We start from the raw sequence: 72089 nt of genomic DNA, 5'->3' as shown, positions 1-72089 counted from the left end.
AGGATTTAGGTGGTTGAGCAATGGAATAGTCGTCTTACCATTTTTTGTGAGGAGATTATTTTGTCTGATACAGATTTTATAGTTTCAGCTTTTCCTAGAATTTTAATTTTTGTCCACTTTTCTCTTTCGGAATCGGAATATAGATTTTAGGTCAAAGGCCAAGCGCTGGGACCTATGAGGTCATTCAGTGGTGAAAGGGAAAATGACAGTAAAAAATTTTGAAAGATGTATCAGGAGGAAAACCTCGCAGTTGCACTGTGAAACAATTGTTAGAGAGTGGAAAGATAGATGGAAGATAGAGAATATGAACGGAGGTACAGTTAAAGGAATGAAAGTTTGTTGCAGCTAGGGGCCGAAGGGACGCTGCAAAGATCCTGACGGCCCCTACGAGGATTTTTTAATTAAAAAATATATTGGAAGCCGACGGATCAAGCAAGATGAGCGAAATAATATAAAAAATTTATTTTTAGTTTTCTGAAAAGAAAACTATTGTGCCGGCTTTGTCTGTCCGTCCGCACTCTTTCTGTCCGCCCTCAGATCTTAAAAACTACTGAGGCTAGAGGGCTGCAAATTGGTATGTTGATCATCCACCCTCCAATCATCAAATATACCAAACTGCAACCCTCTAGCCTCATTAGTTTTTATTTTATTTAAGGTTAAAGTTAGCCATAATCATGCCTCTGGCAACGATATATGCCAGGCCACCACCGGGCCGTGGTTAAAGTTTCATGGGCCGGGGCTCTTACAGCATTATACCGAGACCACCGAAAGATATATCTATTTTGGGTGGCCTTGATTATACGATGTACAGGAAACTCGATTGCGCCTAAGAAACTTCGGCGCATTTTTTACTTGTTTTTCTGATACCGGATGCAGTTTTTTACTTAATATATAATTTTCCACAACTAAGATCCAACTGCCTTGAAGGGATTTTAATTTTTTCAAGGAAATGAAATAACTTTTTCGTGTCATATAATAATGTTTATCTGTAACCAGGTTGAGATGTCGCCTATATGTGGTCAAGTCATATGAAAAAAAAAGTATTATTAAAAAAGATATATTTACCCAACTCACATTCTGTATGGAGTTCGGAGGTCTCGTGTATCCCGAAGGTAGACAAATAACCGAGTTTGTGGATTAAATTGAACAAATCCTTTAGCGAAAGGTGAATTTTATTGAAACATAGATGAACTGGTGAACAAAGGGAAACTCTATTACTGCCCGCCCCCTTAGGGGTGCAGTGCCACCAGTGCATCTCATGCGGTGCACTGTAGGCATTACTTAAGGTTCTTTGCAGAGTCCCTTCGTCCCCTAGCTGCAACCCCTTTCATTCCTTTTACTGTACCTCCGTTCATATTCTCTTTCTTCCATCGTACTTTCTACCCACTCCTAAAAATTGTTTCATAGTGCAACTGCGAGGTTTTCCTCCTGTTACACCTTCAAACCTTTCTGCTCTCAATTTCCGTTTCATCGCTGAATGACCTCACAGGTCCCAGCGCTTGACCTTTGGCCTTAATGCTATTTTCTATTCTGTTCTGTTCTATCACCGACCGCCGATGAAAGTGCCTTCGTTCAAGAATACCGTTTCCAGGATTAATAGAGTACTCTATTAATCCTGACCATTTCGTGACGCCAGGTAAATTACAATCGATCAGTCAGTTAAAATCACACCTCGTTATGTCAATCAAAATGTCACTCTTCAAGTCCCACCGAATTTGGAAAACGAAAACGGAATGGACGAACGAATGTTACAATCAGTTTTGTTTTCCTCTCGGTCAAGGCCGAACAAAATGACGCTTCAGACTCGAGCGGCGTCCTGCAACAATGGACTGGATGCGGCCGCCGTTTGAATTGGCATGGAAATGGTTCATGGCAAATGCGCGTTTGAGGGTTGTTAAGCTCGATACTCGGTCGCCGCTCCCTCCTCCCTCCCTCCCTCCCCTTCGGAAATTGGTCGATGGAGCATGGCAAAACCATGCTCCAAAGAGCGTTGGATGAGGCGCGAAAAACGAAGACTTGGAATGTTTTGCGAAAGAGCGTGATAACGGGCTGTTGGGTTTTATACGAAAACGGTTTGGAAAGTCGTCTTTTAACAAATATTTCAATATATTTCCTGTTGGTTTTCACATTTCCGATCTTCCTGAACGTTCCTAAACGCCCCTCGGTAGAAGTCCGTTCCTGCTAAACGTTTCTGAGTCTAACGTCAGGAATTGTGTCGTAAAAAGAAGAAGAAGAGGAAGAAGAAGAAGAAAGCAACATCCACCCGATGCCGATAAAGCTTTCACAGCCCTACAGCAGCAGCAGCAGCAGCAGCAACAGCAGCAATCCTTCACCGAAGTGAAGACGGTGGGACAATTTGACATACGACTGACAAATTACGCTGACATATTACCCACCACTTGGGCTCGAAGCTTCTGTTTGAGCGGCGAAGACGGATGATCAATTTGATCCCGTGGTTTATGATGACTTTGACTGGCAGGGATAAACGACGTATATTTCGGTCGTGAATTTATAGTAGCCTGGGACAGGGTGACGGGCCGCGTTCGAAAAGACGCGGGAAAGAAATGGTTTTCATCTTTTTGCTGTTGTTTCCTTTGGCGGTTGTGGCGGGATCTTCAATAACATCATGAGGTTTGAGAGGTGTTTGCTTTGTAAGCGGAAGAGGAGGAGGAGGAGGGATGGGGTTTTCTGGGGTGGGTGAAGGAGATCCTCACCCCCTCTCCCCATACTCCGCACCCACCCCCAACCAACGCATCAGTGTTAAACACGGGTCTGCCATGTTCACCAATAAGAGTATTACCTCCCACCGGCAACAGCACCACCAAAGTTACCTCTTCATTCCACTTACTGCATTATCCGTTACTCGGTCCTCTGCTGCATCTCCCGCCATTCAACGACTTCTGCCAGGCCCCTTCCGTTCCTCTGGGATAATGAACACGATAGATAACCCCAAAGAAAACACGTATATGAATAATTTTAAAAGTAACAGTTAGCGACCCTAGCCAGCAGCTGGATTTTCCCACGGAGCTCCTACCACCCGTAAGCCTGTAACACGACCCCGTCATCCATCCCCCTCGGGGTAGGGGGTGAAGATGGCCCACGTCCCCCCCCCACCCTACATCCCCCCCTACACCTTTCTCACTCACCCCTAGACTCACCCACCCCGGTGCAACTCGGGGTAACCGCGTAGAATTCATCATTCACCTCTACTTCTGAATTTCGGATAAAGATTATCCGTAATTATAAGAATATAAGTGAAATCGTTCGTGATTCATTCGTTACTCATGCACTGCTGCTTTGTTTCCGTTAAAACCTTAGCACTCATAGACGTTATGGCAAAACAAATCGATCAAAGGATGGATTTAGGTCTATGCCTACATTTGTATGCGTGAAAGTCTGTGATGGGTTAGTATCTTACGCTAAACTAATGTTATTGCGTGTATTCACGTATTAGTTGATATGTATTTATGTAACACAGGAGAATAGCTACTTATCTTACTCATGTACCTATATAGGCCCATTTCCATGCCATAGTCTATAAGCACACCGAATTAGAAGGGAGAGAAATAGCGAGAGAGTGAGAGAGAGATCTTTAGCACTGAATACCGCCAGACTATACACTAGATATAGAGAACCTGAATATAGCCTTGAAATATTAATTCTCTCTTTGAAAGGATATTATGTAATCCAATAATAAGTTTCCAGGCCTTGGTGAATTTGAAGATCGGTCTTTAAAGTTGATTTACTGGAATTATAATCTTTTTTCCTGAACTCTATGCCATCTCGTTTTTTAAATCTCCGCTGCTTACCATACCAGTGTAGGATTTCTGGATATTTGTGTAGGCTAATATGATTGAGCATTGGTTTTGCACCAGCCGGAGTTGATTAGTGACTTTTGTGATTGCAATGCATTTTCCACTCAAAAAAAAAATGTATATATATATATTCCTCTTAGCACTAGTTTTAATTTTTAAGATGTCAGAAGGCCTAAGTAAAGACTTATCAGCAAAGTAATTGGAGAATGGAAGTTGCGTATTTATAGGATAAGTGGTTAGTTACAAGTCTACTTTTGCCTCATCACTCAACTTATAATGCCTCTCTCTCTCTCTCTCTCTCTCTCTCTCTCTCTCTCTCTCTCTCTCTCTCTCTGTGCAATTATCTTTCTTGTTTCCGCCCATGTAACGAAACTAAAACAAAAAAAGAGCCGAAGCTTCTTCGGCGCACTCGAGTTTTCTGTACAGCCGCTACAGCGTATAATCTACACCACGGAAAATAGATTTATCTTCCGGTGGTCTCGGTATAATGCTGTGTGAGTCGCGGGCCATGAAACTTTAATTACGGCCCGGTGGTGGCCTATCCTATATCGTTGCCAGAAGCACGATTATGGCTAACTTTCACTTTAAATCAAATAAAAACTACTGAGGCTAGAGGGCTGTAATTTGGTATGTTCGATGATTGGAGGGTGGGTGATTAACATACCAATTTGCAGCCTTCTTGCCTCAGTAGTTTTTAAGATCTGAAGGCGGACAGCTAAAGTGCGGAAAGAATAAAGTTCGGACGGACAGACAAAACCTGCACAATAGTTTTCTTTTGCAGAAAACTAAAAAGAGTGAATTAGGTTTCCTATGTTATCATAAAACGAATGCTTTTAAAGCCGAAACTGTGGCAAATATTAAACCAATAAGGGAAGCCTTTTGAAAACAAGGACGATAGTTCCACCTTTGAAATGGAAGTATATAACACCAATTGGTCATAGATGCAAATGCAGTTTGGTTCACTTGAATGATGAGGAAGCTATTTTATGATTTTCAATCAGTTATCAATCAACAGCTGTTAGCAGAAGTCAATATTCATCTAACATAAAATCGATGGGACAGACTTAATTTTCTTGATATTTGCGTCTCGTCACTTTTCTCGAGTCATACGTCATCATAAAATTAATGAGAAAATGTTACACGCAACATATTTTGGAAATTAAACTGCAACGTGCGTGAGAAGCGAGAAGGGGAAAAAATAAACTTAGACCGAAGGCATCAGGGGCTAATTAGGATTCTATGAGGCGGAAGGAACAAAAATCTTCGCCGTCGTAGGAAGTCTTTGGATGCGGGGGTTGGGGTAGCGGGTTAAGGAGACCCCACTTGTCAATCGGGTAAGTCGCAAGTCTTATCCGGTCGCCTGCTGGCCTTCCCAACCCCCCAACCCCTCCCCAACCTTTCCATCCACTCCTTTCTCCCCCACCCCCACCCTTGTCATCCGGACCGATTAGATTCGGGCACTCGAGCAGTGACGACGTTGGGGGGACGTTTTTTTTGACGCGAGATCAAAAATATTTTCTTACAACTTTGCTGCCATCATTTTACGGCGGAGCGGTGCTCAAGAATCCTCATTAGGAGGGCGCACATAGTTCCACAGAGAGAGAGAGAGAGAGAGACACACAGACAGACAGAGATAGAGACAGAGAGAGAGACAGAAAGAAAGAAAGAGACAGATAAGAGAGAAAAGAGAGGCAGAAAGAGAGAGAGGGAAAGGCAGATATAGGGAGAGATAGAGACAGAAGGAGAAATGCAGAGAGTGAGATAGACAGACAGATAGAGAGAAAGAGAGAGACAGAGATAGAGAAAGAGAGAGAGATAGAGGCAGAGAAAGGGAGAGAGAGAGACAGAGAGGAAAGAGTGAGACAAAGAGAGACATAGAAAGAGAGAGAGACAGAGATAGAGGCAGAGAAAGAGAGAGACAGAGAGGAAAGAGAGAGAGATAGAGGCAGAGAAAGAGAGACAGAGAGAAAAGAAAGAGACAGAGAGAGAAAGAGGGAGAGACAGAGATAGAGGCAGAGAGAGAGAGAGAAGAGAGAGGCAGAGACAGAAAGAGAGAGAAAGAGAGAGAAAAGAGAGATGCAGAGAGAGACAGACAGACAGACAGAGATAGAGAGAGAGAGCCAGACATACAGAGAGAGAGAGAGAGAAGAGGGGTGGGTGGGGGCGTTGTCAGGGACCTCAACATCTACGAGAAAGATGAAGGGATATTTATAGCAAGTACGAGTGACGTCATCACTGGTGAAATCTTTCATCGAGAATGAAAGAGAAATATGTCTACTATTTCACTAAGAAGCAAGAGAGAGAGAGAGTGTGAAAAAGAGATAATAGCTGGAGGGGGTGAGAGAGATCTTGGTAAGGTGTATGAGAGAGAGAGAGAGAGAGAGAGAGACTGTCAATTCGACTTTTATGAAGGTCCTGAAATAGGTATGTGATTGTTAATAATACTGCGGATATATATAAAATGTCAATAGCTTCATATTGTGCTGTCGGTGGTACTTTAGCTTGTTATTATCTGCGCGTCACCTACTCCGAGGTGCTAGTACTAAACGCCGTATGGTAAATGTAAATAGACGGCCGCCCGAAGATATCGTTATTTAATATAATCTGTCGACCACACAATATAGAAATGGGCGTATATAATACTTTGATCCCCGAGGGGCTGGTACTAAACACGGCTTCCCAAGGAGCTCCCGCCATGTTTAGTACTAGCACCTCGGAGGAGGTGACGCTTAGATAACAATCCGAAGTAGCACCGTGCTGTCTTCAGATTATAGAGCAAATATTGCATCATCGCATTCATCATCATTATCTTGAATCTGATCTCAGGCAAATCTCCCATTCCCATCGTTGTAATGGTGGCCGGTAATAGTCACGTGAAAAAAGTCAATTTTGGCCAGAAAAAAAGTCACAGGAAAAAAGTCACAATTTTGGCCAGGAAAAAAAGTCTCATTAATTTATGGTGGCCGGTACTAAAGTCACAGGGGAAAAATTCACAATAGTTCTTGGGGTCATTATCTTTATGATGTTTATAGTTTTTTGTTTATGTTTATACGGAAATCCCCAACGGGCTTGTACTAAACACGCCGCAAAGGTGGATACATTCTGGGTTAAAATCCTTTCTGTGATTTTTTTCCTGTGACTTTTTTCCTGAGATTTTTTCTGTGACTTGTCCTGTGACTTTTTTCCTGAGATTTTTTTCTGTGACTTGTTTCCTGAGACTTTTCTGTGACTTTTCCTGAAACTTATTTCTGTGACTTTTTTCCTGGGACTTTTTTCTGTGACTTTTCCTGAAACTTATTTCTGTGATTTTTTTCCTAAACTTTTTCTGTGACTTTTCCTGAAACTTATTTCTGTGACTTTTTTCCTAAGACTTTTTCTGTGACTTTTTCCCTGAGACTTTTTTTCTGTGACTTTTTCCTGCGTTTTTCCTGAGACTTTTTCCTGTGACTTTTTCATGAGACTTTTTTCTGACTTTTTCCTGGGTCTTTTTCTTGGGTCTTTTTCTGTGACTTTTTCATGTGAATTTTTTCCTGAGACTTTTTCTGAGACTTTTTCCTGAGACTCTTTTCTGTAACTTTTTTCTGTGACATTTTTCTGTGACTTTTTTCCTTAAACTTATTTCGGTGACTTTCCTGAGACTTTTCTGTGACTTTTCCCGAGACTTTTTCCCGTGACTTTTTTCTGTCACTTTTTTCCTGAAACTTATTTCTGTGACTTTTTTCCTGAAACTTATTTCTGTTACTTTTTTCCTGAGACGTTTTCCTGTGACTTTTTTCCTGAGACTTTTCTCTGTGACTCTTCCTGTGACTTTTTTCTGTGACTTTTTCATGAGACTTTTTCTGTGACTTTTTCATGAGACTTTTTGTGACTTTTTTGTGAGACTTTTTATGTGACTTTTTTCCTGAGACCTTTTCTGTGACTTTTTTCCTGAAACTTATTTCTGTGACTTGTTTCTGAGATTTTTTCTGTGACTTTCCTGAGACTTTTTTCCTGTGGCTTTTTTGTTGAGACTTTTCTGTGACTTTTTTCTGTTACTGTTTTTGAGACTTTTTCTGTTACTTTTTTCCTGAGACTTTTTTCTGTTACTTTTTTCTTTGATTTTTACTGAGACTTTTTCTGTGACTTTTTTCCTGAGACTTTTTTCTGAGACTTTTTTCCTTAAACTTATTTCTGTGACTGTTTTCCTGAGACTTTTTTCTGAGACGTTTTTCCTTAAACTTATTTCTGTGACTTTTTTCCTGAGACTTTTTTCATGTGACTTTTTTCTGCGACTTTTTTTCCTGTGACTTTTGTACCTGGATTCTTTTGAATTCCCCCGCTGTTCTGAGCTCAAACTTAGACTTATTTTTAGAATCCTTATCACTGTTCATTTAGCACTGAACCTCCCCTCCCCCACCCCCACCACCACAATCCCATTTCCTTCAATTATTACCTAAAGTAAATTCCTGTCCTGTTATGCTTCTCAAACCAATCAATCAATCAATTCTAGCAACTTCTGTCAGATGCAAGTGCCTTGCAGTTACAATGGTTCTGATCTATAAATTAATATAGATTTTTATGTTTTCATTTAAACTTTAATATCAACGAAACCCCTCAGGAGGTAGTGCCGTCAGTGCACCTCATCGGATGCACTGTAGGCATTACTTAAGGTTCTTTGCGGCGTCCCTACGACCCCGAGTTAAACCCCTTTCATTTCTTTTACTGTACCTCCTTTCATATTATCTTTCTTCACCTTGTTATCCACCCTCTCCTAACAATGATTTCAAAGTGTAACTGCGAGGTTTTCCTCCTGTCACACCTTTCAAACCTCTCAATTTCATTTCCAGCGCTGAATGACCTCAGAGGTCCCAGTGCTTGGCCTTTGGCCTAAACTCTTTATTCCATTCCGTTCCAGTATCAACGAAAGTAAACAACACAAAAATAAAAGCCTTACATCAACTATCTTCATATTCCTTTGACTCACTTTGGAATTCCATTCCATGAAGTGGCATTCAGCGTTAAAAATACTTCTTTTATGAAATTAGCTGATATTTCCTTCACCACTGAAAGTATAAAATGCTTTTAAAAAAAATTGTTTGATGACAGTTAACAGAAAACATAAGGTAAGCATCATAAAACTAAATCTGAATTGCATTTATCGTTGTAATTTATTATATCTCTCGAAGCCCTCCAAACATTGGGTCTGATTTCTGCTTAAGACAAAAATGCAAGTTTAATAACTATGATGAAAATGGTAAGGATCATATTGATGATGAGAAATGATTTTTTTCTGTTGCATCGATTGATTTTTACAGTATCATGTAATTTTTCAATTATCATTCTCACTTTTTGCTACACACATACACCACACACACACACACACACACACATATATATATGTGTGTGTACATGTCTATAAATACATACATGTGTAAATATATATACACTATGTGTGTGTATGTGTGCTGGTGTGCTTATTATTCAGAAATGACAGAAAATAACAGTGTTTGCAGAGTGCATGAATGAACAGTGAAAATGAAAAGCTAGCATACAATCAAGAGTTACTTTAAAATATTGCCTTGGAACCGAGGATAACAAAAAAGTAACATTACACACATATCACTGGACGAAAAAAATCCTTGCTGATTCTATCTTCCTTTATTTATTTCTAAATCCTTTCCCAGCAGCTAGCTAAAGTTAAAAGAAAAAGGAAAAGACATATCCTCGTGTTAAATTAAAGCACTTAACTTACTGAGAAATCTATTTTGGTGGTCGGAGACCAAATTAAGTACTCATTCCAGTCCGTGGGTTCTTGCTGTCGAGTTCATTACAGATGTATCAGTCTTACATAGGCCTTTGTGCCTGAGTTGGTAATAACAATGGTATGTCATTCAGAATTTCTTAGTAGGATTACTGTAAAGGCTGGACTACTTAGTAGGATTACTGTGAAGGCTGGGCTTCTTAGTAGGATTACTGGGAAGGCTGACTTCTCAGTAGGATTACTGTGAAGGCTGGACTTCTTAGTAGGATCACTGTGAAAGCTGGACTGCTTAATAGGATTACTGTGAAGGCTGGACTTCTCAGTAGGATTAATGTGAAGGCTGGACTGCTTAGTAGGATTACTGTGAAGGCTGGACTTCTCAGTAGGATTACTTACTGTAGGAAAGGCTGGACTTCTCAGTAGGATTACTGTGAAGGCTGGACTTCTCAGGTAGGCAGTAGGATTACTTTGAAGGCTGGACTCCTTAGGATTAAGGCTGGACTTCTCAGTAGGATTACTGTAAAGGCTGGACTTCTCAGTAGGATTACTGTGAAGGCTGGATTTCTCAGTAGGATTACTGTGAAGGCTGGACTTCTCAGTAGGATTACTGTGAAGGCTGGACTTCTTAGTAGGATTACTGTAAAGGCTGGACTTCTCAGTAGGATTACTGTGAAGGCTGGACTTCTCAGTAGGATTACTGTGAAGGCTGGACTTCTCAGTAGGATTACTGTAAAGGCAGGACTTCTCAGTAGGATTACTGTAAAGGCTGGACTTCTCAGTAGGATTACTGTGAAGGCTGGACTTTTTCAGTAGGCTGGTGATTACTGTAAAGGCTGGACTTAGGATTTAGTAGGATTACTGTGAAGGCTGGACTTCTCAATATGATTACTGTGAAGACTGGACTTCTCAGTAATATTACTGTAAAGGCTGGACTTCTCAGGAGGATTACTGTGAAGGCTGGACTTCTTAGGATTCCTGTAGGCTGGACTTACTGATTCCTGAAGGCTGGACTTCTCAGTAGGATTACTGTAAAGGCTGGACTTTTCATTACTGAGGCTTAATACTGTGAGGGCAAGCTTCTCAGTAGGATTCCTGGTAAGGCTGGACTTCTCAGTAGGATTACTGTGAAGGCTGGACTTTTCAGCAGGATTACTGTGAAGGCTGGACTTCTCAGAAGGATCACTGTGAAGGCTGGACTTCTCAGAAGGATCACTGTGAAGGGTGGACTTCTCGGAAGGATCACTGTGAAGGCTGGAGTTCTTAGTAGGATTACTGTGAGGGCTGGCTGGGTACTCTTAGTTAGAAAACTATTGATTTTTAAACGCTTTAGAAAAAGGGTTTTTAAGTTGATCTTAAAATACCTTGAAAATACACTAGAAATAAATTCCAATTTGTTCAGAACAGAAATTACAAGAAAACATGATATATTAAGAATATATTAAACATAATATATCGTTCTCCCGGATTAGACATAAGTCTTTTCCAAAGGAAAGGGTTGAAAGTCATTCCTGGAAAATAGCTTGTCTTCCAGTTCCAAACTCAGCTGTCTGGGCTGGAGAACGTCGTTCGCATTGGACGTTGTTCAGCATCTCTTTCTTGTGTGAAAAACACATCATTCAGCTGTTCTATAGGTTATGTTCAAATTATCCTGGAGGAATCTTGCAGGCCTTGAGAATTTACAGATTGTCAACAGAAATCTTGCAATCTGTCTTTTGCGTAATCCAGTCATGTTGAATGAAGATATGGAAGACACCTTTTCTATGAAAAGCCTCGTGCAATGTCTCTTGATTCTCAAAAAATGTCCTGTATAGATGAGCAGCTCCCTTTGTGGTTTTTGACATCAAAACAGGTTAATATCATCTCCCCAGATTACACAACCTAGTTTTACCCCCTTTAAAGCAGAAGGAAATTCCATTTAGCAACAATAGAGCTGCTTATCACTGTTATGTTGTCTTTGTATCCAAAAACCAGAACCACATCATTAACCTGATTGTCGAGTTATCTGCAAAACAGTTCTCTGAAGTTCTTTGAGGAACTTCAGCCCTGTTGTCTTGTTTCTTGGAATACTTTAATGCCAACATCAATGGTATTTTCCTGCTCTTCAGGCCACTCCGGAAAAGCCATTGTTTTCGTGTTTGACTGTATAAATCAGTGGTTCTTAAGCAGAGGGTAATTCCCCTGGGAGAGGAATTTCATGGGGGAATTGTGGCCACAGACTGGCGGGCTCAAACTGGTTTCAGGACCACACAAAACTCAGTGTGCATCGGTCCGCACTTCCGTGAGAGGTCACGCTGGGCTTCCTCTCCGCTGGCTTGTGTGCTCGTGTCAGTACTTTGTTGCATATTATTTGGAATGCATCTTTTGAAGCAGACAATTTTGGAAAGACGGGGGAGAATGACCTTCTGACATATGGTGAAAGGCTGCATGGGCCGAAAAACGTTGAGAACCACTGGTATAAATGGTATCCCTCAAAACTCCTCAAAAAACTCAGTCAAGCTGTTCTGGGATCAGCCATCTTGGATCTCTCCGTTCAGTGACAGTTTCCATCCTTTTACTTCCAGACTTAGGAATTCGAGCTCTGCCTTCTTTCCAGCGTTGCTTTCCCGAAAGCTTTTTGATAGCTTAATTACAGGTGGGTTGCCACCTGACATCTTACCTACCTTTCCATATTTGGGAAAGACTCGTGTACCTTTTATATGGTCCCGTTGCTAAGTAACCAATTGGTTCTCAGCCACGTACAATAAGTCGAATCCTTCGGGCCAGCCCTAGGAGAGCTGTTAATCAGCTCAGTGGTCTGGTAAAACTAAGGTATACTTACTTACCTTTTATACAGTTGTTCAGTTGTTCCCTTCTGACTCTTGAGGCGTGCCTAGTCAAGTCTCATTAACACACAAAGACAAGGACTCATTAATTAATCAAACTTTACTTTCACTCTTGTTGTACACCCACCTGCGTCAGTCATCGTAAGTGTGCGTATGCATTCTAATTTACTTATTTCATCCTTTCAAAACAAACGTCTTTCCCATATAGAAAACTAAAAGTAAATTGCATATTATTATTGTTATTATTATTTCAGTAGATGAAACCTATTCACATGAAACAAGCACACTAAAGGGGCCATTGACTTGAAATTCAAGCTTCCAAGGAATGTTGGTTTCAACCTCCCACCGCACACCCCACACTGCAGCAGTAACCGATCACGATACACAGCCAGTGAACCCGCGACATCTGAGTGGCATGCCACGACACTAACCACTATACCAGCGGACCAGCAAACAAATACAAAACTACGGTTGAATGTTAACTGCAATTTCACTCTAACATGATATATTTAAAACTTGAAAAGTGCAATTAAATGTATCTCATAAAATTTCACCGTATGTATTTTCTGAAGCACAATCCCTTTTTCGGTTTTATTTTTATGTACCGGAATGGAAGCATGTGAGTAACGGCGTCCGCTCTAAGTTTTGCAGGGGATTACAATGTTAAAGCTAATTACTTTTATTTTTTCCTGGGGGTACGGGATTAACATAAGGAACCGATATTGACAGACTAGATTAGAACATTTTGACTGAATTTGCCTACTGTATGCGTGTCATCAACTCAGTGAATGGATGAATTACTAAAACAAACTACATATATATATATATATATATATATATATATATATATATATATATATATATATATATATATATATATATATATATATATATATATATATATATATATATATTTTATATTTATATATATACTATATATTTTATGTGTATGTATATATATATATATATATATATATATATATATATATATATATATATATATATATATATATATATATATATACTATATATTTTATATACTATATATTTTATGTGTATATATATATATATATATATATATATATATATATATATATATATATATATATAGAAAGAGAGAATATATATATATATAGAAAGAGAAAGAGAGAGAGATATATTTATTTATTTATTTCTTGCCGAGCAATGCAGTAGTCTTCATATTATGGCGATTACAACGAATCCTTATTATGCATTTCAGACATATGCTTTCAAAGAAATTCACAAGTACACAAACCATAGGTTAATAATATATACATACACACACACACACAGACACACACTCACATATATATATAGAGAGACAGAGAGAGAGATAAAAGTGAATGTTTGTATGTTTGTCCTCTATAGAAATCCGAACCGCTTGAAAGACCCAGATAAAATTTGGCACGCGGCCCCTGTATAACCCCAAGAAGGCTTATAACTCAAAATCAAACCCCTACCCCGTGACAAACATACAAACACAGACAAAACAAATTAAATGTTCGTTTTTACGGGTGCTGCCCACCTTTTCTTCAGTAACTTAATGGGCGTCACCAGTAGCTTTAGCGAAAAACCACCACCTTTTCTGTTGGTGACGTCATTAAACTCCTCCCACTGCAAACCCTATAATCAGCTTAGTATATCCAAAAAATGAAACAGATGTGTTTGATACTATCAGAATTACTTTCATTCAGTCATAAAACAATTAAGTAATAAGTAATTACTTATTAATGGCTGGAACCTCGGAAAATGAAGAATGAGGATTTGGTGGTGTTGGATAAAGTAATACTGAAAAATCTCCAATTCATACTGTAACTTTGACACCCACTGCCTCGTCAGGCCACCACAAAATACTTTGTGGTTAACGGTTAGTCCAAACAAATTAATTTTCTAATTTGCGATCTGCCTTTGAATTTAGGATGAATTTCAGCGAAGAATTAGCATTTGAAAATGTTTTGATAAACGTGACGAAACGCATAATCGTCCTGGCCTGAATGCAGTGTGTTCGACCGGAACCGTTGGATTTGAAGCGGAGTTCAGTAATGAATGTGGAGAAATTACGAACACGTATGTCAGTACAGTCCGTGGTAATTCAAAATTAGCCCTCTCTCTCTCTCTCTCTCTCTCTCTCTCTCTCTCTCTCTCTCTCTCTCTCTCTCTCTCTCTCTCTCTCTCTCTCTACTCGTAAATTTTCATTCAGAGTTTTTCCGGGCAACGCCGGGTTGATCAACTAGTGTATATATATATATATATATATATATACATATATATATATACATATATATATATACATATATATATACATATATATATATATATATATATATATAATTATATTAAATATATATATATACTGTTTATATATATACATATACATAATATATACATACATATGGATGTCTGTATATGTATATACATGTTTGTGTGTGTGTGTGCACTAAGCACCTCATTCCAATAGATAACCCACTAACCTACAATACAAAAGAACTATTACCCTAGGGGGTCGGGGGAGCGAGAGCCGGGAGGCAATTATCAAGTACCATCAAGTCATTACCCAGAACAGAAATGACATTTATCAAAGTTTCACGTTCACCGTGAGTCAGTGAAGTCTGAAATTGTCCCGCGATTATTTCGGTCAAAATGACGTTTTTTATTTACAGTTCGTATAGGTCATTCGTTCACGCGGTATGAAAAGCAGTCAGAGATCTTGGAATACCGTCGCTTAATAACAGTGAATATTTTTCGCGCTTGAATAACATGAAAAATATTCGCACGGAGACAGTGAGTTCTTAGAAGTTTATTTTCGCTTTTATCAGGACAACAAATAGTCATACTTGCTCTGCTATTCATAAGCCATAAGTTACTACGAGTAAAAAATGCGCTGAAGTTTCTTCGGCGGAATCGAGTTGTCTGTACAGCCGCCACAGCGTATAATCAGTGCCACCGAAAATAGATCTAGCTTTCGGTGGTCTCGGTATAATGGTGTATGAGCCGCGACCCATGAAACTTTAACCACGACCCGGTGGTGGCCTATCCTATATCGTTGCCAGAAGCACGATTATGGCTAACAACCTTAAATCAAACAAAACCTTCTATCAGGCTAGAGGGCTGCAGTTTGGTATGCTTGATGATTGGAGGGTGGATGATCAGCATACCAATTTGCAGCCCTCTAGCCTCACTAGTTTTTAAGATTGAGGGCGGACACAAAAAGTCCGTACAGAAAAAAGTGCGGACGGACAGACAAAGCCGTCACAATAGTTTTCTTTTACAGAAAACTGAAAAGGATCTTGTGAAATTCCAATGGATCAGACGTTGAAGTGAAGTCGTAAAATTAGAGACTGATATAAATGTGACTTTACTCTGAACTGCAGTGGTTAAAATCAAGCCATTTGGTTTCATGTAAAGAATTCATCAGTCTGACATTTTACTTTCATTACTTTATACCTATCTGCTTGATTTTCCTTTAAAAAATCCTATTTTTAGAAAGACCTTTTTAGGAGTACAGTCAGATAACCAGGTGAGGTATCTAGAGCGCATTAAGTTCTTTCCAAACTTTCCTTTAAAAAATTCTATTTTTAGAAAGACCTTTTTAGGAGTACAGTCAGATAACCAGGTGAGGTATCTAGAGCGCATTAAGTTCTTTCCAAACTGGCCCTAAACTCTTCACTGACTCGTCTTTAAAAGAAATAGTGTTGTACCCTTTCCATGATGCACAATAGGTATAGTTTCCCAGTTCAGATAACGTGAGATTCAAAATCTGTGATTACTGATGCTGTTAGGGGATTATAACTTTGGTTTAAGTACTGGGAATCAGGCAGCCAGATTACATCGCAAATTCTATTGAATGATTCCATTTTTGTCGATCTTTGCTTTAGAAATTTTACCTTAAATATAACCATGTAAATAAGGAAGAATAACCTAAATGGTCTTAGGACCTAAAGTACGTTTATAAATAGATGAATAAATGAAAATTACGGTACAAATGCTAAAGCGTATGATTCACGTTTATTAAGAGGCATGATCGTATATATGGTACATGCAGATAGCGAAACCAGGCATTTCGCGAACTGCCTAAAATTTCAGGCAGATAGCGAAATGTACTTAGGGACATTTGATCCCCGCCAGAGACTAGTACTGAACACGGCGAAACAGTGAATCACATACACTGTTTCGCCGTGTTTAGTACTAGCCCCTGGGGTGTCAAATGTATTTCGCTGTGTTTAGTACTAGCCCCTGGGGGGTCAAATGTCCCTAAGTGCATTTCGCTATCTGACTGAAATTTTAGGCAGCTCGTGAAATGCCTGGTTTCGATACCTGCCTGTAACATACATACAAGAAAATACTATAGAATTTTTATACATAAATCCAATATTGACATACTTTCCTTTTCCGATATTTTGCTGCTTAAAAAGATAATTGTATAGATTTGTCAATAATGTCATTCTTTACAGAGGCAAATTAAATTATTTGATAACTCTTGAAGTAATTATTTGGAAAGAAGAAATATCAAGTGAAAATCTACTTTTAACTTTAGTTTTCAAGTCCAGGTTTTCGAAGTGTGCCGGTAAAGTCTAATGTAATTACCTCCTGTATTGGAGGGCGCAACTCTCTCTCTCTCTCTCTCTCTCTCTCTCTCTCTCTCTCTCTCTCTCTCTCTCTCTCTCTTTCTTCTTCTTCTTCTTCTTCTTCTTCTTCTTCTTCTTCTTCTTCGTCTCCTTTTTATTCTTATTCTTATTCTTCTTCTTATTCTTCTTCTTCTTCTTCTTCTTCTTCTTCTTCTTCTTCTTCTCCTTATTCTTCTCCTTCTTCTTCTCCTTATTCTTATTCTTGTTCTTCTTCTCCTTCTTCTTCTTCTTCTTCTTCTTCCAGATATGCGAGGAACTACCTCTCTCTCTCTCTCTCTCTCTCTCTCTCTCTCTCTCTCTCTCTCTCTCTCTCTCTCTTCTTCTTCTTCTTCTTCTTCTTCTTCCCCTTCTTCTTCTCCTTTTTATTCTTCTTCTTCTTCTTCTTCTTCTTCTTCTTCTTCTCCTTCTCCTTCTTCTTCTTCCAGATATGAGGAACTACCTCTCTCTCTCTCTCTCTCTCTCTCTCTCTCTCTCTCTCTCTCTCTCTCTCTCTCTCTCTCTCTCTCTCTCTTCTTCTTCTTCTTCTTCTTCTTCTTCTTCTTCTTGTTCTTCTTCCAGATATACGAGGAACCACGTGAAGCGCCTATAATTACTGCAAATGTACACGGATACAATCCTCTTTCTTTAGAGAGGCTTAATTGTAATCTGCTTTTCATGATTTTTTGCATCCAACGAATGTTTTCCATCGAGAAGAAAGAAGTCGAGAAAAAAAAGATAGGATTACAAAAAACAAGTAAAAATGCTCCCAAGTTTCTTCAGCGCAGCCGAGTTTTCTGTACAGCGTATAATCAAGGCCACCGAAAATAGATCTAGCTTTCGGTGGTCTCGGTATAATGGTGTATGAACCGCCGCCCATGAAACTTTAACCACGGCCCGGTGGTGGCCTATCCTATATCGTTGCCAGAAGCACGATTATGGCTAACTTTAACCTTAAATCAAACAAAACCTTCTGAGGCTAGAGGGCTGCAGTTTGGTATGCTTGATGATTGGAGGGTGGATGATCAGCATACCAATTTGCAGCCCTCTAGCCTCACTAGTTTTTAAGATCTGAGGGCGTACACAAAAAGTCCGTACAGAAAACAGTGCGGACGGACAGACAAAGCCGTCACAATAGTTTTCTTTTACAGAAAACTGAAAAGGATCTTGTGAAATTCCAATGAATCAGACAATGAAGTAAAGTCGCAAAATTAGAGATTGATATAAATGTGACTTTACTCTGAACTACAGTGGTTAAAATCAAGTCATTTGGTTTCATGTAAAGAATTCATCAGTCTGACATTTTACTTTCATTACTTTATACCTATCTGCTTGATTTTCCTTTAAAAAATCCTATTTTTAGAAAGACCTTTTTAGGAGTACAGTCATATAACCAGGTGAGGTATCTAGAGCGCATTAAGTTCTTTCCAAACTGGCCCTAAACTCTTCACTGACTCGTCTTTAAAAGAAATAGTGTTGTACCATTTCCATGATGACACAATAGGTATAGTTTCCCAGTTCAAATAACGTGAGATTCAAAATCTGTGATTACTGATGCTGTTAGGGGATTATAACTTTGGTTTAAGTACTGGGAATCAGGCAGCCAGATTACATCGCAAATTCTATTGAATGATTCCATTTTTTGTCGATCTTTGCTTTAGAAATTTACCTTAAATATAACCATGTAAATAAGGAAGAATAACCTAAATGGTCTTAAGACCTATAGTACGTTTTATAAATAGATGAATAAATGAAAATTACGGTACAAATGCTAAAGCGTATGATTCACGTTTATTAAGAGGCATGATCGTATATATGGTACATGCAGATAGCGAAACCAGGCATTTCGCGAACTGCCTAAAATTTCAGGCAGATAGCGAAATGCACTTAGGGACATTTGATCCCCGCCAGAGACTAGTACTAAACACGGCGAAACAGTGAATCACCTACACTGTTTCGCCGTGTTTAGTACTAGCCCCTGGGGTGTCAAATGTATTTCGCTGTGTTTAGTACTAGCCCCTGGGGGGTCAAATGTCCCTAAGTGCATTTCGCTATCTGACTGAAATTTTAGGCAGTTCGTGAAATGCCTGGTTTCGCTATCTGCCTCTAACATACATACAAGAAAATACTATAGAATTTTTATACATAAATCCAATATTGACATACTTTCCTTTTCCGATATTTTGCTGTTTAAAAAGATAATTGTATAGATTTGTCAATAATGTCATTCTTTACAGAGGCAAATTAAATTAGTTGATAACTCTTGAAGTAATTATTTGGAAAAGAAGAAATATCAAGTGAAAATCTACTTTTTAACTTTAGTTTTCAAGTCCAGGTTTTCGAAGTGTGCCGGTAAAGTCTAATGTAATTATCTCCTGTATTGGGGGGCGCAACTCTCTCTCTCTCTCTCTCTCTCTCTCTCTCTCTCTCTCTCTCTCTCTCTCTCTCTCTCTCTCTCTCTCTCTCTCTTTCTTCTTCTTCTTCTTCTTCTTCTTCTTCTTCTTCTTCTTCTCCTTTTTATTCTTCTTCTTCTTCTTCTTCTTCTTCTTCTTCTTCTTCTTCTTCTTCTTCCAGATACTCGAGGAACTACCCCTCTCTCTCTCTCTCTCTCTCTCTCTCTCTCTCTCTCTCTCTCTCTCTCTCTCTCTCTTCTCTCTTCTCTCTTCTTCTTCTTCTTCTTCTTCTTCTTCTTCTTCTTCTTCTTCTTCTTCTTCTTCTCCTTATTCTTATTCTTGTTCTTCTTCTCCTTCTTCTTCTTCTTCTTCCAGATATTCGAGGAACTACCTCTCTCTCTCTCTCTCTCTCTCTCTCTCTCTCTCTCTCTCTCTCTCTCTCTCTCTCTCTCTCTCTATTCTTCTTCTTTTTCTTCTTCTTCCAGATATGCGAGGAACCACGTGAAGCGCCTATAATTACTGCAAATGTACACGGATACAATCCTCTTTCTTTAAGAGAGGCTTAATTGTAATCTGCTTTTCATGATTTTTGCATCCAACGAATGTTTTCCATCGAGAAGAAAGGAAGTCGAGAAAAAAAAGATAGGATTACAAAAAACAAGTAAAAAATGCTCCCAAGTTTCTTCAGCGCAATCGAGTTTTCTGTACAGCGTATAATCAAGGCCACCGAAAATAGATCTATTTCGGTGGTCTCGGTATAATGCTGTATGAGCCGCCGCCCATGAAACTTCAATCACGTCCCGGTGGTGGCCTATCCTATATCGTTGCCAGAAGCACGATTATGGCTAACCTTAACCTTAAATACAATAAAAACTACTGAGGCAAGAGGGCTGCAATTTGGTATATTTGATGACCGGAGGGTGGATGATCAACATACCAATTTGCAGCCCTCTAGACTCAGTAGTTTTTAAGATCTTAGGGCTGACAAAAAAAAGTGTGGACAGAATAAAGTGCGGACGGACAGACAAAGCCGGCACAATAGTTTTCTTTTACAGAAAACTTAAATCTATATGACTATTTTATTCATTTCCTCTCAAACATCACTCCCGAAATTTTCATATCTGTTATTCTCGATTTCGGGACCAAATCGGTCTGGTTATTTAATTTTTTTTTTTACACTTTCTTTCGAAGGCAATTATCTTTTTTATTTCTTTCAAAAGCATTCTGCCTCCTTCCGCATTAATATATTCTTTTTTTTCCTTCACCTGCTCCGTGATCTTTAGTTTCTGAGTAAAAAGAAAAGAAAAACCAAAAAGAAAAGATCGCTAAATCGCTCCCTCCTCCCCTCTAATTACACTCATTTCCATTTTAATTAGTCTAAAGTTAAATGGGGACCAGGACTGTTTGTTTTCTTATTCCCAGAGGGAGATGAACTACAGATTCGCGACAACCCGCCCACCCCTTCCCCCCCCCCAACCCCCTAACCCATTCCACAACAACCCACTTCAACCCAAAACTTCGTTTATTATCTTTGGTCTGTGTGAGGTTCGTATAAAATTCCATGAGTTGAGTTCTGGAAATTTTGGAAATTCAGGGACCTTAATAATTTCGTAAGTAACATTTTTGAAATATAACGAATGTCTCTGCGTATTTTGTGCTGCCTGAAACTATTTTATCCTTAAATTTTCATTGATCGTTATCTCAATAGCTTTTTGCCTCATTTTGCGTGAAACTATTTTGCACTGATATTGCAAGGGACTAGTCTTAGAAACTCCTCTGTGCGCCATAGCATGCAATTGCATGAAAAGCCTCCAGAAATTGCAGAGTTGCTTTTGCTTTCACTATAATCTGCTGGTCACTTTTCAGCAGATATGTATGTAATTGCAGTAGCCACAATGCCCTCTTCACTCCCCTAATTACTCACACTTTTTGGATACGCCTGTCACTACAAAGCCTTGGATCCAAGTCCAAGAAATATGAAACAATTATGTGTGTGTGTGCTTTCACACACACACACATACACACACACACACACACACACACACACACACACAATTCCTACTTCTTGTTCAGTCTATGGACCCATTCTTTCTGGGTAGACAGACAAGACAGGCTCTTCTTGGAAAGCTTCTGGTCTCAAGGCGTTTCTTTCTTCCATCTTTTTTTTTTATTATTTATTTTTTTTTTTCTTGGAAAGCTTTTCATCACTAATCATCTCTTTCTTCCATCCTTATTTTTTATTTTTATTTTTTATTTTCTTTTCTTTCCCTCCTGTTTCAGGTGTGTATCCACCGCATCCCAAGAGAACATTATGGTTCAAATTCCATATCCAAATGTCGTCAACTTATCGTACACATGTCACAAACAAATTTTATTTTTTATGTGGTTTTTTATTTTTTTATTTTTTATTTCATCTTGTTTCAGGAAATATTCGCCGTATCCAAAAATAACGTTATGGTTCAGATTCCGTATCCACATGTCGTCAACTTATCGCGCTCATGTCACAAACAAATCTCTATATTTTATTTATTTTTTTAGTATTTATTTTTTATTTTCTATTTTAATTGCTCCTGTTTCAGGTAATATTCACCGCCTCCAAAGAGACCATTGTGGTTCAAACTCCTTATCCACATGTCGTCACCTTACCGCATACATGTCACAAATAGGTTGATTACATGTCAACGACTTATTGGTAGTCCTTACCAATGTTTCATACGATTATCGAGCATTGGTCAAAGGTTCGGTCTCCACTTATGGTCGATGGATGGATTTCAACCTGTTTGTGATATGTATGCGATAAGTTGCCGACGTGTGTTGATGACATGTTTTATGTAGGGTGGAAGCACCCTCAAGTACTGGTAGCTGTCCAGTTTAACTTTAGATGAATGACACAGGGCTTCAGTTTTACCAAGGAACAAAAGACTAGTCTTTGGATAATAATAATAATAATAATAATAATAATAATAATAATAATAATAATAATAATATTATTATTATTATTACATATTATTATTATTATTATTATTATTATTATTATTATTATTATTATTATTATTATTATTATTATTATTGGAGAAACAAATCCACAGTTATGTATGGGTCAAAAAGGGGCGTCGAACAGATTCTCGAAAGCTCTCTGTGGCGATTATTTTTAAATATATGTACTCATACATAGCTGTGGATTTGTTTTTCCAATTAAGATTCAAGCTGCAATGAGTATATTTTTATTCATTATTATTATTATTATTATTATTATTATTATTATTATTATTATTATTATTATTATTATTATTATTATTATTATTATTATTATTATTATTTACCTAGGGTACACACTGAGGAGACTGAACCCGGTCTATCCAATGGTAATGAATAAAGAGGTCGGTCCTTTTCCCCAATGATATTTAAAAATTACATTTTGGTTTTGACGTTTTTCACAATCTTGTTCGGTACGATAGACATTTTTTCATTACGCGCCGCACCGAAAAATAATATATGTATTTGACAGGCGAAAGTTTTTTTTTTCTAGGGTGTTTTTAGGAACACGGCTAGAAAAGTAATAGTTTCTATTTAACTTTTGTCATTGTTTCCTTTTTTTCTTTTTTATCTTTTTGTTCGTGTGATACAATACATCTGGTTTCGGTACAGGAAATCGAGTGAAAATTAGATCCTACAGTGTATAAGAACACTATTAAATCAACGTCCTAAAAATAATTTTTTCACGTACAAGTAAACGCACCGGTACTCTGATGAAAAAAACTGAATATATTTTTCGTAAAGTATCTCTCATCCTCCTGCAGTTTTTTACAACTTCTGTTAAACAGGAAACTGCACAGACGTACGGAACAGCGCGAACAAATTCACCGAAGGCTAATTTGGAAGCAATCAGCAGAATATGATTTTGGAAAAATCAGTCGGAGACTGAAATGATCAAATAAAGTCATCCCATTGAGAGTCTGTCGCAGATAGAGGTGATATGGTAAGCGGGTAATATAGTTAGGTAGGTATTGTCATCTTTAGGTATTAGAGTGGGTATAAATAGAGGTGATATATATAGTAAGTAGATAATATAGTCAGGTAGATATTGTTCTCTTCAAGTTTTTGGGTAGGTATAAATAAAAATGATCTGGTACGTAGGTAAAATAATTAGGCAGATATTGTCATCTTTTGGTGTTAGAGTAGGTATAAAAAGACGTGATATATAGTATGTAAATAATATAGTCAGGTAGACATTGTCATCTTCAAGTATTTGGGTAGGTATAAATAAAGGTAATCTGGTACGTAGGTAAAATAGTTAGGCAGATATTGTCATCTTTAGGTATTAGTGTAGGTATAAAAAGAGGTGATATATAGTATGTAGATAATATAGTCAAGTAGACATTGTCATCTTCAAGTATTTGGGTAGGTATCAATAAAGGTGGTCTGGTACGTAGGTAATATAGTTAGGCAGATATTGTCATCTTTAGGTATTAGAGTGGGTATTAATAGAGGTGATATATAGTATGTAGAAAATATAGTTAGGTATGCATTGTCATCTTCAAGTATTTGGGTAGGTATACATAAAGGTGATCTGGTACGCAAGAAAAATAGTTAGGCAGATATTGTCATCTTTAGGTATTAGAGTAGGTATAAACAGAGATGATATATAGCAAGTAGATAATATAATTAGATATTGTCATCTTCAAGTATTTGGGTAGGTATAAACAAAGTTGATATGATCTGCAAATAATATAGTTAGGTAGATATTGTCATCTTTAAATATTTTGGCAGGTATTAATGAAGTTGATATGTTATGTAGGTAACATAGTAAATAGTGTCATCTTCAAGTATTTGAGTAGGTATAAATAAAGGTGGTCTGGTACGTAGGTAATATAGTTAGCGACATTGTCCTCAATAACTAACTAAATCAACTACATACCGGGGTAAATATTTTACATAAGACAACGGATTTATTAAAATTTATAATTATTCCAAGTATGGATTTCAAAGACGCAACGTGCATTCATTAAATTAGGATGAAGATTACCTCTCTCTCTCTCTCTCTCTCTCTCTCTCTCTCTCTCTCTCTCTCTCTCTCTCTCTCTCTCTCTCTCTCTCTCTCTCTCTCTTTCTCCGCAGAGCAGTTGTGTAATGCCTTAATTATTTCTCTGTATGCAATGTAGAATCGAACCATTAATTCACCGTGGTTAAATAAACCAATTCTTAAGCTGACATTACAAAGTAAAGGGTATCTTGACTTTTATTTTGAAGAAACCAAATGTTTTCCAGCAATCCAAATCGATGTGATTTGTATTCCTGGAAAACTTTTTTTTTTATACAAAGGTTAAGATATCGTTTACTTTGTAATGGTAGGTTTTAAGAACTGATTTATTTAATCACGTTAAAGTAGTGGTTCGACATTGCATACACATAAATACGTATTTTTGTGTGTTATACAGAATGAGGAATTAAGGAATTACTGTTCTGAGAGAGAGAGAGAGAGAGAGAGAGAGAGAGAGAGAGAGAGAGATTTAGGAAAGGAGCTCTTTCCAAAAATTTCCTCATGTACTTTTAACCCACATGCAGAAGAGAGAGAGAGAGAGAGAGAGAGAGAGAGAGAGAGAGAGAGAGAGAGAGAGAGAGAGTTTTTTAAATTTCTTCAGAACATTTTAATTCACAAATAGAAGAGAGAGATAGAGTTTTTAAAAATTTCTTGAGATCATTTTAACCCACAAACAGAGAGAGAGAGAGAGAGAGAGAGAGAGAGAGAGAGGTAACCTTTACCCTAATATAATGAATGCATGTTGTGCCTGTGAAATCCATACTTGAAATAATCATAAATCTTAATCAATCTCTTTCTTACGTAAAATATTTACCCCATATGTAGGTGACACAGTTAGTTATTGACGACATTACCTACCTAACTATATTACCTACGTACCAGATCACCTTTATTTATACCTACCCAAATACTTGAAGATGATAATATTTACCTAACTATATCATCTGCAGATCATATCACCTTCATTTATACCTACCCAAATGCTTGAGGATGACAATATCTACCTAACTGTATTACCTACGTACCGGATTACCTTTATTTATACCTACCCAGATACTTGAAGATGACAATATCTACCTAACTGTATTATCCGCAGATCATATCACCTTCATTTATACCTACTCAAATACTTGAAGATGACAATATCTACCTAACTGTATTACCTACGTACCAGATTACCTTTATTTATACCTACCCAGATACTTGAAGATGACAATATCTACCTAACTGTATTACCAACCTACCAGATTACCTATATTTATACTTACCCAAATACTGAAAGATGACAATATCTACCTAACTGTATTACCTACGTACAAGATTACCTTTATTTATACCTACCCAAATACTGAAGGATAATAATATTTACCTAACTATATTATCTACATACCATATCAACTTTGTTTATACCTGCCAAAATATTTAAAAATGACAATATCTGCCTAACTACATTACCTACATACCATATTTCCTCTGTTTATAATTACCCAAATACTTGAAGACAAACAAAGCAACGAAAGCCTACTCCAAAAGACGTTATTTTTTCTCCCTTCAAAAAGACATTGTTTTTTCTCTTTTCAAAAGGACATAATTTTTTCTCTATTCAAGAGGACATTATTTTTCTCTATTCAAAAAGACATTATATATTCTCCCTTCAAAAAGATATTATTTTTTCTCCCTTCAAAAAGACATCGTTTTTTCTCCCTTCAAAAAGTCATTATATTTTCTCCCTTCAAAAAGATATTATTTTTTCTCCTTCAAAAGACATCGTTTTTTTCTCCCTTCAAAAAACACTATTTTTCTCCCTTCAAAAAGACATTGTTTTTTCTCCCTTCAAAAAGACATTATTTTTTCTCCCTTCAAAAAGACATAATTTTTTCTACCTTCAAAAAACTATTTTTTCTCCCTTCAAAAAGACTTTTTTTTTCTCCCTTCAAAAAGACATTATTTTTTCTCCCTTCAAAAAGTCATTATATTTTCTCCCTTCAAAAAGACATTATTTTTTCTCCCTTCAAAAAGTCATTATATTTTCTCCCTTCAAAAAGATATTATTTTTTCTCCCTTCAAAAAGACATCGTTTTTTCTCCCTTCAAAAAAACACTATTTTTTCTCCCTTCAAAAAGACATTGTTTTTTCTCCCTTCAAAAAGACATTATTTTTTCTCCCTTCAAAAAGACATAATTTTTTCTACCTTCAAAAAACACTATTTTTTCTCCCTTCAAAAAGACTTTTTTTTCTCCCTTCAAAAAGACATTATTTTTTCTCCCTTCAAAAAGACATCGTTTTTTCTCCCTTCAAAAAAACACTATTTTTTCTCCCTTCAAAAAGACATTATTTTTTCTCCCTTCAAAAAGACATTATTTTTTCTCCCTTCAAAAAGACTTTTTTTTTCTCCCTTCAAAAAGACTATTTTTTCTCCCTTCAAAAAGACATCGTTTTTTCTCCCTTCAAAAAAACACTATTTTTTCTCCCTTCAAAAAGACATTTTTTCTCCCTTCAAAAAGACATCATTTTTTCTACCTTCAAAAAACACTATTTTTTCTCCCTTCAAAAAGACTTTTTTTTCTCCCTTCAAAAAGACATTATTTTTTCTCCCTTCGAAAAGACATTATTTTTTCTCCCTTAAAAAAACACTATTTTTTCTCCCTTCAAAAAGACATTATTTTTTCTCCCTTCAAAAAGACATCATTTTTTTCCACATGGATTCAACGAAGCCCCCGTCAGCAGTCTGCCCCGGCCAAGCAGCCTACGAGACAAATAACGCCTTATTATTAATATTACTATTATTGACTCGGACGTAGAAAACAGAAGAACATAATAAAGGTCACAAAACCACTCCTGAATGATTGACCTGACGTGCAGAGAGAAACGATTAATGCGTCTCTTTGAGGCGCCGTTAATCCGTTCAGCTGACCTGAAGGTTTTAGCGGAGCTTTCTCTCTGTCTGTCTGTCTGTCTCCCGATGACGTTTTGATCCGCGAGTCGACTTCGGGTAATGGTCGCTACCCGTTCGTGTTGTCTTTGAGTTTACGTTTGCTGCTTGCTTGAGGGTGTCTTCAAGTCTTGCAGATGTCAGTATATATATATATATATATATATATATATATATATATATATATATATATATATATATACATATATATATATATATATATATATATATATATTTATACAGTATATACATACTTATATATACATACATATATATTATATATATATGTATATACTCTTTATAAACGCTAATTTTCCAAGTGCATAATATTATAGCTTATATACTCATAAATGATTATACATATATATATATATATACACATATACATATATATATATATATATATATATATATATATATATATATATATATATATATATATATATATATATATATATATCATTCATTTATGTGCATGTAAACTTACACAATATTATGCACTTGGAAAATTAGGCTTTATTCATAAAGAGATAAAGTGCGCCCTTACAAACTGCACCCAACCATTCTCATAACAAATGAAGGACTCATAACTTCTGTTTGAAATAGTCATCGATCCAACTTTAGTGCGCACTTTTTCTGTCTGTCCTCAGATCTTAAAAACTACTGCGGCTAGAGGGCTGCAAGGTCCTCAGATCTTAAAAACTACTGCGGCTAGAGGGCTGCAAATTGGTATGTTGATCATTCACTCTCTAATCATCAAACATACCAAATTGCAGCCCTCTAGTCTCGGTATTTTTCATTTTATTTAAGGTTAGTTTAGCCATGGATCGTGCGTCTGACACCCCGAGAGGTGCCAGCCGCCGACGCATCTTAACTTGACCGCATATGGGGAGCAACTGAGCGCTGCCCGGTCGTGGCTGAGAGTTTCATACTGCAGCACATCGATAGTTTCATACAGCATTATACGCTGTACAGAAAACTCGATTGAGAGAGAGAGAGAGAGAGAGAGAGAGAGAGAGAGAGAGAGAGAGAGAGAGAGAGACTATGGGCGATGTTACCACGAAAATTTGTACCTCGATACCAAAATTACAAACACATCTCTCTATGCTCCCGAACAAGTCGGAAAAAAAAACGGCTTTAATCACTACTGTTCTCGGGATACTTCGGACGCTCTCTGACCCTGCCGGAGATAAAGAATAACTCATATCTTTTCTATAGAAAAGAAGGAAAAAGCGCCCTTATGAAATTTTCTGAGCATGAATAACCAGAGAGTTAATTCGCACCTGGAACTGGAGAGCCTCCTCCCTGAGTGGAGAAAAATACTGGATAAGGAAAGAGGAGCCAGCGTCTCTGGGGAGTAATCAGGGAGATGGGATGAGGCTGACGATTTACATATAGAAAGGAAGTGGTATTTGCTAGACTTCTTCTGAGCCCAGATTTTAAAAGACCTTAAAAGAAGAAGGAGAAGAAGAAGGAGAAGAAGGAGGAGAAGCAGGTGAAGCAGAAGAAGCAGATGAAGCAGAAGAAGAAGAGGTGGAGGAGGAGTTTCAAGATAAGAGGAAGAAGACAAGGTTAGAGAAGATGAAGCAGAAGAAGAAGAATAGGTTTAAAGAGGAGGAATTTCAAGATGAGAGGAAGAAGGCAAGGTTAGAGAGGAGGAAGAAGAAGAAGAAGAAGAGGAGGAGGAGGCGGTGCAAGGAGAAGAAGAAGAAGAAGAAGAGAAGAAGAAGAAGAAGAAGAAGAAGAAGAAGAAGAAGAAGAAGAAAACAAAAAAGGAGAAGAAGAAGAAGAAGAAGAAGAAGAAGAAGAAGAAGAAGAAGAAGAAGAGGAGGAGGAGGAAGAGGTGTAAGGAGGAGGAGTTTCAATATAAGAGGAAGAAGACAAGGTTCGAGAAGAAGAAGAAGAAGAAGGGAAAAAAAGTTAGCTTCAAAGGGAGAATGTCTGTAATGGGTACCCTCAAACATTCCCTGCTCTCTCTGTCAACACGGAGAGGAGGGGAAAGAATCAGAGATACGATATAATTAAAAGTTTACCGAGAAATCATACGCCAATTTCGGTACACCGAGCAAATAAGCAGGCGATCGGAGTGACGTCAAACAAGAGAGATTGTAAGAAAATGGAGTCGTGAAGAAAATCCGATAAGTTATGGTTGTTACTGAGACATATTCCTCAAAGAAATGGATTTGGTAAATACCATTAGTATTAGAGCCCTTTTATCGTGCTATTAAAACATCTTTTAAAACTTACTGTTAATATAATATTATATTATATTATATATTAATATTATAGTATATTTAATCTTATATTATAGTTCCCGGGTGTCATCTGCCCACATAGAGCGAGATTTTGAAAACTACACCAGAAAGAATTAAGAAGCTAAACTTTAGGCCTATTCTGATTTTATAATAATTAAGAGACATATCTCGGATGTCAAATGTTTATTATCGGAGACAGAAGTGATTGTTGATGTTCTCTGAAGAATTTCTGCAATGCTTTTAACTGAACACCTTGTGATATGATTTCAAGCCTACTGTGAATTTCCTTAAACTCAGCAATGAATGATTTTTCTTCAAAGCTGTTTTTCATTGTTATTTTACTTAGATGTTTAATTGCCCTGGCACTATGCTTACACAATTACACACACACATACACTATATCTATAAATATATATTATATATATATAATATATATATGTGTGTACATATACATATATGTATGTATGTGTATAAATTTATATGTAGCATGCTTATATATATATATATATATATATATATATATATATATATATATATATATATATATATATATATATATATATATATATATATATACTGTATATATATGTGTATGTATGTATGTTTGTATATGTATATACACATATGCGTGTTTAACAAAATCTCTTTACGTCTAAGTAAAATATGAAAATCATTATCGACAGTCTAACTACAGTTTTGTACTTTCAATATGTTTTTAGTTATAAGACATTCTCTGATACATAGTGGCACCTTTTGTATGAATATCACGAGAGGAGAAAATGAATCAAAACCGCAAGAAGACTATAATAATTATAATATAAAAGACCAGGACATTCCCACTGCATTTCCGAACTGCAATCAAATCGCCTTTACTTTCTGTTTAACAAAATGTTCTAACCATATCTCTGTTTAATTTGCACAATTTTGTCGTTTTTGGATATTTAATATTTTGGCGAAGAATTCGTAACAACTCCTAGAATGATAATGAGAGTCCTTTTTGACCCCATGTGGGCTTTCTGTTCCGTTGAAGTTGACATTGCAATTTGACCTCCTTTAAAACCTGTTCATTATTGATAACTATAATAGCTTTCTTCCCTTATTCCAAAGCGATAATGGAACGCTTTCTCTACCCCTCTGCAGAAAGTGTGTATGTGTGTCTGTGTGTGTGTGTGTGTGTGTAAGGGGAGAGGGGATAGGATTGGGGAGAGGGGGTGGTCCTCCCGAACCGCAGAGAAGAAACGAGGCCGCCGTATTTTAAGGAGACCGAAAGAAACAAAGGTTTAGTTTCGGAGTTTGGCCGTTATCGTTAGAAAGACCATCGCTTCTTCGGCAAATGCATGGCGCCCTCTTCCAAGTTCAACAGTAGATTTTCGGGGGACGCTGCTGCTCCTCCTCCTCCTCCTCCTCCTCCTCCTCCTCCTCCTCCTCCTCCTCCTCCTCCTCCTCCTCCTCCTCCTCCCTAAATGTAGTTTTACTTTACCTGAGATTACTTTTCTTCGCTGTCCGCTCTGCGTACTGCGGTTCGCGTATCTTGAGGACGGTATTGCTGCGGATTTTTTTGTTCCTCTTAGCGAATTAGCTATGACGAATTGGTGTAAGGAGGTGTAGTCTCTCTCTCGCTGTGGATTATATATCTCTCTCTCTCTATATATATATATATATATATATATATATATATATATATATATATATATATATATATATATATATATATATATATATATATATATATATATATATATATATATATATATATATATATAAATATATATATATACATATTTGTATATATATATATATATATATATATATATATATATAGAGAGAGAGAGAGAGAGAGAGAGAGAGAGAGAAGAGAGAGAGAGAGAGACTTAGACTTATTTTTTCATCTTATGTTTAATCATCTGGATTTAACGTATTGTAATAACAATTGAAAAAGTGTCCGTAGATTTTCAACAATGAAGAACATGAAAAAAATAAAAATCTCTCTCTCTCTCTCTCTCTCTCTCTCTCTCTCTCTCTCTCTCTCTCTCTCTCTCTCTCTCTGCGTTGTCATTCTTTCTCCGTACACCATATGAAGAAGATTCATCTAAAAGGCCTAAAACTTTATTGGACTATATTCGACTTTTGACCGATGTAATAAACGGAAGTCCATAGCAATTTCCCTGAAATTAGACGGGGATATTTTCTGTAACATTGCAATAAAGAGGTTTTCTGGCCTTATTCTTGTGTTAGTCGGCTTTTAATTTTCTGTAAAAGAAAACTATTGTGCCGGCTTTGTCTGTCCGTCTGGACGTTATTCTGTCCGCATTTTTTTTGTCTGCACTTTTTCTCTCCGCCCTCTGATCTTAAAAACTACTGAGGCTAGAGGGCTGCAAATTGGTATGTTCATCATCCACCCTCAAATCATCGAATATACCAAATTGCAGCCCTCTAGCCTAAGTAGTTTTTATTTTATTTAAGGTTAAGTTTTGCGATAACCGTGCTTCTGGCAACGATATAGGATAGGCCACCACCGGGTCGTGGTTAAAGATTCTTGGGCCGCGGCTCACGCAGCATTATACCGAGACCACCGAAAGGTAGATCTATTTTCGGTGGCTGTACAGAAAACTCGATTGCGCCGAAGAAACTTCGGCGCAATATTTATTTGCAAATTACAGTTCAAATTTTGTACTGTAACATAGAACATCAGTTGGAAAAAATGTATCTTTACTGTGTTCAGTAATTCATCGAAATATTAATAACTACTTCACGCGCATATTACGTCACAATTACAAAATACCGCATCGTTTACGGAGGGAGTATCGCGAATTAATACGATTCCAGGAGAAAAAAAGAAGAAGAAGAAGAAGAAGCTGAAAAGGGAACGGAGAGCATCGAGTGTTATTATGCAAATGTAGTCGAGACGGCGTATTTTCTCTTTCATACCAGACTTCATAAAACTTTTAAAGCTTCTTAAAATTGACTGCTCTACTTCCTTGTATAATCTGGACTATAAGAGCTTCTGGCTTTAATTTCGCGTCCCGCTACAACGTCTGGAGAGACGCGAAGAGGAAATTCTGTTTTAGAAGTGATTATGTTTATTAAGAGTTGCAGAGTTTTTCAAGGCACATATGTTCCAATGCGATGTTGATAAGAATATCAGTAGTTACAGGGGGGATTCAATTTGCTAAAAAATTATATAATTTTACAAGGCAAATATGGCAACGTTCCAATACGATGTTGATAAGAATATCAGTAGTTACAGGGGGGATTAAATTTGCTTAAATTTATATGATTTTACAAGGCAAATATGGCAACGTTCCAATACGATGTTGATAAGAATATCGGTAGTTGCAGGGGGGATTCAATCTGATAAATGTGATATGATTTTACAAGGCAAATATGGCAACGTTCCAATGTGATGTTGATAAGAATATCAGCAGTTACAATTGGGATTAAATTTGCTAAAAGTTAGGTGATTTTACAGGGCAAATATGACAGTGTTCCAATACGATGTTGACAAAAATATCAGTAGTTAGAAGGGGGATCCAATTTGCTAAAAGTATATGATATTACAAGGCAAATATGGCAATGTTCCAATACGATGTTGATAAGAATATCAGTAGTTACAGGGCGGATTAAATTTGCTAAGAATTATATGGTTTTTCAAAGGCAAATATGGCAATCTTCCAAAATGTCTTTAACAGGAACATCAGTAGTTACAAGGGGGATTCAATTTGCCAAAAGTTATAGGATTTTACAAGGCAAATATGGCAATGTTCTAATGCGATATTTCTGAGAACATCAGTAGTTGCAAGGGGGATTAAATTTGCTAAAATTTATATGATTTTACAAGGCAAATATAGCAATGTTCCAATATGAAGTTGATAAGAATATCAGTAGCTGCATGGCTGATCAAATTTGCTAAGAAATTATATCATTTTACAAGGCAAATATGACAATGTTCCAATATGACGTCGCTAACAATGTCAGTAGTTACGAATATGTTTTAAAGTATATAGTTCCAAAAAATCACATCTAAGCAAAAAAAAAAAAACGAAATGCACCAGACTGATGTTACAAATATTAGTAATTCCAACTATCAAAAAATAACATTTATGTAGGCTCCAAAAGGAAATGACAATATGTTGCTAATTTGTCAAGTTACTTTCTCGTAAGACGTTCTTCCGACATAAAAAAAAAAGCATTTTGAAAATAACAGATATATTTATGAAACCCTTTATGACAAAGAACTCAGTAACTGATAAACTTGAATAAGACGCACATATAAATTTATACAAACACACTTACACACACACATGTACACATATATATATATATATATATATATATATATATATATATATATATATATATATATATATATATATATATATATATATATATATATATATATATATATATATATGTATATATATATATATATATATATATATATATATGTATATATATACACATATATATATATGTATATATATACATATATATGTATATATATGTGTGTGTGCGCGCGTGTCTGACTGGTTACTGAAACTCCACTTCAGCTTTCTAAAGAAAGGCAATCCATGCATTAAATCATAAAGAAATTTAAGAAAAGTCAAGTGTTACGTAACGGTCACTCGAACTCCGTTTCGTCCTACGACATTTCTAAAAAAAAAAAAAAAAAAAAAAAACCCTTTGAGGATAAAGAACACAAAAGGAAGGTAAACACTGAGAGCAAATGAAAATCGAAAACTGGTCTATCGCAGAACTTTAGGCCCGTTTCCTCCTCGGCAATGCAGTAACCCACTGGCCTCTGGCTTTATTGCAGTGTGTTTTACGTTTATAAACCATCGGTTTAACAGTAAGTCGACTTTTCCCGGTGTTCAGACAGGTTGAATATTAATTCTTCCTTCACTGACTTCAATTTTTATGAGAGATATCTAGTTTTTTTAGTTTTCTGTAAAACAGCTGTTGTCCGCCCTCAGTTCTTAAAAACTACTAAGGCTAGAGGGCTGCAAATTGGTATGTTGATCACCCACCCTCCAATCATCAAACATACCAAACCACAACCCCATAGCCTCAGTAGCTTTTATTTCATTTAATGTTATAGTTAGCAGTAATCGTGCTTCTGGCAACGATATAGGATAGGCCACCAACGGGCCGTGGTTAAAGTTTCATGGGCCGCGGTCCATACAGCATTATACCGAGACCACCGAAAGATAGAGCTATTTTCGGTGGCCTTGATTATACGCTGTAGCGGTTGTACGGAAAACTCGATTGCACCGAAGAAACTTCGGCGCAATTTTTTACTTGTTTGTTAATAAAGCTACTAAAATAAGATATTGATACTTTTCGTAAGCTTTAATTTTTGAAAGAATGTACTTGTATGCAAATGCATGTGAGTGGCTTTTATTTATAAGTACTCGTAGTTATTGGTGTATGTAGATATTTATCTAGGGAAGACAAATTTCTTAGTCTAACAGATAAACTTTTGGAAGGCTAGGGTCGGATTAATGACAATTAAGCATCGAAGGATATTTAACTATAGGAAAGTTCACTTGATCTTGAATAAAATAAATGAAATTGGAAAGACCGAAAATCCGGTACTGAAAAAATGATGATGAACTGTCTTTTACTTTGCAAAAGATTCACAGAAATTTAAGTCACTGATCGAATGATCGGCTGAAAGGAATGATTGAGCAAGGAAAGCTATGTGAAGCGACCGGTGGAAGAGAGAGAGAGAGAGAGAGAGAGAGAGAGAGAGAGAGAGAGAGAGAGAGAGAGATGATTATTTTTCCACGTTGCAAAAAATTCACATTAATTAAAGTCACTGATCGAATGATCAGCTAAAAAGAATGATTGAGCAAGGAAAGCTATGTGAAGCGACCGGTGGAAGAGCGAGAGAGAGAGAGAGAGAGAGAGAGAGAGAGAGAGAGAGAGAGAGAGAGAAAAAAAAAAATTATTATTTTTCCACGTTGCAAAAAATTCACATTAATTAAAGTCACTGATCGAATGATCGGCTGAAAAGAATGATTGATCAAGGAAAACTATGTGAAGCGACCGGTGGAAGAGCGAGAGAGAGAGAGAGAGAGAGAGAAAAAAAAAAATTATTATTTTTCCACGTTGCAGAAAATTCACAGAAATTAAAGTCACTGATCGAATGATCGGCTGAAAAGAATGATTGAGCAAGGAAAGCTGTGTGAATGAGCAAGGAAAGCTATGTGAAGCGACCGGTGGAAGAGAGAGAGAAATGATGATGAACTATTTTTCACGTTGCAAAAAATCGAGAAATTTAAGTCACTGATCGAATGATCGGCCGAAAGAAATGATTGAGCAAGGAAAGCTATATGAAGCGACCGGTGAGAGAGAGAGAGAGAGAGAGAGAGAGAGAGAGAGAGAGAGAGAGAGAGAGAGAGATAGAAATGATGATGAATTATTTTTTCACGTTGCAAAAAATTCACAGAAATTTAAGTCACTGATCGAATGATCGGCTGAAAGAAATGATTGAGCGAGGAAAGCTATGTGGAGCGACCGGTGAAGAGAGATTATTTTTTCACTTTGCAAAAAATTCACAGAAATTTAAGTCACTGATCGAATGATCGGCTGAAAGAAATGATTGAGCGAGGAAAGCTATGTGGAGCGACCGGTGGAAGAGAGAGAGAGAGAGAGAGAGAGAGAGAGAGAGGAGAGGGTTGAATATTGGATCTGGTATGCGCTTAATTAAACTTCATGCTTTCCGCTTTGTGGTTGTCCCGACAGGCATTTACCCATCAATTTAGAACACACTTTGCTTAGGGGGGCCTCTCTCTCTCTCTCTCTCTCTCTCTCTCTCTCTCTCTCTCTCTCTCTGTCAAAGTTACAAAATTAATTGATAGACCCCTTCAGCTGACATAATACTTGTCAGGGCTAAAGGACGCCCCCGGGGTGAAGACAGAGAGAGAGAGAGAGAGAGAGAGAGAGAGACTCAACATAAGCAGGAGCAAAGAACACGGAAATGGAGAGAGGGAGAGAATGCTTCCGGGGAGAAAACGACTTGCTGTGGTGAGGAACGAGAGAGAGAGAGAGAGAGAGAGAGAGAGAGAGAGAGAGAGAGAGAGAGACTTAACATAAGGGGGCAAAGGACACAGAAAAGGAGAGACGGAGAGAATGCTTGTGCAGAGAGGAGTGGAAGAAACAGTGAAAGAGAGAGAGAGAGAGAGAGAGAGAGAGAGAGAGAGAGAGAGAGAGAGAGAGAGATAGAAATGATGATGAATTATTTTTTCACGTTGCAAAAAATTCACAGAAATTTAAGTCACTGATCGAATGATCGGCTGAAAGAAATGATTGAGCGAGGAAAGAAAGGAGTGTGAACGAAGAGAGAGAGAGAGAGAGAGAGAGAGAGAGAGAGAGAGAGAGAGAGAGAGAGAGAGAGAGAGAGAGAGAGAGAGAGAGAGAAATTATTATTTTTCACTTTGCAAAAATTCACAGAAATTTAAGTCACTGATCGAATGATCGGCTGAAAGAAATGATTGAGCGAGGAAAGCTATGTCGAGCGACCGGTGGAAAGAGAGAGAGAGAGAGAGAGAGAGAGAGAGAGAGAGAGAGAGGAGAGGGTTGAATATTGGATCTGGTATGCGCTTAATTAAACTTCATGCTTTCCGCTTTGTGGTTGTGCAACACACTTTTAAGGGGCCCTCTCTCTCTCTCTCTCTCTTTTCTTCTCTCTCTCTCTTCTCTCTCTCTCTCTCTCTCTGTCAAAGTTACAAAATTAATTGATAGACCCCTTCAGCTGACATAAACAGTAAAAGAGAGAGAGAGAGAGAGAGAGACTCAACATAAGCAGGAGCAAAGAACACGGAAATGGAGAGAGGGAGAGAATGCTTCCGGGGAGAAAACGACTTGCTGTGGTGAGGAAGAGAGAGAGAGAGAGAGAGAGAGAGAGAGAGAGAGAGAGAGAGAGACTTAACATAAGGGGGAGCAAAGGACACAGAAAAGGAGAGAGGGAGAGAATGCTTGTGCAGAGAGGAGTGGAAGAAACAGTGGAAGAAGACAGTAAAGAGAGAGAGAGAGAGAGAGAGAGAGAGAGAGAGAGCAAAGGCCAAGGAACAGGAGAAAGGGAGAGAATGTTTGTGAGAGAAAACGATTTGCTGCAATGAGGAACAAAAGACACAGTAGAAGAGAGAGAGAGAGAGAGAGAGAGAGAGAGAGAGAGAGGCAAATGAACGTGGGGAGAAAAATAACAGGCGTGCAAGAGAATGCTAAATGGCGGAATCGGAGGAAAAGGAATAGGCAGATCCTGGCACCAAAGACAGGCCATAGATTAAATGGGGCATCGAGCTCGATTTTTTTTTTCTTTGCCCGGGCAGAGAGCTGATGACCCCATTTTGTTTTAACTGCCTGAAATTATAGACTAGATTTATTGATGTACTTATGACTAAGAGACCACTTCGGGCCAGTGAAAGCCTAGGATGAAAAAGGGAGAGAAATATTTGACCGGCTGCAGTAAAGCGGAGAGCACGCGCAGTCGTTTCGGTAACGTCATGTAATCCTTCTCTCTTTTTATTTTCTCTAAAAGAAAACTATTGAGATGGCTGTTTGTCTGTCCGTCCGCACTGTTTTCTGTCCGCACTTTTTCTCTCCGCCCTCAGATCTTAAAAACTAGTGAGGCTAGAGGGCTGCAAATTGGTATGCTTATCATCCACCCTCCAATCATCGAACATACCAAATTGCAGCCCTCTAGCCTCAGTGGTGCTTATTTTATTTAAGGTTAAAGTTATCCATAATCGTGCATCTGGCAACGATACAGGACATGCCATCACCGGGTCGTGGTTAAAGTTTCATGGGCTCATACAGCATTATACCGAGACCACCGAAAGATAGATGTATTTTCGGTGGCCTTGATTATACGCTGTACAGGAAACTCGATTGAGCTTAGGAAACTTAGGGGCATTATTTGCTTGTTTTATATAAAGAGGGTATCTTCATAAAATCTTCACCGGAAGAAGGACAGGTATTTCCGTCTCCCGAAAATTAAACTTCAATATAACTTCATCGGGAAGTTATATTGAAAAATGGATTACATTAACAGAGTCAGACCAGTGAAAAGTGGTAACATTTCCTCTCTTTTAAAAGTGTAATCATTAAGGGAAGCAAATGTACCGAGAAAGTGATAACAGATAAAAGTACAAACCAAGACTTGTATCAGGTTTGTCTTTTATAGAAATGGGAATGAAAAGTCTCTACATTTTTATTTCAAACTCTTCGAATTTTCAAACGTTTTTTCACTATTCAAATGTAATTCGATGTCAAACGTTTTCGAGTCTTCAAATGTTTTCCGACGTTTCAAACGTTTTTCGACTTCGAAAACGTTGTTCAGCTTTTTCGACTCTTCAGACTTTGTTCGAGTTTTCAGACGTTTTTCAAATTTTCAAACATTCTGACTTCTAACGTTTGTTCGACGTTTCAGATTTTTTCGATTTCGGAAACGTTTTTCTGCTTTTCAAACGTTTTTCGACTCTTCAAACGTTTTCGACTTTTCAAGTTTTTTCTACTCTTCAAATGTTCTCGACTTTTCAAACGTTGTCCGACTCTTGAAATGTTTTTTGACTGTTCAAAATTTTTTCGGTATTGCAAACGTTTTTCGAATCTTCACAAGTTTTTCGACTTTACAAACGTTTTTCGCCTTTTCAATCTTTTTCGACTCTCCAGTCTTTTTCGGCTCTTTCAGATGTTTTGGACTCTTCAAACGTTTTTCGATTTTGCAAACGTTTTCCGAAACTTAACAAGATTTCCGTCTTTACAAACGTTTTTTGACTTTTCAAACCTTTTTCGACTCTTCAAACGTTTTTCAACTTTTCAAGCGTTTGGCCAAACACGAAACCTACGAAGCAAAATGGGGCAGAGTTAATTATTCATGGCAAAACAGATCTTCCGTGTCGGTGACCTGCGCAAACGGAGAGGTATTATTACATTAAATTTGGGTGTCGGACCCTTTAAACGGCCTATTAACCACCCTCCCGGCGTTTTCGACCATAAACCCCGCCTTCCTCTCCTATACCCCGCCCTCCCCTTGAGCGCCTATGCCCCCGTGCAGTTAAAGGGTCCACTGCATGTAAATCAATAGTATAAATAGCCGGTTGGAGCTTCTCCAAAAGCCATTTTTAAAAGCTTCTGTCTATCTGTTGCTCGTCTTTTGTTGCTTTCTTTCTTCGTCCTCGCGATGTCGGGAAGCTTTGGAACAATCAGCTATTCTTCGTTTATTTGCTTATTGACATTTGTATCTTTATTCGTTAGCCGAATATGGCAGAGTGGCGGTTTTACATATTCTTTCCTGGTATTTAGTTCCTAAAGAAAGATGTAAGTACATCAAAAGAGTTCGATTTGGACGTGGACCAATGACGTAATTACAGCGCCCCCCGTTTTGGTAGGTATTTCGGGAAATAAAACGCGTAATTTCATGGTACCTTTGTTTCATGTCCAGTACAAGAGTTGTACTTTGCTTTTTAATTTGTTGTATTTTTCCAAGCTGAGAGAATCTTGCCTAAAGAAAGAAATCTGGCCGTCTTTTTCATTAAGACAGGTAACATCAGTATTGATATAATTAATATAATTATTATTAATGTTTCCGAAAAATAGCAGAATATCAGTCTTAAAAATAAAGTGAAGGATAATAGGCATATGTAACAATACATATCTTGATGACTTTGAGTATTCGCTTATTTTTCGAAATACTTCGTCCAATTGTTATGGGTCCTTCACTTCATTTTCTTATTTAGTAATGATAAGCTGAAATTTTAATAAGTCCGTGATCGTAAAGCTATAGAATGGTGTAGGAAACGAAAAGAAATATGCGGTGGATTTGAAAGAACCGTGATCCACTATCCGTTCCATTTTTACCCCCCCCCCCCCACCGTACACCAAAGACCAACATCCCCTCGCCTACCTCACCAACCAACCCCTCCCCTCCCCTCATCCCCCACGCCGTACATAAACGCTTCTGGCTCTCTTCTTCTCGAATATTTGGACAAGGAAGGAAAGAAACAGGCGCGAGAAAAGGGTCCCAACTAATAATTGCCTCTTATCCACGGCAAACAGTTCGTCGAATTAGTAAATTTACATTTAGTCAACATCAACGACGGAAATATCCCGTATGCAAATGAAGCTGCTGAGTTTCTCACCGGAGTATGATGGGGGCAAGACTGCCCGATTCTCGTTCCCAAGAATCAGCCGTAAAGAGATTCAGAAGGTTTATCCAGCGGCGTTCGGTGACCAGGCGCCAAAACGAGTCTATCTTGTTTCTCCGCCCTCGCGTAAAGCTAGCGTGACCTACCAACGACTGTTTCACATTCCCGACACTTTTATTTTCGTCTAAATATAGAAGTAGATACTGTATAAAGATAGTTTACTTCCGCGTAAACTGTAAATGAACAAGAGGGGGAATTCTGTAAATCAGGTGTTGGAGTAAATAGATAGTAAAAGCAAAGAGGCGGAACATCAAATAATGAGTTAAAAACCGTTTGAAAAGCAGATGAAATTAAGAAGGCAGCGACATTTTGTTATCGATCCAATCCAGGAAGGATGATATTTGGTTCTCATTCAAAATCATGACTTATTCATTGATAACTGTTTCGTAGACTAGTGCAGCCAGTTTGACCTAACAGTGGCTGTTTCACCTACCTGAAACTAAACTGTGGCCGGTGGTTTGACTTCATGGTATTACCTACTAAGGGACTTTGCACAATCTTTTTTTATATATTTTTCAAAATAATTCACCTAGGAATTATAGTCTGATGGCACGACATAAAACTTTAAGAACAAGATGAAAAATCTATTTTCCTTTTCCTGGCATTATTCTTTTTGTTTCCTTTCTTGTTAATTTTATTGCCGTGATTTTATTACATACTCTAATTTTATAAAATATGTAAGAATATTTATTCGTTCGGTTCGTAGACAGCTCGTTATTGTGACAGACTTTGTCTGTTTAATTCTCGTCTGTTAATTCTTCTTCCGCGTGGCACAAATTTTGGATTCTGTATTTTCATTTTTCTGTGGAGGAGAAGAATGACTCATGTGTCAACACCCAAACACATTTGTTTTTATTTTTAACTCATTATTTTGTCTTTCTTAATTCTCACTTATTATTATGCCTTTTTTTAACTTCTCTATTATGTGTATTTTAATTCTAACTTATTGTTGTGTTCGTTTATTTTTTGTATCGAGAGTCGACCCAAATCCAGTTGAGGGATACAAGGAAAGAACTGAAGAGCTCTTTAAATGACGTGCCAAACTTATTATTTTTTTAATTCATATTTATTAATGTCTGGTTTGTGTGTGTGTGTGTGTGTGTGTGTATCGAGAATACAAGTTGAAGTGGACCCAAATCCATTCAAGGGATACAAGGAAAGAACTGAGGAGTTTTTTAAAAGAAGGGCCAAACTTATTATTTTTTAATTTATACTTATTATTGTCTTTTTTGTATCGAGAATACAAGTCGAAGTCGACCCAAATCCAGTCAAGGGATACAAGAATTGGATTAAAGAGCTCTTGAAAAAACCAGGGCTAAGATCCACTCATCAAATCCTGCAAAGCAAATCACAGCATCCCAATCTCATTAATGGCTCTCTCTCTCTCTCTCTCTCTCTCTCTCTCTCTCTCTCTCTCTCTCTCTCTCTCTCTCTCTCTCTCTCTCTCTCAGTAGTCCGTCTTTCGAAGGATTTTAGGTCACCCAAGAAAAATGTCGTTTGAGATAGAGAATCGATTTTTAGCAGGGATTTTTTTTTCCTCTTCTATTCTTCTCTACTTTTCTCATACTTTTAATCTCGACTTACTTTATATGTTCTTTTCGGATCACCTTTAGGAATCCTTTAATTACGCCCCTGATTTTTTCAGGATTAGTCAAAAGATGCTTTTTGGGTCAAAAATCTTTCTGTGGCGTTCACGTGACTTGACTTTTATTTTCGTCGGGGTATAGAAATGGATGCTCTATAAAGACAGTTTACTACTTCCACGTCAACTGTAAATGGGGGAGAGGGGGAATTCTGTAAATCAGGTGCTGGAGTAAAGATAGTAAAGGCATAGAGGCGGAAAATTAAATAATGAGAATAAAAACCGTTTGAAAAACAGGTGAAATTAATAGGATTGTGTCCGATTATTTACGATCTAATCCGGGAAGGAAGATATTTGGTTCTCGTTCACAATCATGACTTATCATTCATTGATAACTGTTTCGTAGATTAATGCAACCTCTGAGAGTTAACGTACATCAGGTTTACTCAACGTGCGCCTTATGGGACCCCCCCCCGCCCCTTCCGAGACCCAGACTTGAATTAAGTTAAATATTAGAGGTCACAGTCAATTTTCTTAGGGGCCACCGAAACTTCACTGCCGGACGTACGATCAGTTTTCGATACTCGTCACATTTCAGTCTGTGCTAATTTCAGCAGTATAAATATTAATACTTACTATAATCTACAAGGCATATCTAACTGAAAACGACAGTTTCTTATCCAGTATATGGAATAATAGTCCTTCAGATGCCATATTTTTGGATATCAGGATTATAATCACCTTAGTGAGGAAATGGCTATTGTTCCAGGATAATCACAATAGGTGTAATACTTTTTGAAGCAGTTGAGACATTGAGACTTGTTTCAAGAAATAACAATAAACCGCCTCAAAATATAATGGTTTGCACAGTTGATGGTACTAATTCTGTGGTAGGCAGATATAGAATATTCATTGCTTACTGCAGCAGCTGTTCTTGTGGTTTTTCGCACACAACGTGGTCCCCCTGTCAAAACTTGGTTGAAAAAAATTTGGGAGCGCACCCCCACAGCAAACCTGCCATTTTTATGAAGGCTGTCGATCTTACCTAATTAAATCGCACTTCAAGATCGTCTTTTTTTACAACTTTGGAAAACGAAGAAAAGTTTCAGCGCCAACTGATGCGTCCTGATTCCCTGTTGCTATCAAGAGACCATTTTCTCAGTCGCTTCCTTGCACTCTGGGACAGCATTGTATCATTTCTGAGAAGTAAGCACTGTTTCTGCCAAGGGTGATATATTTTACCTTGGTAGATACTGTTGAGCAGGCAGTTACAAGAAAAATGTAATCTTGTGTCTTGCAAAGGGGTTATCATTGCTGTCTTTAGATAACTCTTTCTCTCTTGTACTAATACTGGATGACAAAAAGCTGATATAGTTTTCACTATGGCCATCAAACTACAAGACGATGATCTTATGTTTAAATTGGGCATCTGAAGCTTGCGTTCAGTTCATATGTAAGTCCGTTCAGCAACCTACCAGAGATGAACCCCCAGGCTGTGGACCCATTTGTGGTAAATACAACTGAACGAGACAATTAACCTTTAACAGAAAGACTCATCGAGTCACGGAGTGATACAACAGCTCAAGCTAGACTCAAACATGAACTGGCTTTTTCGGGTGACTAGCCTGACATCAGAAGCTGGTAGCCGCCTTGATATCTCGAGGAGAGGTGATCTAACCTTCCTTTGTCGCAAAGAGCAGAGCAAACAGAAGTAAACAACACTTGCACGTTTACATCAGCCACGTGAATCAAATTTAATAATTGGCCTGATGCTGATTCTGTACATTTTCTGTCTTCATAGATTGCCACTGTTCCACATGAGTTATATTAGTATAAAGTGAAGTATACCTTAGTTTAACCAGACCACTGAGCTGATTAACAGCTCTCCTAGGGCTGGCCCGAAGGATTAGACTTATTTGACGTGGCTAAGAACCAATTGGTTACCTAACAACGGGACCTACAGCTTATTGTGGGATCCGAACCACATTATAGCGAGAAATGAATTTCTATCACCAGAAATAAATTCCTCTAATTCTTCACTGGCCGGCCGGAGATTCGAACGCCGGCCCTACAGAGTGATAGCCGAGAACGATATCGACCAGTCCAGCGAAGAACTTATATCAGTATAAAAATGTGTTTTTCTGTCTCACTACATACGCTATCTTTACGCGATACAGCTAAGGTTAATATAAAGTGCAGATGATAAAATACCTTTTTAAAAAAACAAACAGCGGCTAAGATGTGGCAACACAGAGGTCCGTGAAATCCGAAAGGTGTCCATAAAGTAAGTATAGCTTAGTTTTACCAGACCACTGAGCTGATTAACAGCTCTCCTAGGGCTGGCCCGAAGGATTACACTTATTTTACGTGGCTAAGAACCAATTGGTTACTTAGCAACGGGACCTACAGCTTATTGTGGAATCCGAACCACATTATAGCGAGAAATGAATTTCTATCACCAGAAATAAATTCCTCTAACTCTTCATCAGCCGGCGGCGGGAATCGAACTCCGGCCCATCGAATGACGGTCTGAAGCTCAACCAACTCGGCCAACAAAGGGCTGTATATAAAAAAAAATAGGTAGAGAGCTATGGTTGTCTTGTTACATACGCATATTTGCTGATCTTAATAACAATGATAATAAATCAGGAATAGAGAAGGTCATTTATTTATTTTCGGTGCGTACAAATCCATTCAGTTTGCGTAGGTTCCTCACGTCTTGCAAGTTTCACTGACAAGAATTAAAATAGTGGTTCCTCCTCATTTGGAGTCATTTATCAAACTAAGATGTAAGATTAGTATTTATAATTTCACTTTCTTTACAGGAAATAATCTGAAGTCTCACTTGTATGAATATTGAACGCAAGATCTATTTCCTCTAAACTAAATCATTCAGAGTTGATTACAGTTCCCAGGATAAAATATTTTGAATTCGAAGAGGTGAAGAGAATCTTATTTCTCTCTCTCTCTCTCTCTCTCTCTCTCTCTCTCTCTCTCTCTCTCTCTCTCTCTCTCTCTCTCATTTGTATGCATATTTAAAAGTTAATAGTAGTTTAAACCATACTAAATAGTTTTGTGGAATTTGTTAAAACACTCTTGAAATATAAAACCACACAATCTGTCTCTTAGGGATATATATATATATATATATATATATATATATATATATATATATATATATATATATATATATATATATATATGTGTGTGTGTGTGTGTGTGTGTGTGTGTGTGTATACATTTATACAAATATTAAGCTACAAATGTCGTTTAATGTCCAGTTCGCTCTACTTCGGGAATATGACCAAAGGGGAATTATAACTAATACGTGAATCAGCACCTGGAAGACTCGAACGCCAGACGGTACGTAATAACGACTTGCTAACCAGGGATTCGAGTCTCCCAGGTACTGAATCATTTATCAGTTATAATTCCCGTTCGGTGATATTCCCGATGTAGAGCGAATTGGATATGAAACGACATATGTAACTTCATATTTGTGTATATTAAATGTCACGGTGATGCGATAAAAAGTTATGTACTGTATATATACTGCATATATGTATATATATATATATATATATATATATATATATATATATATATATATATATATATATATACACATATATATATATATATATATTTATTTATTTGTGTTATTTATTTATTTATTTATTTATTTATTTATTTATGTGTAAGAAATTTTTTAACACTCCTTGCTTGGTCAATGCCATACATCGGTGTTGAGAATGGCACTGGAAAATCGAATAATGAAAAGTTCGTAGCTTTCACCTTTAGTTTTCTGCAAAAGAAAACTATTGTGCCGGCTTTGTCTGTCTGTCCGCACTTTTTCTGTCCGCACTTTTCTGTCAGCCCTCATCTTAAAAAACTACTAAGGCTAGAGGGCTGTAAATTGGTATGTTGATCATCCACCCTCCCATCATCAAACATACCAAATTGCATCCCTGTAGCCTCAGGATTTTTTATTTTATTTAAGGTTAAAGTTAGCCATAGTCATACTTCTGTCACCACTATAGGTACCAACAACTAAAGCCACTACCGGACCGTGTCTGAGATTCATGGGTCGCTGATAAGAGTTTCATGGGCCGTGGCTGAGGCCACCAACCCACCGTGGCTGAGTTTCACGGGCCGCGGCTAAGAGTTTCATGGGCCGTGGCTGAAAGTTTCATACAGCATTATACGCTGTACAGAAAGCTTGATTGCGCCGAAGAAACTTCGGCGCATTTTTTACTTGTTTATTTTTTTCGTGGAAAATAAAGAAAACAAATGTTAATCTAAAGACAATGGACGAGCAATGAAGTCAAACCTCTGATATGCAAGTTATGGTTAAAAGAAGATTCTTGATGGAATCTAAAATGAACATTAAAAAAAATAGGGTTTGAGATGGTTCTGTTTCTTCAGAAAAGAGGGCTTACTCATTAGGTGGAAAGTCTTAGAGACTGAGAACACGGATGGAGAAGGTTAATACCAGAGCCAATATATGGGAGAAGAGCCAGTGTTGTCGAGCTGAACCACGCAATATTGAGAGAGAGAGAGAAAGAGAGAGGGAGAGAGAGAGAGAGAGTGAGTATGTGTCCTTTGAATTGTTCAATAAATAACTAAAGTTTTGTTACCAGCAAAGAGATATTCCTTCGTAATTTGCTCTTTTCACGAACGAGTGTCATGTATGACCAGCAATGGAATGCACAAGAGGTTAAAATAAACAAATAAAAAATGCGCCGAAATTTCTTCTGCGCAGTCGAGTTTTCTGTACAGCCGCTACAGCTCATAATCAAGACCACCGAAAATAGATCTATCTTTCGTTGGTCTCGGTATAATGCTGTATGAGCCGCGGCCTATGAAACTTTAACCACGACCCGGTAGTGGCATATCCTATATCGTTGCCAGTCCCACGATTATGGCTAACTTTAATCTTAAATAAAATAAAAACTGCTGAGGCTAGAGGGCTGCAATTTGGCATGTTTAATGATTGGAGGGTGGATGATCAACAAACTAATTTGCAGCCCTCTAGCCCTGCTAGTTTTTAAGATCTGAGGGCGGACAGAAAAGTGCGGACGGACAGACAAAGCCGGCACAAGAGTTATCTCTTACAAAAGACAAAAAAAGTCCCAGGCCAATTTATTCTTTAATAGTTAAAAGTCACCCTAATCGAGAGAGTAATATCCTTATACCATTTTACGTTGCTAATCGCCTGTCTGCTTAAAAGAGTCAGGACCATATAAAGATACAAGGTATTACTGGCATTGCCTTTCTCTCTCTTCTCTCTCTCTCTCTCTCTCTCTCTCTCTCTCTCTCTCTCTCTCTCTCTCTCTCTCCGGGTTGTTCGGTTATGGCATTTGGAATTATTGACAGCCGGTATTGCGTACATAGATTTTTGCTTATGTCTTTTTGAAAATCTTTTACACATCTGCAACTTTGGTTTAGAAGACAGATCAATAATAATAATAATAATAATAATAATATTATTATTATATTATTATTATTATTATTATTATTATTATTATTATTATTATTATTATTATTATTATTATTATTATTATTATTATTTGAAATGTGTGTATTAAATTGCTAATTATACATTCCCTAATTTTATAAGCCTGATTAAAAATTCATTTACTCTCCAGATCTTCAAACACTGAGACTGGAATCTCCACAAATTATTCTTACAAGCAGGAGATCAGTAACCTACGTACACTGTAATCTTCACAAAACTTGTAAGGAATCAGTAATCTCCTTCATAACCTTTCATTTATTTTCCTTACAAATGCCAGGCCAATAAGTTCACATTTCCCGGAAAATCCGTTGATTATTTTTTGCATAAAAATTGATAGGATTGGCCTGTAATTTTCTGTGATTTCCACTGGATAATCTCACAGATGAAATGTCTGTAATCTCTTGTTTTTATTTCCACTTTCGCTGATTACATTTAAGAGCAAAGTCTCTTTAATCTCTGACTAGTACGATTTCTAATGAATTTTCCAGTAGAGATCTAATAGATAGTAATGTCTTCCAGTCCTTTAATTTTAGTTTTCTGTAAAAGAAAACCATTGTGCCGGCTTTGTCTGTCCGTCCGCACTTTTTTCTGTCCACCCTCAGATCTTAAAAACTACTGAGGCTAGAGGGCTGCAAATTGGTATGTTGAAACTCCACCCTCCAGTCATTAAACATACCAAATTGCAGCCCTCTAGCCTCAGTAGTTTTTATTTTATTTAAGGTTGAAGTTAGCCATGATAGTGCCTCTGGCAACGATATAGGATAGGCCACCACCGTGCCGTAGTTAAAGTTTCATGGGCCGCGGCTGAGAGGCTCATACAGCAGCAAATACCGAGACCACCATGTTCAACGCACTTAAAATAGATCTACGTTATTGAAATGGCGGCCTTGATTATATGTCATGTTTGCGGCATTTACATCAGAAGAAAGTTCTGCGCAATTTTTATTGTTATATAAGAATTTAATGTCCTCCTTTGATGAGCGGTTTGGAAATCGCCATTCTGAATTTGTCCTTCCAGTCACTGATGCTTCCTTCAAATATCTCTGCTCATTGAAGAAATTCTTTCTTGTGTTTTTCCAGTTTCTGTAATCATTATTTTTTCTGGCCTTTACCATTATATTTTATATACGATGGATATCAAAATATTTACATTATTTTTCCTCAAAATTTGCGCAGAATAACGCATTTTTTTATTGTTATTGCCTTTCCAGTCCTCTATGATGAGCGGTTTCCAAGATGCCCCTAAATTCTTGTTCTTGTCCACTTGCTTCCTTCAGATTCTGCTCTTCTTCTTTCTTCTTCTTCAGTTTCTAATCATTTCTTTTTCTTCTTCTACCATTTATTTTTATTATTATTCAAAATTTTTATTATTTTTATTATTATTATTATTTTTATTATTAGTTAGCGTTTCATTCAAGATAAATTATCTTATATATATATATATATATATATTATTATATATATATATATTATATATTATTCAGATATATATATGTATATTTATATATATATTATATATATGTGTGTGTTTCTGTGTATATGTATATATATATATATATATATATATATATATATATATATATATATATATATATATATATATATATATATATATATATATTCAGATGTATATCTGTATACAATTGTCCAAAAGAAATTGAAAGCTTTTTATTCTAAACTTTTTAGTCTTCCAGTGGTCACTTTCCATTCAACAGTTATTTTCAACATTGCGTCTAGACCGAAACTTGGACTCCACTAAAGCTGTCTTGTGTCGTTTACTCAGCATAAAAAAAAAACAAGTAAAAAATGCGCCGAAGTTTCCTCGGTGCAGTCGAGTTTTCTGTGCAGCCGCTACAGGGCGTGATCAAGGCCACCGAAAATAGATCTATCTTCCGGTGGTCTTGGTATAACGCTGTTTGAGCCGCGGCCCATGAAACTGTAACCACGGCCCGGTGGTGGCCTATCCTATATCGTTGCCAGAAGCACGATTATGGCTAACTTTAACCTTAAATAAAATAAAAACTACTGAGACTAGAGGGCTGCAATTTGGTACGTTTAATGATTGGAGGGTGGATGATCAACATACCAGTTTGCAGCCCTATAACCTCAGTAGTTTTAAGATCTGAGGGCGGACAGAAAAACTGCGACAGAAAAAGTGCGGACAGAATAAAGTGCTGACAGAAAAAGTGCGGACAGAATAAAGTGCTGACAGGATAAAGTGCGGACAGACTGACAAAGCCGACACATCAGTTTTCTTATACAGAAAACTAAAACCATTTTCGCACTCAGTCTTTTATTCTTTATTCTCCCACGGCGTCTCAGTCTGATCCATAACTTTCTTAATTTATTTTCTCAAAACAATTCGCATGATTCTTCTCATTTACACCCCTCTCTCTCTCTCTCTCTCTCTCTCTCTCTCTCTCTCTCTCTCTCTCTCTCTCTCTCTCTCTCTCTCTCTCTCTCTTAAAACCTGAAGGCTGAGGGACCTTTTGCCACACGCTACAGAACTCTATGAATGAATCCTACATCTTGTAGGATTAGCGAAGTGTAGCATTAATTATTGCATTTAAATCATCAAGCAATTCCACCGGTTAGGAAGTACTGGTTTTCCCGTTAAGGAATTTGATAGATGTCCATTGTGCGTCTCATGTCTTTCAAGCAATGACACATGACATTAGCGCTACATGAAGGTGGCAGCTATTTTCATCTGGGAGTCTGTCACTTAATACCAGCTTAGCCTTGATTCTTTTTGCCTGAGCGAGCCAACTTAGTTCCACACCACACACACACACACACTATATATATATATATATATATATATATATATATATATATATATATATATATATATATATATATATATATATATATATATATATATATATATATATATTTATTTTATAATTACACATGTATGTATATAATATATATATTTGTGGGTATATAGTTGGCTCAGATAATCAGCAAAAAAGGAGTATCAAAACTAAAGTAACAGACTTCCAAATGAACACAGCTGTTAAGTTCATGTATTGCTAATGTCATGTGTCATTACTTGAAAAACATATATATATATATATATATATATATATATATATATATATATATATATATATATATATATATATATATATATATATATATATATATATATATGTGTGTGTGTGTGTGTGTGTGTGTGTGTGTGTGTGTGTGTGTGTTTGCGTCACTGTGTGATTGCTTGTGAAGAAACTGTATACACATACACAGGCACACTGAGAATATTGTGCGTGATTTTACAAGATTTTCAGGTTAGCAGAGAAACGTAATCTATGACTCCTTTGTCGGTATCTTGACGTGAACAATATTCTAATTACATTTTTAATGCAGCTTAAAGAAAGATATACCTGGAAATTTGTATGCTTAAACTGATTCTCTATTTTTAATTAACAAGTGAAAAATGCGCCGAAGTTTCTTCGGCGCAATCGAGTTTTCTGTACAAGGCCACCGAAAATAGATCTATTTTCGGTGGTCTCGGTATAATGCTGCATGAGCCGCGGCCCACGAAACTCTCAGCCAGCCGTGGTGGCCTGTGCTGTTGCTTTGGCAGAAGCAGGATCAATGCTAACTTTTATCTTAAATAAAATAAAAACTATTGAGGTTAGAGGGCTGTAATTTGGTATGTTTGACGATTGGAGGGAGGATGACCAACATACCAATGTGTAGCCCTCTAGCCTCAGTAGTTTTTAAGATCTGAGGGCGGACAGAAAAAGTTCGGACGGACAGACAAATTGCCACCTCAGTAGTTTTCTTTTACAGAAAACTAAACGGGTTATCGTGTGCTGTCTTGAATTCAAGTTTAATGTTACTCAGTTCAAATTCTGTTCATCAAATGTCCTTCCCGAGTTGTGTCAGATATAAATATTGAACTCAGTCATGCATGATTTATGAAAAATTTTACTTGGCTCTGATAATCCTTAGTATTCATATCTTCTAAGACCATACGATCTACCACTTAGTACTAGACATGCATTTAATGCAGTCTTGCTTTTTTTTCTGTGTCTGTGAAGTTTAATACCACAGTTTTCTAGATATTTTGTTACTGGTGTCACCAGATAACGGATTGATTCTCTTAGTCACGCAACTGAATCGTTGGAATTTCAAAAGATCAAATAAAGTTTTCAAATATCTTTATCCGGTAAACTCACATGAATCTTGTTGCATAATTATAATTATCTTTCCAGGTTTTGTTTCTCTTTGTTATTTCTATTGTATAGTTTATTCTTTGCTCCTCTACTTCGTTTTCTGTACAGGGCAGCTTTCACCTTGAAGCCCTTGGGATTGCAGCATTAAGCTTTTACAGCTGTAATTGCAGCTTGGCTAATAATAATGTCACGCCTCAACTTAGCGAACCGCTACTAAACGGGCTTCTGCACTTAAAGCCTACATTATTTACATTATTGCTTGTACCATTTTATATATGTTACGTTTTTAAAATAAATGTCTCAAATAGAATGTTAAGTGTCAAGTACAGGTTAGTTTAGGTCAGGAACTGTGTGAAACTGTTGTTAGCTTTAAAGGTACCTGGAAAATGCCCAAGTGCAGGTGATAACATGGGGTCTTTGTTACTTAACAGACTTTGTTATTTAAGACTTTGTTACTTAACAGACTTTTTTACTTAACAGACTTTGTTATTTGACTTTTTACTTTAAAGACTTTGTTATTGAAGACTTTGTTATTTAAGACTTTTTTTAACAGACTTTGTTATTTAAGACTTTGTTACCTAACAGGCTTTCTTACTTTACAGACTTTGTTATTGAAGACTTTGTTACTTAAGAGACTTTCCTACTTAACAGACATTGTTATTTAAGACTTTGTTACTTAACAGACTTTCTTACTTTACAGACTTTGTTATTTAAGACTTTGTTACTTAACAGACTTTGTTATTTAAGACTTTGTTACCTAACAGGCTTTCTTACTTTACAGACTTTGTTATTGAAGACTTTGTTGCTTAAGAGACTTTCCTACTTAACAGACATTGTTATTTAAGACTTTGTTTGTTACAGACTTTGTTATTTAAGACTTTGTTATTAACAGACTTTGTTATTTAAGACTTTCTAACAGGCTTTCTTACTTTACAGACTTTGTTATTGAAGACTTTGTTACTTAAGAGACTTTCCTACTTAACAGACATTGTTATTTAAGACTTTGTTACTTAACAGACTTTCTTATTTTACAGACTTTGTTATTTAAGACTTTGTTACTTAACAGACTTTGTTATTTAAGACTTTGTTACCTAACAGGCTTTCTTACTTTACAGACTTTGTTTATTTAGACATTGTTATTTAAGACTTTTTTACTTTTTATCAGACTTTGTTATTTAAGACTTTGTTACTTAACAGACTTTTTTACTTAACAGTCTTTGTTATTTAACAGACTTTTTTTAATTAGTAGACTGTTACTCATCAGACTTTGTTACTTAACAGACTTAAAAGACTTTTTATTTAACAGACTTTGTTACTTAACAGACTTTGTTATTTAACAGACTTTGTTACTTATCAAAAAGCCAGATCCCCAAAGGCGTCTGTTAAGTCAAGGTGCTACCATTATAATGAAGAGTTCTTCTTCATCTCAGCATTATTTCGTAAGCAGTGTGTTTGTGTGTGTGTGTGTGTGTGTGTGTAAGGATACTGTCCTTCACTGAAGGCACAGTAGATCATATTTCTTTGATCAAGTCACTGCATCGAATGTAGTGAGTTGTGACACCATCTCTGGCATATTTTCCACTCTGTCCCATCATTTTGTCAGCGGTATAAAACAGCATCAGTTGTTCCCTTTTATTGTAGCATTTTGTCAGGTGTCCTAAGGGGATGGCTTTCCTAGGGCGCCTCTGGGCTCCTCACCCGTTTGGTTCAGGTCCTCTTCCAGTGAGGCTTGTCATCAACAAAGATGGCGGCAGGTAGACACAGATAATCACAATTTTGTCACTGAATCCCAACTCATTAAATGGTGTATGAGATCAGTGGGTCTTAAGTCCACTGATATCTTACGCCTCCTCATAGATTGGTATTCAGTGTAAGATTCTGATTGCTTTGATCCTTTCTGTCCACCATCTTTTTTTATGATAGGCCCAAATGGGGCATTATATAGTCAAATTGAATATACAGTATTATTCTTCGTAATTTGTTCTGAAATTTGTGTTTTGTATGAGATATTATCTTTCGAGAGCAAGTGAAGAAATTCCTGTCCCTACACTACTTAAGATATTTGAGTCACTTGGCCAAAGAGAGAGAGAGAGAGAGAGAGAGAGTCAAGTTAGAACTCGGGTTGGAGGTTGTATGACCTTGGTTGAAGTATGACGTCATCGGGAGGACTTGGTGGAGACTTATATAATGTATTCCAGTTGTTTACTTGCTCATTTATTAAACGGTTTACGCTTTTATTTACCGAAAACAAAGGCATATTGAATGATAGATAGAGAGTGGTATAAAACAGTACCAGTTGCTCACTTTCCTTTAGCACTTTGTCAGTGGTATAAAATAATACCAGTTGCTCTTTTTCCTATAGCATTTTGTCAGTGGTATAAAATAATACCAATTGCTCTCTTTCCTACAGCATTTTGTCAGTGGTATAAAATAATACCAATTGCCCCCTTTAGCATTTTGTCAGTGGTCTATGATCATATTTTATTGCTTTCGTGGTGGTAAATGCTCCATTGATTATCATTATATCATTGTATAAAAGAATGGAATGCGATGATACTCTAATATATAGATTGTAGTAAATTTCTTTTATGTTATTTATTTATTGAAATATCTGATGATAATCATATTCATAAATTACAAATGTCCCTTTGATTGAAATCGTTCTGTCTGGGGAATACAGAACTGTACTGCATCACACTCACTGTAAGAAATTTGCCCTTCCCTAATAACCACTGTATCAGAACTACGGATGTGTTTAGTAGTGCATTACAGCCATGACGAAGAAGAAAATCAAATCTCTCTGTAACTGTCAAACGAAACGCTCCTCGTGCGATGTCACAGCGTCATCGAAGCTTCCAGGCAAACCGATTAATTTAAACGATAACGGTCCTCCTTCCATCTGACTAATTAATTTTCGCTAATTCCATTTAACTAAAGGCTTCCCGAAAGAAAATACAGCGCATTTTTCGGGAGCCTTCATATTTTTTAGCCACTCTTTTATTATTCCGGAGTTTTCGGTTTCATTTGAGGTCTGAAAATATTCGTCGAGCTTTTTCTAGCCATTTTTTTTTATTTTCCTGGGGAGATTTCATAAATATTTTTCATTTGAAGGCCAGAAATGTTTGCAGATTCGTTTAGAGTTGCATAACATTCGCGATTCCAGGCCGGCGTTTTGGATAAACCAAAATAACAGATCGCCAACAAGGTGCTATTGGTGAGATGAAACGATTTTTTTTTGTTGGGGGGGGCGGATTTCGGCCTTTAAAATTGACATTTAGTACTTTCCCCCCTGCCTAGTTTTATATATGTACATATATAAATACATATTTATGCATGTGCATATGTATACATACATATAGCTCTTCGTTGGAGAGGTGGGTAGAGCTGTCGCCTAGCACGCTGTTGGCCCAGCGTTCGACTCTCCTGCCGGCTAATGAAGAATTAGAGGATTTTATATCTGGTGATAGAAATTAATTTCTCCTCATAATGTGGTTCGTATCCCACAGTAAGCTGTAGGTCCCGTTGCTAGGTAACCAATTGGTTCTTAGCCACGTAAAATAAATCTAATCCTTCGGGCCAGCCCTAGGAGAGCTGTTAATCAGCTCAGTGGTCTGGTTAAACTAATATATACTTAACTTTATATGTATGTATGTATGTATGTATGTATAAATATATATATATATATATATATATATAATGGGTGTACACATATACAATATATAGAAAACACTGCAAAGAACCCTTAATGCACACCACATAATACTAGATACCTTTCCAGTTCTGAAAACCTCCAAATATTTCTTTGAAAATACCAGTTTAACACTTATCCATTGCGCACCCAGGAAGAAGAAAAAAAATCTCTTGACATTCTTGCACAGGTTAGAGAGGTCAGATATTTTGCCGGGAACAATATGAAGCCATTCCCATTATGGTGAGGAAATATTAAACATTTCGTTCTCGCTCAAAATGAATTACATTTAGCCACACTTGTCCGAGGTGTTGCTTCATTTGTTTTCTGTCCGGATTTGAAGGTTTTTTATTGTGAAGACGTATTCCTAGAATAAAAGGAGAGCATTTGTTTAAGCTCGGCGTCAGAGAGACGTTGAGCTAGAGCAAGATAACCAGTAGCCAGTCGTCCTCACAAATCGCCTTCTTCTAAGTTAACTCAGACAATTCTTTCTTTTTCCCCTCGTTCCCATCTAAACTGGACAAGGCAAAGGTACGAGAATGCCCCGTCTGTCGACCCCATTATCAGGAAAAGTGACGGAGAATTCTGAAATCATGTAAAAAAAAAGATTGACACAAGAGTAATATCGTCCCCACAACTTAGGTCTATCGCCTTCTAAGTTAAGCCATACATTCTTTCTTTTTCCCTCGTTCCCATCTAAACTGGACAAGGCAAAGCTACGAGAATGCCCCGTCCGTCGATCCCATTGTCAGGAAAAGCGACGGAGAATTCTGAAATCATGTAAAAAAAAAAGATTGACACAAGAGTAAAATCGTTCCCACAACTTAGGTCTATCGCCTTCTTCTAAGTTAAGCCAGACATTCTTTCTGTTTCCCTCGTTCCCATCTAAACTGGACTACGAAAATGCCCCGTCCGTCGACCCCATTATCAGGAAAAGTGACGGAGAATTCTGAAATCATGTAAAATAAAAAAAAAGATTGACACAAGAGTAAAATCGTCCCCACAACTTAGGTCTATCGCCCTCTTCTAAGTTAAGCCAGACATTCTTTCTTTTTCCCCTCGTTCCCATCTAGACTGGACAAGGCAAAGCTACGAGAATGCCGCGTCCGTCGACCCCATTATCAGGAAAAGTGACGGAGAACTCTGAAGTCATGTAAAAAAAAGATTGACACAAGAGTAAGATCGTCCGCACAACTTAGGTCTGCACCTTCTTCTACGTTAAGTCAGACATTCTTTCTTTTTCCCTCAATCCCATCTAGACTGGACAAGACAAAGCCCTGAGAAAGCCCCGTCCGTTGACCCCATTGTCAGGAAGTGACGGCGAATTCTGAAATCATGTAAAAAAAGATTGACGCCAAAGTAAGATCGTCCCCACTACGTAGGTCTATCGCCTTCCCCAGTGTTAAACCAGGCATTATTCTCCTTCTGTAGCTCCTACCCGGACTGTACAACACAAATCTCTGAGAAAGCCCCATTATCAGGAAAAGCGACGGAGAGTTCTGAAATCATATCAAAAAAGAGTGACGCCACAGTAAGCAAGCATGGTTATGCGACTGGATGATGGGAAATACTGCTTCTGATTAAAAATGGGTGTTACAAAGCGAGCTGACTGCACCGTAAAAATTAAGGTGATTGGCTGTAAAGGCTGATTCAATAGCGAGGGGTGTATGTGTTTTAGGCAAAGATATTGTACAGTTCAGTGTACCGAATTTTCTTTATTAATCTATTATTTTACTTCCTTCAAGACCTGACAACGTTGTCGCTAAATTCGCTAAATTAATCCAGCTAAATCAAATGAGAATTTATTCCCCGCTTTTAAAGTATTTTGCAAAGATTTTTATTACTAGCAGATATGTATCAAAATAGTTCATCTACAGCAAATTTAACTGTTATATCCTAATAACACATTCATAGTATAAGAAAATGTCGTCTGCAAGAACAGGGTTTTAATATTTTCACTAACGTGAAAAGTGGAGCTGAAATTTCATAAATACAAACCATGTCAGTTGAAGTAAGTGCTTCAGCGCATTAGACCATAGACACAAGTCTGGTTTAGCACGCCGTAGACCAAGGGTGTCTATCAATAAATAAATATTATTTAAATAAATATCTAAATAAACTGAATCAGACTTCAGAATGTGAGTAAACGATCAAGTTGCTGTAATTTCATAAATAAAAACCTTGTCAGATGGAGCGTAGATTTCTGCTCATTAATTTAACAGACACATTCCTGTTTTAGCACGCCGTAGACCGAGGGCGTCTATCAATAAATAAATAAATAAATAGATAAATAAATAAATACGTAAATAAATAAACTGAATCAGACTTCAGAATGTGGGTCAACGATCTAGTTGGTCCGAACAGCAGAAATGACATTGAATAAGTCCCGGCGCAATATCATCGTCCCTTCCAACGAAGACTCTCTCTGACTGTAGGTCTATTCAATGGAGAGGAAAATTCAGGGAAAACCTGAAATGCTTTATTATGAGTCCAGTTGTTGATATCTCCTTCGACCTTGTTGCTATTGTTTTGTTCTGCCGTTATCGCCTTTGAGTTATCGTTACTGCTATTGTTATTGTGACTATATAGTCATGCTGTTATCCATACTAATATAAAAAACGCTATGCCTTGAAGAATGAGTCCACGATTATACAAATAGTATCACAATGATAACGATAGTAATATCATCATCATAATAAAAAGAATTAATATTCGTCGTAGTGGCGGTGTTCTCTCTTCTATTAAGTTGTTCCGTTCACGTCATTCTTTTGGTTTTATTTCATAATCTGATGCACTTTAATTGTAAAGTGTATATCAGTCTCTCTGTTCATTTATCAATATATCTCTGTATGTGCTGTATGTCTAAAACAGTCTCTCTCTCTCTCTCTCTCTCTCTCTCTCTCTCTTGTTTACACACACAATTCTAATTATATATATATATATATATATATATATATATATATATATATATATATACACATATGAATACATATACATTTATATAAATTACAAATATATATGTATATATACGTATGTATGCTTTCCTGAACTGTCTAAATTCCTATATCTGTCTATATATTTTTTTCTTAACCGTCCATCTTTCTCTGATAAATCATAACGGCCATAATATGAGGTGTTTAAATATCAGTTCCCCTCGAATGATCATTTTTCCCCCCTCATCATCATCTTCAACCATTGATTACTGTGTAGGGCCTCACGTCTCTCCCTCCCCATCTCTCCTCTCCCCACCTCCCTCCTCCCCCTCGCTACACCTCTCCCCACACCCCTCCCCCTCTCCCTACCTCTCCCCCAAGACCCGCCGTGCTGCTGCAACCCCAGGCTCCCAAATCTTAAATGGTCTCTTTTCATCAAACTTGCGGCGAACACTCTTTTCGGCCCTCCAGCTAATGACATCCTATCAGTTGTTTCTTTTATGCAACTACAGAAGGCTGCCTTATGCGAGGTTTCCCATCAGGGAGGCTCCAACGGCGGCGTTCTCACAGGGCTTCGGCCTTCCTTCCCCCCCCCCACCCCCACCCCCATTTGAGCCTTCTTCGAGCGTCGAGGGGCGGAGAGGGAGGTAGTATTCAGATATCTGAACCACCGACGGAACTCTATGGCACGCCGAACGAGTCCTCCTGGGCGGGGGAAGGGTGTGGGTGGGTGGGCCGGTGTGTGGGTGTGCATGGGTGGGGAATGATAGCCGGAAGGACAGAGGAGAGAAGCGTTAATTCTCTCGACTCTCTCAAAAGTCTATATTCTTTTATAAATGGACACGGAAACGCTCTCGATGCCTTTACTCAAAAATTTCGTAGTAAAAGGCGAAAAGTATTAGAAAGTAGAATAGCTTTCAAGCACAGAGGAAAGAGTCCTGGGGGCCAAATATGCAGTGCAGGCCAACTTCATTCTTCCTTCGAGTTTTGAATATCTCGTCATCACGTCAGAGTACTGTAGCGCTGTTTGTCCAGCACGTTTGGTTACAAAGCAGTATTGCTCGGGAGATATCATTATTCCAAATGCCCATTTATTCAAATGGAATCTGATAAAACACCAGTATTTTAGTAAGCAAGGTTAAAGATAAGAATGCCACAAATATTCGTAAAAATCCACATATGAACATTTTTTTAATTCTACCAAAAAAAAATAAATAAATAAAAACGTAACCTCCTCCAATTTAAGTTAAAGTTAAGTATACATTAGTTTAACCAGACCACTGAGCTGATTAACAGCTTTCATTGGGCTGGCCCGAAGGATTAGACTTATTTTACGTGGCTAAGAACCAATTGGTTGCCTAGCAACGGGACCTAAAGCTTATTGTGGAATCCGAACCACATTATACCGAGAAATGAATTTATATCACCAGAAATAGATTCCTCTAATTGTTCATTGGCCGGTCGGAGAATCGAACTGGGGCCCAGCAGAGTGCTAGCCGAGAACGATACCGACCCGTTCAATGAAGAACTATACCTCCTCCAACTAATAGATAGCAATAGGGTAAAGAACAAGTAAAGGAATTAAAGACAAAAGTAGTATGGACGTTTAAAGCCAGCAGGGCAGTCTTGATTTTAGTTTTAACAACATTAGCATCCAAAACTCAGGCAAGAGGACTCTTCTATAGCTTTGCAGTAAAGGGAATGACAGACCTCTGGTTCTGCGTGCTGACCTTGAGGAACAAATTGCTGACTCTGCACAAGAATCACAGGTAGTTTCTTTTAGATACAAACACATCCAGTTTCTCTGAGATGTTACACTATTCCAGTTGGTCCGCTGGTGCAGTGGTTAGTGTCGTGGCGTGCCATTCAGATGTCGCGAGTTCGCATCTCCCCCAGGGCAATGAAAATTCACTGGTTCTGTATCATGATCAGTTACTACTGCAGTGTGGGGTCTGCGGTGGGAGGTTGGAACCAACATTCTTTGGAAGCTTGAATTTCAAGTCAGTGGCCCCTGTGTGGTTTGTCCATGTGAATAGGTTTCATCTACTGAAATAATAATAATAATAATAATAATAATTTTGTCACCCCATTTTTAGGATCAAATCCTTTTGGCGAACTTTTTGAGAATCCGCTTAATAATAAAGGTTTTTATTTCTACCGAGCTTGCATACATCGGCGTAGTAGGCGATGCTCTGACAAAGGTATAAGCCACAATAACCACTGCTGTGAAGAAACAGAATAGCGATTTAAAACAGATTTGTTTTGAAGAAATGGTCAGCACTATCATCTTCTCTGTACATAAATAAATTCTTATGGAGTAAATACATGATCTTTCCTAGATAGTGACCCCCAAGGATTGTAACCTGGTATGTATAACCTTTGCGGCGTGTTTAGTACAAGCCCGTTGGGGATGATCGTAAAAACATAAACAAAAGACTGTAAATATCATAAAGATAATGACCCCAATAAATATTAGTCCTAGATAACGATCCCCGAACTTTGCTTGGGGGTCACTGTCTAGGAAAGATCCTCAATACAGTGCTTAAGAGTTCTGGCAACATCAGATAATTATGACCTGAAAGTGACGGGAAAATAGCAAATCAGTTATTGTTATTTAAGCAGATAATTGATGACAGTTAACTAAGTGGACAACGAATTAAGCGGGAGCATGGTACGAGATCATCCAGTCAATGAAAATTTTAGTTTTGCCGGAGTTTTGTCACTCACATCTCTGACCAAACAACTGAGTAATGTACTCCAGATCTCTGTTCAGACAAACTGGAGTGGTTTCCTCTGAATACCTTACTTTGTATTGTAAGGACCTTGAATCACATCATTGGTGGAAAAATGCAGCTCAGAGCACCCTCTTGCGGAACACCAGGCACGATGACCCTGTCACATCAGCATCAACTCATCCACCACTCCTGGAACGAATCTTTATGAAATTACAAGTTTTGTGAAAAAGATCCCTCTGTTCAACAAGTCAAAGACCCCACCAAAATCACCTTGAACAATTTTGGCTCATATTTTCAGCCAGTCATGTAATACATCAGGGCGCATGTCAAAGTTATATTTGTTTGAAAATACGTAGCTATGATTCCGTAAAATAATGGAGCTAACAAGTGCCCAGCGTTAGAAGGTGAAGGTAAAAGGAATTTTAATAGGATCTGCTTTTAAAAAATAGTTGTAATCCATATTGAGTTAATGCATTTTCTACATCCGTGTAAATCGCGTATTCGTGCAACGTTTCCCCTTTTGATATGCAAATCGAGCTAAGTTTTTTGGGTTTTTTTTTGGAATGTTTGGGTGGATGGAGACTTTCAGTGACATATAGAGACACCTTTGCTTCACTCTTGAAGCAATTTATGCTTGTAAACATTCACAGTAATATTTGTTTTTGTCATTTCTGAATGCTAATTATATCTTCCACCAATACATTACTCTCTCTCTCTCTCTCTCTCTCTCTCTCTCTCTCTCTCTCTCTCTCTCTGACCTTTTTATCTTGACCCCAGTATACCTTGGTGCTCAGTTACAACTGGGTGGTGAGTATTCCTTGAAAGATCCTTGGACCTTGCAAACGTGAGCCCTACACAGTAGCATTCAACCACAAAGGTTCTTTTGGCTGATTGAAAATTCCAGGGGTATATATGTGTATGTGTGTATATATATATATATATATATATATATATATATATATATATATATATATATATATATATATATATATATATATAATGATATATATATATATATATATATATATATAAATATATAAAATATATATTCATATATATATATATATATATATATATATATATATATATATATATATATATATATATATGTGTGTCTAAAAAATAATTAAACAATGTCACAGATTTTGGTGTACGAGAGAGAGCTTTCTATACAAACGCTGTCAGCCCATAAACATAATGGTTCCCCCAGGAAGGAGGAATAAAACGTTTTCTGTCGAGGCGTGGTGCTGTGCCTGTGTGCTTGACACTCAAAGCATCTTGAAGGAGAGTTCAAACCTTCTCGAGGGGAAAAGTTATTTCGATTTTGTTTAATTGCCATATTTATTTGTTAGGAGCATTTAAGACATTAAGTTTATCTTTATATTTATTTTCTTGGAGTGAATTTTATATTTCCAGATTCTGAATGTAAGTTGGCCAGGAACTTAGAAGCTTCTAATCGTCTTTAAAGATTTAAGAACTTATCCTCAATAGAATGGCTTAAAGGATAGTTACGCCACGCATAAACCCTCTTTTTCTCTTAACAGTTTCGAAGACAATCCATATTTCCAAGACAGACTGTTCTGGACGGAGCGGAAAAATAAAATATTCAAAATGTCAGAGAGAGAGAGATGCTGTCCAACCCACTGGGTTTCCCATCTTCAAAGTCTTGAGTCTATGGCTCCTTGGATTTGATTAATAGATGAAGTTACAGAATTGTAACAAGTTAAGGGATATTGTCAACTGCAAAGATATCGTTTAAAGGCGAACTACAGGAAAACAACGGAAGTAAGAGATTTTTTTTTTACCGAAGGAGAGACAAATGGTTTTATAAGAAGCCAGATTGTTAGGCTTCTCCAAATTAAGAATTTCTAAGCGTTTGCGGGCTAACAAATTTTCTCAGAGCTATTGATCCGTAATACTCTTTTGAAATTTTACAACCTTACTGTTCCAAGAACTTAGGTCTAAATCTAAGCACAATTTAGTTTTCTGTAAATGAAAACTATTGTGCCAGCTTAGTCTGTCCTTAAGCACTTTATTCTGTCCGCACTTTTTTCTGTCTGCACTTTTTCTGTCCCCCCTCAGATCTTAAAAACTACTGAGGCTAGAGGGCTGCCAATTGGTAAGTTGATCATCCACCCTGCAATCATCAAACATACCAAATTGCAGCCCTCTAGCCTCAGTAGTTTTTATTTTATTCAGGGTTAAAGCTAGCCATAATCGTGCTTCCAGCAACGATATAGGATAGGTCACCACCAGGCAGTGGTTAAAGTTTCATGGGCGGCGGCTCATACAGCATTATACCGAGACCACCGAAAGCTAGATCTATTTTCGGAGGCCTTGATTATACGCTGTAGGGGCTGTACAGAAATCTCGATTGCACCGAAGAAACTTTGGCGCATTTTTTACTTGCTCATTACTGTCTCTTCATTTCATTCATCGCTGGCATTCCACATGACTTGTATTTGTATCTAAATAGCCCATTTCAATATATTTTTCCAATGCTTACATGCCAAAGATGTTATTTTCCAATCTGTTTCTTCTCCGTGACTGGACCATAGACACTGAATAACTCAGGGACAGAAAGGATTCTTCTACTAATCTGCATTTTCCTGAATACTGCTCGATCGTTCCTTATTTTCAAGATATTCCAGTCAAGCCAGATGACAGTTGCCTCATAACAGCTTTCTCTTCTTTTTTAGATATTCTTTCATTTGGTGGTGAAGCATCTAACTCTTTATCTAAAAATACTTGGTTTTGTGATTCTCACGCAAATCACAATAACAGACATAAGATCCCCAAATCATCTGTTCATTTCTTTCCGATGTTTTGACTTTTCATTCTCAGTTCCTGCAGAAACTGAAATGTCAGGCCAGAAAAAACTAAGTACTTGAAATAATGTATGTATTAGTAACTTCAGATTGGGATTTTACAATGTTTAAAAATACTTATCACTAATATTTAAATAAAGATGGCGCCCTTACATGATTGCTAATGCTGATCTAAGCAATAAAGATGAATGAGTACTGTAGAGATTTACTTATTTCTATCGATTTGTACACCAGTTTTCTACCGATCAAGGGACCTGATCTCATTAATTGTCATCTAGTTTTCTATCATTATTTTTCATATCTGAGCAAAAGATGATTGGTTTTAGGAGATCAGCAATACATCCTCCACAGCAACGGTAAGTTCACCGTTCACAGTCTACTGTTGAGTCGCTGTTCGTAATACAGTGTTTTAATCTATAAAACTGCTTCCATCCACCCATCCAATCAAGTGTTTACTCAGGTAAATAGAAAGCTTTTTCTGTGTGCCAGATTTTTTATCGATAGTTAATTTTCACCATAATGGCGGTAGGTTACTCTTTATTAGTTTTCTGTAAAAGAGAACTATTGAGATGGCTATTTGTCTGTCCGTCCGCACTTTTTCTGTCCGCCCTCAGATCTTAAAAACTGCTGAGGCTAGAGGGCTGCAAATTGCTATGTTGATTATTCACCCTCCAATCATCAAACATACCAAATTGCAGCCCTCTAACCTGAGTAGTTTTTATTTTATTTAAGGTTAAAGTTAGCCATGATCGTGCGTCTGGCACCGCTATAGGTGCCAACAACACAGGCCATCACCGGGCAGTGGCTGAAATTTTCATGGGCCGCGGCTGAGAGTTTCATGGGCCGTGGCTGAGAGTTTCATTATACGCCGTTCAGAAAACTCGATTGCGCCGAAGACACTTCGGCGCATTTTTTACTTGTTTTCTCCTGTAGCAGATGGTAATGTAAGTCTATCTGTCTAAATATTCAATGGTTTGTCGAGAGAATTGTGCTAATATGCTGAAATGTATGGTGCTTCAGTTTTTTTGGGATTTTACCTGTTATTATAACTTATTTTTCAGGTGAGCTCTCTATGATCTTCTCTCTACGTGTACAAAGTCTGATGCCTTATGACTTAAGCTTTCGAGATTATTCAGAGTTATTCAGAGTCACAGATCCGGCAAAACATTGAGTCATATGGCCGATAAGATTGAATAATAATAATAATAATAATAATAATAATAATAATAATAATCTCTAATAATAATAATAATAGCATCGTCCTCAACTGAAAATATGGTTTCATGAATACGAAAATTAATAATAATAATAATCTCATCATCTCCTTTCAACTCAAACTCTCGATTTTCTCTAATAATAACAAACTTATAATTTTTCAGGTGAGTTCCCCTATGATCTTAGGTAGCGTGAATTTCGTGTTCTCTGAAGAAAAGTTTGATGGATTTTTGAAACTTTGGAAAGTTTCTAACAAGAGATTATTCAGCACCTGCTTATTCAGGCGAGTCACAGATCCGGCAAAACAATCCAGTGTGCAATGACCTGATCATATTCTAGGATAATTTGCATAATAATAATACATAATAATTTTGTTATAGCATTGTCCGTTTTACCCAAACGTAGCATGGTTTTAGCTCTCTGAATAATAATAATAATAATAATAATAATAATAATAATAATAATAATAATAAAGTCGCCTCCTTTACAACACTCTCGTAGCATGGTTTGACAAGTGAATAATCCTAAAAATAATAATAATAAAATAATAATAATAATAATAATAATAATAATAATAATCTCCCTTTCAACCCAAACGTAGCACGATTTTACAAGTGAATAATAATAATAATAATAATAATAATAATAATAATAATAATAATAATAATAATAATAATAATAATAGCACCGCCGGTGGAAAATAAAGATAGCGTGAATTTTCAAGTGAAAGCAACTCTGAACAAGAAGCACTTTTAGAAAGGATTATTTGGAAAGCTTTGGAAAGTTTCTAACAAGAGCAAAGGCTTGGCACCTGCTCAGCTGAAAGGCGTTGTTGCTCTTGCTGTGGCAACATCCAGTGTGCAAGGTCTTTTTTTTTTATTTGTCTCCATAAACATTCTAGGATGGATTTGCGGTGTCTTTCTCTTGTACACTGTTATTGTTTTTGTTATTATTTATTTTTTTTTGCATGCTTCACTGGAATTATATTCGTGAAAGAAAATATGTTCTCTCTCTCTCTCTCTCTCTCTCTCTCTCTCTCTCTCTCTCTCTCTCTCTCTCTCTCTCTCTCTCTCTCTCTCTCCTAAAATTAGATTCATGAACAAAAATCTCTCTCTCTCTCTCTTTCTCTCTCTCTACTAAAATTATATTCATGAACAAAAATCTCTCTCTCTCTCTCTCTCTCTCTCTCTCTCTCTCTCTCTCTCTCTCTCTCTCCTAAAATTATATTCATGAACGAAAATTCGCTTTCTCTCTCTCTACTAAAATTATATTCATGATCGAAAATTCTCTCTCTCTCTCTCTCTCTCTCTCTCTCTCTCCTAAAAATATATTCATGAAATAAAATTCTCTCTCTCTCTCTCTCTCTCTCTCTCTCTCTCTTTCTAAAATTATATTCATTCTCTCTCTCTCTCTCTCTCTCTCTCTCTCTCTCTCTCTCTCTCTCTCTCTCTCTCTCTCTCTCTCTCTACTAAAAATATATTCATTGAAAATTTCTCCCTCTCTCTCTCTCTCTCTCTCTCTCTCTCTCTCTCTCTCTCTCTCTCTCTCTCTCTCTCTCTCTCTACTAAAATTATAGTCATTGAAAAAAATCTCTCTCTCTCTCTCTCTCTCTCTCTCTCTCTCTCTCTCTCTCTCTCTCTCTCTCTCTCAACCCCTGAGGACTGTTTGACGTGTATGAAGAATTCTCAACGTTGCATCTGCCCCGCGGTAGAACAAAACGTGTTCCATTCTCGTACTGAGGTCTCTCAGTGGCCGGAAATAAAGACTGAGCTTCTCTGAGCAGGAACTACTCAAAGGTGGCCTTGGAAGATCTTATATTGTGCCTACTTACCTGGAGGATAGACTTTTGTGCTCCGAGTTTTTTGTTGTAATGTTGCCTTTCAAAAACAATCGTCGTGATTACTCCTTCCCCACTCTCCAGCCTGCTCGTCACTTTATTATTATTATTATTATTATTATTATTATTATTATTATTATTATTAGGAAGGAGACCTTCTCTGAGGACAGTAGCACTGAAAATAATGGCTGTTTCTACGGCATTCAATTCATATAGAGTCTTCTCTATACATCTAACACGCTTGTTTTCATCAGTTGTAGAAACAGCATTATTATTATTATTATTATTATTATTATTATTATTATTATTATTATTATTATTATTATTATTATTATTCAGTGCTTGTGCCACTTGGTAAGTTGGTGCATCAGGCAGGGGCTGATTGTGTGGTGGGGTGGGTAGTTGATTATTATTATTATTATTATTATTATTATTATTATTATTATTATTATTAAAATACTCAGTAGCTTGGGTCTTGAAATGGAGAAACAAATCTTTTGAGATTTATTTTCAAATACATTATACCCATACATAACTGTGGATTAGTTTCTCCATTTATTTTTATTATTATTATTATTATTATTATTATTATTATTATTATTATTATTATTATTATTATTATTATTATTATTATTATTATGGAAGGTTGTAATAACTGTTTTCATATGTTCCTAAATGAAATGACATCATTCGAGTATAGAACAGTCTTATTTGTATACTGAGGGAAAATTTACCAATTGTTAAATTAACCTTGAAATTGTTTACCCCGCTCAGTACTTTATAGCTTTTAGAATCAGTACCACAATTAAGTAAAATTATTGAACATATAACTTCCTTAACGATGCGTTACATGGGAAAGACCCTATTTTCTGTTCATGTTATTTTTTTTGTAATCCCACGCTCTTTACTTTTGAAAGTAGAGTTTATTTATTAAATTAACTTTTTTCTTAACACTTGTTTAGTAAAGTCAGTGACTTAGATAATTTCCTTCTGCCTTTAATAGTCTTCGTCTTATCTTATCTGAATATTTTGACTACGGGAGCTGTCGACTATGCTTTTGATAAAATGATGCTTTATCACGGTTCCTTAAGGTAACAGCTTTAGCCTATGCAGAGAGATAAGGGGTTATAAACCAGTCATCAAATACTATGGACTAGACCTATGAAATCGTTCAGTTCCAGTGATCAAAGGCCCAGCTATATAGCGAATGTGAACTAAATATAAAAAACAAAGGGGCCACTTATTATTATTATTATTATTATTATTATTATTATTATTATTATTATTATTATTATTATTATTATTATTATTATATTAGAATGGCAATGTATCAGTTTTTTTTACTGGTAACCTTTGCTTGATCTATCCAAATCATTCAGCCATATTTATGTTCGCAATGTGAAGTTTCTTCCATATCCGCTAAAAATCTGTCATGCTTAACAATGTTGAATATGTAGTTAAAAAAAAAGTAACTTTGTATTTTGTTATAGAATCATCAGTTAAGAGCGGTTTTTTATGCTTTTCATAATCAGTTCACCTAAAAGCAGGGTTTTGTCATTTTCAAATCAAGGCATAAAATAGATTTTTTTTCTGAGCGAGTGTATTTTCTGTAAGTTCAAGGAATGGGCGAAAACGATATTTTTTCTGAGAGAGTTTAATTTTTCTTTTTTTTTACGTTCAAGGCCTAGTTTTTTTTTTTTTTTTTGTTGAGCGAGTGTAATTTTTTTTTCCAAGTTCAAGGAATAGGCGATTAGTTCCTGTACTTAAAAGAATTAGGTAGTCTGTTATTCGAGATGGCTTAAATTATCCGTCCAAAATTATCACAGAATTTTACAAATCAGAAAGGATCCTCATTTTGCGAACAAGCTTCAATTGTTGCCAGTAATTTTAAAAATTGAATTTTATTTTGTACTACATACTCTTTGTGTTTCTGTATCTTTGTCGATGAAATTCATATCGTTGTGAAATTTCTTTTAAGATATCAATTTTAGAAAATCCCAGCATGAACTAAGACATGACTTTCAAATCAATTTATGCGTATGTAAATTTCTCGTCCTGGTGTGAAATGATTGACTTGTTGTCATAGTTTTCTTTTAATATATATATATATATATATATATATATATATATATATATATATATATATATATATATATATATATATGTGTTTATGTGTGTGTATATATATATTATATATATATATATATATATATATATATATATATATATATATATATATATATATATTCCCCTGCTTATTCTGAGAGATATGGTGTCAATTGCGTTTTCATCTCTGCACGTCACAAATAAGTTCCCCTTTTCCACGTTTCGATCACTCAGTAAAATGATTTTGCCCCGTGATTTCATTCACATTTTGCTGTAGTCTTCTTATAAAAAAAAGTAAATTATCATACCATATGCTTCTGTCTTCACTACCATCAGTTTCCCCATCTCGTTGGTCAGTTTAGCGCATGCGCAATAATCGTACATCGAATAAAAATAAATTTTATGTAATAGTGATACACTCAACTTCGTAGTGACAAGATTCCGTGTATCTTTTCTTCAAGAGTAGAGTAGTGGCTCTGTATTGTAATGTCTGAATTACGATTCATCTCTGCATTTCGTGATTTACTCTAAGTTAATATAAGCTCTGATGAATGCTTTGCATTTCATGACTTACTCTATGTTGATATAAGCTCTGATGAATGAATGTTTCAGTGCCGTAAAAAGGCAATTCATTTACGCAGCAACTGAAATAAACCGTCATTGGTTGATTTTCATGATGTTTGTCCTTCTCTCGATGATAGTCTAGAATAATGTCTTATTATTAAAATGATCTCCTTTTGATAAACTTATCAATCACTGATACAAATATCAGCTGACAAGTTTATCAAATTGTTTGCTTATTTCCACTGAAAATAAAATCATAAGAAAAATATCCCTCACCTTTGTCAAATGTGTCGTTTATAAGTTTTGCTAACGTTTTTGAAGAGCTGAAAAATCATCATGCATTCTCTCTCTCTCTCTCTCTCTCTCTCTCTCTCTCTCTCTCTCTCTCTCTCTCTCTCTCTCTCTCGGAGGGTCTTCAGAGTCTCAGGAACCATTTAAGCTTCTGTTTTTCGAGAGATGTTATTGTTGTTTTCTTGATCGCATTAATGCTTCTGCCATCCTTCCTTATTTTTTTTTTGTTTCTTCCCGGCAAAAGGTCCTTCTTCCTTTTCCCCTTTTCTTTATTTTCGTCCTCTTTTTGTTTTTTTATTTTACTTTCCCTTCGCCTCACCTCACGCACTTTCTTTATCCCTTCCCTCCGAGTTAACCTTTGTTCCCCCTGCTTTCCAAATTAACCGCTTCGTTTCCTGTTCCGTGATGACCAAATGCACTTTGAGGTCAGTCGACGAGACGCCCTTTTTCTCCTCCTTCTGCTTTGGGTGCGTGTGTGCGTACGCGCGTGCGTATGTGCGCGTGAGTGTGTGTATGTGTATGTGTATGTGTGTGCGGTCATGTATGTCCTGTTTTCCCTCTCCGCTCTAATGGCTGTACATCCTGTGTATCCCCTCGTTGTTTTTAAGTCTTCTTCTTTCTTTGCTACTCGGTCCCTCTCGTCTCTTGGGAACCCGAGGTTTTAAAACTACGCACACACACACACACACTCATACACACCGACGTCCTTTTTCTGCTTCTCCTTCTCTCCTTTTGAACGGTCTTTTCGCTCTTTTTATAACTTGTTTTTAACTGCGGAAATGTTCTATAGCTGCGCCCCGTCCAGCTCCTCCCTCGCTCGGCGTTTTATGAATCTTATGGGATTCCGGCGCGTCTTTTGGGGGAGGAAATGCACAAATCAAAATGTCCTTTCCTGATGCTTCTTCTTCTTCTTCTTTCACCTTTTTTTATTTCTTTACAGAAGCGAGATGGATGTTTTCTCAGAATGGATCCGGTTCTTTTTTTTTTTTTCCAGTGAATGATTGTGTGTAACTTGTTAAGAAATATTTTTATTTCAAACTCAGTGATATTTACATTTCACATCAGCCAGTATCAATTTTTTGTTCGCTAAATGAATATTAATAATGTTTGGGTGAAATAATTAGCTTCCAACACTTCTTTAACTTGGAATGCTATATAATAACAATTTGAGAGTACGATAACTAGATATCCAGTGGTTGCCACTGGATATCTAATAATCGTACCCTCAGATTGTTATCCTATAGCATGGCGAATTAAAGAAGTTTATAAGTTAATTCTGCTGCCTACTTTTTAATATTCATCTTAGGCAACAAAAAATTGATATTGGCTGCTCTGAAATGTAGATATCACTGAGTTCGAAATCAAAATAGTTCTTAATTTAACTAGCCTCTGTAGTTATGGAGAATTTATCATAAATCTTCATCATCAGTAGTTATTTGCCGAGATAACGCTGTTTGTCTAGCAGTAGTCATTTAGTAGTTATTATTCTTTTGTTTTGTTTGATTTGGGTTACAAGCTGATGAACAGCTATTCAGTGCTTCATGAATTGAATATAGAATTTTGGGCAAAGGCCAAGCACTGGGACTAATGAGGTCGTTCAGCGCTGAAACGGAAATTGACGGTAAAAGTTTGAAAGGTGTAACAGGAGGAAAACCTCGCAGTTGCACTGTGAATCAATTATTAGGAGAGGGTGGAAAGTAAGATGGAAGAAAGAGAATGTGAAAGGAGGTACAGTAAAAGGAACGAAAGGGGTTGTAGCAAAGAACCTTAAGTAATGCCAACAG

The sequence above is a fragment of the Macrobrachium rosenbergii genome, chromosome 12 (genome assembly GCF_040412425.1).
Source record: "Macrobrachium rosenbergii isolate ZJJX-2024 chromosome 12, ASM4041242v1, whole genome shotgun sequence".
In the NCBI taxonomy this organism is placed as follows: Eukaryota; Metazoa; Arthropoda; class Malacostraca; order Decapoda; family Palaemonidae; genus Macrobrachium; species Macrobrachium rosenbergii.
The sequence above is the reverse complement of the archived record's forward strand: the minus strand, read 5'-3'. Positions refer to the sequence as shown.